Source organism: Coenobita brevimanus, chromosome 95 (assembly GCF_032717465.1).
Source record: "Coenobita brevimanus isolate Jiangsu-jjx chromosome 95, ASM3271746v2, whole genome shotgun sequence".
Classification (NCBI taxonomy): domain Eukaryota; kingdom Metazoa; phylum Arthropoda; class Malacostraca; order Decapoda; family Coenobitidae; genus Coenobita; species Coenobita brevimanus.
Window position 1 is genome coordinate 27546613 of NC_137048.1, and position 71932 is coordinate 27618544.

At 41.7% G+C, this 71932-nt stretch overlaps 6 protein-coding genes across 6 annotated transcripts in view; 4 read left to right on the forward strand and 2 right to left on the reverse strand.

Moving 5' to 3' along the window:
* The window catches only part of LOC145413132 (uncharacterized), a 20342-nt gene extending 13856 nt beyond the window's left edge, over positions 1-6486 (forward strand). Inside the window, exon 9 of the mRNA XM_080282851.1 lies at positions 5214-6486. Coding sequence (XP_080138977.1) covers positions 5214-5532 — 319 coding nt within the window. The 3' untranslated portion in view covers positions 5533-6486. The remainder of the gene's footprint in view (positions 1-5213) is intronic.
* A 1356-nt stretch (positions 6487-7842) lies between these two features.
* ATPsyngamma (ATP synthase, gamma subunit) lies at positions 7843-24995 on the reverse strand. The gene is made up of 6 exons (XM_080282951.1): positions 24925-24995; positions 23956-24142; positions 23153-23334; positions 10348-10491; positions 8863-9083; positions 7843-8350 (listed from the first exon to the last, which is right to left on the reverse strand). Exons 1-6 carry the CDS (start codon positions 24957-24959, stop codon positions 8250-8252), a joined length of 870 nt encoding a protein of 289 aa, XP_080139077.1. The 5' UTR covers positions 24960-24995; the 3' UTR covers positions 7843-8249.
* A 4731-nt stretch (positions 24996-29726) lies between these two features.
* Positions 29727-57056, forward strand: LOC145413265 (protein arginine N-methyltransferase 9-like). The gene is made up of 8 exons (XM_080282994.1): positions 29727-29762; positions 31802-31943; positions 34496-34622; positions 37534-37770; positions 39395-39562; positions 40318-41535; positions 42451-42601; positions 56565-57056. Exons 1-8 carry the CDS (start codon positions 29727-29729, stop codon positions 57054-57056), a joined length of 2571 nt encoding a protein of 856 aa, XP_080139120.1.
* On the forward strand, positions 35241-36618 carry LOC145413155 (UPF0739 protein C1orf74 homolog). The gene has a single exon (XM_080282881.1). The coding sequence runs from the start codon at positions 35241-35243 to the stop codon at positions 36093-36095; it is 855 nt and encodes a 284-aa protein (XP_080139007.1). The 3' UTR covers positions 36096-36618.
* Positions 46582-54069, reverse strand: Rcd5 (microspherule protein Rcd5). The gene is made up of 6 exons (XM_080282956.1): positions 53891-54069; positions 52285-52843; positions 50737-51000; positions 48665-48867; positions 48020-48128; positions 46582-47662 (listed from the first exon to the last, which is right to left on the reverse strand). The coding sequence occupies exons 1-6, from the start codon at positions 53917-53919 to the stop codon at positions 47447-47449; spliced, it is 1380 nt and encodes a 459-aa protein (XP_080139082.1). The 5' UTR covers positions 53920-54069; the 3' UTR covers positions 46582-47446.
* Positions 57057-62234: 5178 nt separating the features above from the next.
* Naa35 (N-alpha-acetyltransferase 35) overlaps positions 62235-71932 on the forward strand; it is a 15811-nt gene continuing 6113 nt past the window's right edge. The window contains exons 1-7 of the mRNA XM_080282868.1: positions 62235-62296; positions 64951-65024; positions 66943-67088; positions 67553-67776; positions 68170-68350; positions 71154-71361; positions 71559-71740. Coding sequence (XP_080138994.1) covers positions 62238-62296; positions 64951-65024; positions 66943-67088; positions 67553-67776; positions 68170-68350; positions 71154-71361; positions 71559-71740 — 1074 coding nt within the window. The 5' untranslated portion in view covers positions 62235-62237. The remainder of the gene's footprint in view (positions 62297-64950; positions 65025-66942; positions 67089-67552; positions 67777-68169; positions 68351-71153; positions 71362-71558; positions 71741-71932) is intronic.

The window sequence follows — 71932 nt, forward strand, 5'->3', positions numbered from 1 at the left end:
AAAAAAGCTGAGCCAAGGTGACAAGGTTTTATTGATAATACCAACACCACTGTACGACCACCACACAATAATAATAATAATAATAATAATAATAATAATAATAAAACAGCTATAGGCTACACATCGATATTTCAGTAGTCATGGCTGTACCGTAGCAAAAGAGTAAAATCCAAGGCTTAGTACAACAATTTTCCTGTGTATTTTTACTGATAAACTGCATCCACAGACACTACTATTCATGACCACGAGCTTTTATAACATCACGAGGACGCATTTATAAACTCTAAAACGCCATTACAGATATTACATTGTAAAAAAAATACTGAACACTGATATAAATACCGCACCGGTATCATTTTAAAACGCCAGCACTTCATACTTTATCGGTCACAGAACAGTCCCTTTCTGCTGTTTCATGTGCTTGTATTGATTTTTCTGTGATTTCTGCTTCCATGCTTCTTGAAGGTGCACAGAAAAATAATAATATTTTATCAAACGGGCGCAGCATTTCCAAATTTTCTACTGAAATGAGTCTTTCATAGGGTAATTGGTACTTCTCCTGTATTACCAAACCTGCTGGGGATTTTTATAAATTACCTCTGAAGGCTGTTATTTAGGATTTTGAATTCGTATATATTCCGCCGACGTCATATCCATCGCTGGATATCAAACGCGGCGAACGTTTACTTTTGGTGTGATTTCCAAATGGTGTGTCAATGATGTACGATTACTTTGGTGCAAATGTGTGTTATTTGCAGTGGTTTACATTAACTGCTTCCTTTAATACGCGGCCATCTGCTTATAATTTATCAAGGACACAACAAACTGCGGGAGGTGGCATTCCACGATTGCTTCTGGCTGCAGCTGCTCTTTATCCTCCTGCACATTAACTTTTTTTTTTTTTTTTTTTTTTTTTTTCAGGTTCTTACTGAGTGGAATTTTGCCCTGATGGGTTTTGGATCTTCAATATATTTCGTGGAAATCCCAATTTCGGAGGAGTTAGGTTTGGTTAGGATGGATGAGGTTAGGTTAGGTTAGGTTAAGTTAGGTTAAAAGTACTGGGGGTCTGGGGGGCCAAGCCCCCCCAGTTGGCTTTGGCCAAGTTATATTAGGTTAGGTTAAAAGTACGGGGGTCTGGGGGTCCAAGCCTCCCAGTTAGCTTTGGCCAAGTTAGATAGGGGTCCAAGCCTCCCAGTTAGCTTTGGCCAAGTTAGATTTGGTTACGTTAGGGTTGGTTAAATCGCTAAGTTTTCAATAGCTCTGACACTGCTATTTGTGTTTTCTTTTGCACATATTTAAGTACTGTGCAGTATATCTGATACATTGACGCGTCCAGTCGGAGCGATGGTTGGTAAAGAACGGAGACAGTAGAAGATTGTTGGTATAACACATTACATCGGCGACCTGGCCGCTTCCTTAAATATATAAATTTTTTTCTTTTCCCAGTCACTTCCTGCAGTCACAATTCTGCTGTTAACGATCTGTATTGCATGGGTACCAAAATTAGTTACCATGAGAAAAAGTTTGTTAAAATATGGGTGGAATCAGCGAGCTCATGTTATAGTATTGATGGAATTGGCGCGCCCGTTTGGTAATTTAAAAAAATCACCATCATCATCATCATCATCATCTGGACCTCCTTTTCCACCCAAGGGCAGGGTGATGAGTACCAACGTCCAGACAGCCCAAAATTGCCCAGTCCAATGGACCACGCTTCCATTCACTCATCATTCAAGCCCCCGGAATCCTGGCTCTATCGGATACGCCAAAAACATTCACAACGTTCTGTAGCTTCACATAATCGTATCCGACAGAGTCAATCCAGACGCTGCCACGTTAAAAAGGGGTGCCAAAAATCCCTGATCATGCACTTCTCACAAAATTCATCCAGCCAGCTCGATCACCTGTCAGTTCCCTAGCCTCACCGACTTCCAATCCTCTCTTCCTCACACATTCATTCACCATATCTTTCCACCTTCTCCTTGGCCTACCTCGCCTCCTCCCTCCTTCGAATTCGCTCAGATAAACCTTCTTCACCACTCTATTGTTATCCATTCTCTCCACATGACCATACCATCTCAGTACACTCTCTTCAATTCTGTTGTCCACCGACTTCCTCACTCCGCATCTTTCAGGCATCACATTATTTCGTATCCTATCCACCCTCTGTACTCCACATACATTCCTCAGCAGTCCCATCTCCACTGCTCTTACTCTTGACTTTTCATTTTCATGCCACACCATAGTCTCACATCCATATGTTAAAGTTGGCACCAACACTCCTTCATGTAAGCCTCGTGCAGCTGCAACACTCAAGCCTCTGTTTCTTATCAAGGCCTTCATTGCACCAGCTACGGTACTTTTCTTCCTTGTGTCACTCTACTTTCAACTTCTTTTGCACATTTTCCTCTCTTTTCTATCACTATACCCAGGTATTTGAACTCTCACCAATTCCAGTCTCTCTCCATTCACTGGTACATTGCACCGGAAGTCATCTTCTCCCTCAATAACCATCACTTTACTCTTCTACGTTTACTCAAAAGGAACGACGGTTACAGACATCAGCAACTAGCCTACCAAGTTCTTGTTCGGTACTTGCAAGCAGTACTGCATCATCAGCATACAATAAATTTGAGATATTCCATCCATCACTATTCATTACCAATGCCATCCCTCTCTCCATTACTCGCGTTTTCACTTCTCTCATCACCCCCATCCATATATACATTGAACAACCATGGGGACATCACACAACCTTGTCGCACGCCCACACTGATCGTGAACCATTCACTTAGATGCCCATTAACCCTTACACATGCTTCACTACCATCATAAAAACTCTTGACGGCACCTAGCAGCTTACTCTCTACACCGTACATGCGCAAGACTTTCCACAAACCTTCTGTGTCCACTTTGTCATATGCTTTTTCCAGATCCATGAATGCCATAAACACCTTATGGTTCTTCTCACAAGCCTTCTCTACTATCTGTCTCACAGCAAATATTTGGTCCACACATCCTCTGCCACTCCTAAAGCCATCCTGTTCATCACTCACTACGAATTCTGATATCTCTCTTACTTTCGCTATGATAATTCTTCCATATACCTTCCCTACCACACTCAGTAAGTTTATGCCACGATAATTCTTGCACTCACTTCGTTCACCTTTATTTTTGTACAGGGGTACAATCACAGCCTTTTTCCACTCTGTAGGCACAGTTTCACTCATCCATGCCTTCTTACATACAATAATTATCTCCAACAAGCACTTCGTTCCATTCTCTCCACTACATTTAAGTATCTCTGCATACACCTCATCAACCCAGCTGCTTTAAAAAATTAAATAAAATAAAAAAATAACAAGGAAACCTGTCATAACTAACTTAAATAAGTGACTGACAAATAAATCGCACTATAGTTTTGCGGAGGAACCGCGAAGAACATGGCTTCCTATGTCACCGAAACTGGTAAAAATATAGCAAATTCATATTAATAAAAAAATCGAGCATTAGTTCGACCGCCAGAGTCAAGTAAGAGCACACAAAACTATATCAATAAGGTATAAATCAGATGCAAACGCAAAAGTATTGAGCTGTACATGATCCGCTTCAAATCATAATAGCTCAGTGAGACATACCTGTGATGCTGGAGTCACAGTGGAAGGCTAACACGACCTGCAGTCCCGTGACTATGCTCTCAGTATTCTCTATGAGTTCGCATTATCTTGTACACAAACACTTAAATACAAACACACACATATTATTAGGTCGCAGGTAATTAAAAGGAAATGCGTCCTCTTCCTCCTACTAACCAGATGACGCCAACAAACGTTCGTATTTCAATGTAATTTTTACCAACTACAGTGTCTGCACTGTCTTATTTTTCATGTGTACAGTTGCTATTGCCAATAAAGTTAAAATTCAGTTTATAGCAAAAATTAACATCATACTCTTGTAACAATTCGAAGATTTTTTGTTGTCATTGTTGAATTTTTCATTTGGTTTGGAATTTGCAAGCATTTCAACTCTCCCGATGTCACCCCCAACTGATTATCACCCCAGGCAGACCTCCCCTCCACCCCCCCTTTAGGATGCTACTGCCTGTTCATCGTTTTATTACCCTCCTCTCATCACCCTGTTCATCATTACCACTCATTCATTACTTTCATCACGCTACTCATCATTACCATCCCACATTAGGCTCTCTCTCTTCATCTTTGTATCTTTATTCAGTATCAATCACCATTAGCATCCACTCATTACCCTCTTCCTCACCATCATTGACATCACCCTATTTTTCATCATCCTTTCAACCCTTTTATTATCATTCACTCAACACCTACTTCATCATTACCTTCCTCTCATTACTCAGTTCACCATCAGCTTCATCTCATTACCCTCTTTATTGCAGTTGTGGCCCCAGGGTCATCTGAATATGAACCCAGTGGACTGCAAATTGATGTTGCCCTCATCCTGTAGTCCACAGTCCTTTTGGGGGGAGGCAGGGAGGGAACTGAGGACAGTTTGTATATCTGGGCAGTGGAGCCTCCCAGTAAAATTGATTTTCACCTGAAAGCATCCCTCTCCAGCTGTCAATGCTCAGTCCATAATTTTTTCTGTTACTTTACTTCTAGCATGAACAGTGTGATGTGTAGCAAAGATAACCGCATGACAAGCAGATTAAAAATTTTCATCTAGTCGCTGTGAAATACATTAACATTAAAAATGTGTTGACTGTACAAACTATGGTACTTTCCTTCAGTGCTCGATTCTGAGGGCTTAATGTACAGTTCAGTGAGTCGTCATATCCATGTGCCAGTAAAGAGGTTTCAGCTTGATTCCCAACCCTCTTGGCCTCTTTTATGATGATGAATTTTTCTTTTTTTCCTCTTTGATCCCAATGGTTTTTTCACATATTGTTTCATAACCTTTTATATTGCATACACTACATAATACTCTGGCAATTTTTCAACAGTAATTAGGGTTAAGATAATGATAAACCTAGTATTAACATGCTTTCAAGGGTTTGAATAATGAGGGAATGGGTGTACGTCTCATACTTCACTTTGTATTTGGGTGATAAGTCTGCTCTTGTGCTTACCTGCTTCATACTCATTTCTGGACCCTACCCATCACAATATACTTGTAGGAAACAGGATGAAAGCAGTGATGGTGATGATGGTGTATTACAGTCATTCTTGTTCTCCCCACAGGCTGGCGATCAGATACATCCGCCACCTTGCCAATACCCTGTCCGTCCCCAATGATACCATCTACCCTGACTACGATCCCCCACCCTACAACGTTACCTCAGTGCCCCCTAACCTACGCCTCCAGCATCGCATGTATGCACCCCAGTCTGCTTCCCCAAGTACCCATACCTCAGCCCTTACCCTCTACACCTCAGGCCATGGCTTGGAAGGTCTTGATTACCCCTATATGCCTCAGGCTCTTGGGTCCTCCCTCTCACATGATTACCTTCGGGAGACCTTGTGGCAGCCTGAGACTCCGCTGGCAGAGTACCAATACTGAGATGCTGAGTGTTATCATAAAAGGGAAGGGGTTAATGCTCTAGTCACTGTACAGGCACAGCCAACTCAGTGAGATTTTACCCGTCCCTTTCATAATAATGGGATATTGGGTTAGGATCATGATGATTTTTAATAACATACAACACCCATACTTTGTTCACAGTTGAATTCTGAGGCCAGTAAAATAAAATAAAAACAAGATATAGTAACTGGGAACAAATGAGAGAAAATGCTGATGCCTACAAACTGAAATGGTGCCTTATAGTTTGCCTTTTTCTGTTCCTGCAATGCCTTAGCATAGACCATTACACACGACAAATGAGAGAAATCTCATTTAATGAGATTGCCATCTCCTGTTTTCAGACACTACTCCATGCAGTAGGTAACAGTGAGCATTTATTGAAACAAAATAGTTATGCACAATAAATCAGTCAACTGTATATCAAAAATATACACACAAAATTCAGTGCAAAGATAATCATAAGGTTGAGTTTCAGAGGAGCCAAGGAGAGAACAACAAAATACTAACTACATGTGTCTTACTTTGCCTGCATCTTACTCTTTTAACTTAAGAGTTGCCATTTTTACCCCAAATGTCCTTCCATTTTCTGTTCTCTGAAAGATTTCACATTCCAGGGTCCAATTCTGCTCTTTCTAATTATTGTGATTATATCTTACATTTTCATTTTGCAAAGTACAAGATATATCACATCCATACTAGTAAGTTTATGAAAACACTTTTACCAAGATTCTAGTCCAATATATGTCAATACGTGACACCAAAAGTCCAGTAGCAATAATTTCACACACACAGAAGCACTGCCACACATACTTGGTAATAAGTTTTATTAATTTGCTCCACAGGAAATGTTTCTGAAAAATTATGAAGCTTTCACCTATATTACTGAACAGTTTAATACTGATAAAGTTCCAAGTTAGTCACGACTAAGATTTAAAGTTATTTTAAGTTATCTGGAAGCTGACATTCAGTATTAACCAAAGCTTTAAAATCTGAACACTTGTTCACATAGACCAATACCCAGTACAACAGAAGAGTTTGTATCTTCAATAGGTACAAAGCCAAAAATTATATTTCACTGGAAAGGTATCCAGTATAGTACTAACTTAATTATAAACTTTGACTACATACCTTACTTGCTGTTGGCATTAATAGTATTGATTCCTGGTGGTACAGAGATTAGATGGTTCTAGTCAGAGTGAAAACTTCCCTTGCATATGGAAGTAACCCCTAGAACTGATATATTTTTTCATCTCTTTTTTTTTTTTTTTTTAACTAACAGTTGATTTTATTCAGCTTAAGGGAGATAACTTCAATAAAAAAGTTAATAAAGGCTTTACCTTACCCCACAAATTCCCTCTCTCCTAAGGTGAATAATGCCATCTGGAAGTGACTAAAATAAAATGAAAAATACATCATTAGACTGTCGGTATTAAAACCTCCAAAATAGACGTAGTTTTTCAGTCATGTTGTGTTATCAGGGGTGTAAGTTCCTCCCTACCCTACCAAGTTCAGGACTGACAGCATAGCTGCAGGCTTGTAGCCTACACCTCAAAGGGATATCATAGGACAGGGTATTTTGAGCATATTTTCTCAAACTGAATACCAGTAACCTGCATTGAGTGTTTACGATAATAGTGATTTTAATAATGTAACTGAGCAGTTCTACCATATTTGTAGTCACTTTCATTATCACAGTTCATGGAAACAATTCTAGTCATCTGTCCAGTCAGTAACAAACCAAAGACAATAAAGTGCTGTGTAAATGCCCACTTATTTAAAAATCAAATACTCCTAATGCTAAATTTAGCTACTCGAACAATACTTTTCTTAAAATACTTTGACCTACTAATACAGCAGACTTACATATTAAAATAATTGTTATACTGTATACTTCAACTTACAAATCTACTTTTATGCTCTTTATGTATATATTTCACATAAATTAAGTACCTCAAGGAAATAATATGTTAATGTATCCCATTTTGGCTTAAAAGTGGAATTACTTATTCCTATGAAAAAGCCAGTGTTATATATGAAATGTGTGTCCTGGTGTAAATGTTTTAAGCTAATGTTTCTACTTCCACATTGCTATTAGGATATGAGTGTTGTTATGACAAATAAATTATCCCTTCTATTTCTGTTTTCTTTTAACAACCAGGATTCTCATGATTACCTTCTAGTTTTAGAAAATGGCTGAATGAATAGCCATGTTACCTTACTTATACTCCTACACAATACAGTACAGTGAAATTCAAGCAATATGTATGATCTGATGCAATAAAATTCAAATACACAGTTAAGTTTTATTAAACCAAAATGATACAGTCATCTGTACAGACACATCAGACTCTACAATTTGCATGACTATGTTCTTGGTTAAACTGAAGTCAGTGCACAATAGAAATAAATTATTCCTACTGTCCACAATATTATATGAGGCTGAGACAAGACTTCAGAGAAACCAAGCACACTTTCATAAAGGCCTCTACTCTCATCCAGTTGGTACTGTCATGCATCCTCTTCTAACACAAATGTATTAGCAAATGACTAAAAATTTTGATGTCATTGATCAGGAATCCCTAACTGAATTCAATGACAGCCGTGACTTCAATGTACAGAGTATTGCAATTACCAAACTTAAGATGCCAAAATTCTATTGGATGATAAATTACTGCAAAAAGGAATATGGTCTCTCTTTAGACAGCAGCGGCACCAGAGATGATCTCAATGAGCTCTCCGGTGATCACAGCCTGGCGGGTGCGGTTGTAAGTAAGAGTCAGCTTGTCTATCATCTCACCTGGAAGAGAAAACAAGAGCCATGATCATCATCCCTACTGTCACCATCATCAATATTATGGACATCCCAATCCTTAGCACTAGTGAAAAAGTCAAGCTGAAGTAGGACCCACAAAGAGAAACCACAAGAGGGAAATATCAATGGCATCCCCATCGAAATGAAGCACATAATCATTCACATATGGACTCTTGACTCAACTAAGCAATCAATCCTGTAGCTCACAATCCTGTACATTATTTTCCACTCCAAATTGGAATACAGTATAAGGATACACCTATCTCAACAATGTCCATTACTCTTTCCATAAATTTCTGCTTAAAAAATACATAATCTTCACCTTACAATCGCACCACTCTATTTTTTTTTTTTTTTTCAAGCTAATATTTGCAGAAGCAGCTAAATTTGATGCTATATAAATCTAAATACAGAAATAAAGTAACTATCCACAGTTATCTGAAATGACATGACTTACGAGTAATATCACACAACATTTAAAATAAACATGCTCGTACCTGCATTCTTGCTGGCACTGTCCATAGCTGTCATTCTTGAGGACTGTTCTGAGCATGCTCCTTCCTTAAGAGTGAAGAAGAGGAGAGATGCAAGGGAATACTCCATGTAGGACTGGATTACGTCAGAGTCCAGAGAGTCATATATATTAATCTTCTCTGCAGCAGCAATAGCACTGGCTGTGTAGATGGGCAGTTCCAGTGTGTGGTATGATACAACAGTTCTGCATGAAAAATAGTAACAATTTCAGTATGTGAATGTCTTCTGAGTTTCGTTTTTGCAATCAACAGATTATTTTAGTCAGTTTAAAAAGGACCCCTGTGAAGGGGTTATACAAGAATAATCTTAACCTTTTCAGTAAGCTGACATCTTTATAATCATATGCTTACTGCTACCACAATATTATCTGTACAATTAAGGGATCAGATATAATTTCCATTCATCCATTCAATTAATCATCATCTTATTCTTCCTCTCAAAAAATAATATTTTAGTCTTGGCTATGTGAAGCTACTGAATATGGTGAATTTTTTTGTAGCCTATCTAATGGAGCCAGGATTTTTAGGGTTTGAATGAAGAATGAATGGAAGTGTGGCCCATTGAATATGGCAAACTTTAGCCGTCTGGACGCTGCTACTCTTCACTCTGCGCTAGGGTGGGAAAGGAGGTCTGGATGATGATGATGATGATAGATATCCATATACAGGTACCGTAAACTATCACAGCTAACCTTCTCATAAAAAATACATTATGCTGTATAATGAAGTATATTACCAAAGGCCTTATTTAAAAACCACTTAAAAGTTGTACAAACATCTTACATCATCATCATCCAGACTTCCTTTCCCACCCTAGGGCAGGATGAGGAGTAGCAACGTTCAGACAGCCCAAATATGCCCAATCCAATGGGCCATGCTTCCATTCACTCATCATTTAAGCCCCCAGAATCCTGACTCTATCAGATACGCAAAAACATTCACCACATCCTGTAGCTTCACATAAACGTATCCGATTGAGTCAATCCGGATGCTGCCATGTTAAAAAGGGGTGCCAAATCCCTGATCATGCACTTCTCCTGACAACATTCATCCAGCCAGCTCGATCCCTTGTCAGTTCCCCAACCTCACCCTGTGTAAGATGCTTCACAGAAACATCTTACACACCAAGGTATTTCATTTCCAAAAATTAGTAACCTATGAATCTCCACAGTCATAAAGAAAACACTGCAACGGTGAGAAATACTTAATATTGTATACCACACTAGTAGGGAAAATGAAATGCATCTATAAACCCTCCTAAACCTAAATTGTGCATAAAATTGCTTGCACAGTATGTATACTTCACTGACAGCTACCAAACATTTCATAACCAAACTAAAGTAGACATGAAAGTGACAAAATATTTAAAGTAAAATTATCAGCATAGGTAACTGAGACTAGTTTACTGGGAAAATGGTTAAGATTCTTTATACTTTCCCTCTAACTCACTTGAATCTGTTGTACACGATCTTGCCCTTGCCAAAATCATAGCCAGAGTTAAGGATGAACGTAGCGATTCTGGCAGCATCCTCAAAAGTGGCTGGCTTGCGCCCCACCTCACCAACCTGGGCAATGATGCTCTGGGCAAGGGTTCTGTGGACAATAAATAATAATGGTTGATCTATCAACTTCAGAATGTATTTTTTTATTTCATTCGTTTCTGATGACACATTTACTTTTTTTTTCTGCTTCAAAATGGCAGTAAATAATAGTGGTTGGTTAACTCCTCTGGCCTCAAGATGTATTTTCTTACTTTATTTGCTTACTTTTTTTTTTCTACCATTTCCAAACAATTACATTCATCTACAGAAAGGTCTCTGGTACCGAAAGGGTTTAATGGAGAATCTAGGCCCTTCAAATAAAAAATTCTATTCTATACTCAATAAACTGTCACGAGAGAGCAAGAACAAATGACATCCATGGTCTTAAAAAGATTAACCCCTTCAATCTGATGACATATTAATTTATTTTAGGTTCCCAAATTCCAGACACATGTATACAAGTTGAAACTGATCATGAGTACTGAAGAAATTACTGAAGGCTCTATCTAACCCCTCCAATGTGAAACATCTACCTTATAATACTAAACAAAACTGTCTGAAGGTAGCAATAACATGGAAAACATTATCAGACAGTTGTTGTTAATGAGTGGTAAATTTGAATGATACACTTTTAGAATATAACCCCTTCAGCTCATTGACATATTATTCAATTAATTCTTCCTATCACCACATCAATTGAAACACTTGTTCTTTACTGCTGGCCTGAGGGAGACAGTATAATGCCAAAATATCAAACAACTACTTACAGAGATATAAAGTGAGTTGAAGTGTCCATTAAGCTATTACTACCTTACAAAAGAAACAAAAAGATTACTTACAACACTTAGAATTCATTACCAAACTGCCTCCACATCAACATTTCTAAATCAAATTCCAATCACTATGCATGTACTTTCAGACAGTAAGCCTAATGAAAATGGAATGAACAAATGCAACTGTGTTTAATAATGGTGACTAATACTGAACTACTACATATGTTACAGAACATATCATCCAATAATAACTTATCTGAAAAATTAATGATACAGGCAAACACTGTTTTAAGACTGACTGTTAAGTGATCAATCATCTGTATGATCTTAAAATTTTAACACTATCTTTTCGCTATACAGTTGCTATCTTGATTATATAATCACTACAATCCTCTATACAGCCTCAGCAGCCACCTACATGCAAGTCTACAGTAATATCTCTGTTCCAAGACTGGCTTTTGAACTTGGTCACCCTCAGGTATGTCAGTCAGTGACTAAACAATACAGTAGGGCCCTACAACTAACGTTTTTTTGACTAGCGATAGGGAAGAAACTGTCTTCAGCTTCATAACTAGCGACCAAAACCTCAAAACTAGCAACTCCATGGCAATCGTTATCTAGTGAGCAAGCCGCGAGGCACATTTCGACTCATTTTCCTAGCAAGCGAGTCTCATCTAACGAGCGAGTGGCACCTAGGAGCGAGTCATAGGGCATGTTTCGATTCACTGTTGTGCTGCCCATCGCTACGCTAGTGTGACCTTGCCTTTTTTTTATACCTGGCTAACCCCATTGTTCACTGTTTTTGCTAGCCTCATGGCTTCTGTGGCTGGTGGTGGAAATGGTATGCCACCTGAAAGGCCAGGAACTTAAAATGGTGATGGTGGAAAGATGGCTATGAAGAAGAAGCGCAACTACAGAAAAGGCATAGCTCAGAAAAAGTACAGTGTTGAAGACAAGAAGAAAATCATTAAACTCACTGAAGATGGCTTGAAAACCTGTGAAACTGTGAGGCAGTTGAATGTTCTGGAGGGTGGAGATGGTGGTGGTGGTGCTTACTCCTAGTAAGCATGCGCACTCCCAACTCCCAACTTTCTCTTTCAATAAATTGCATTCTGGGCATTTAATGGTGACTTTTTGTTGCTTTGTCATATTAATTATAATAAGTATATAAAAATGTGACTATTTAGTGGATAAAAGTAAACAAAAATGAAAAATAGTCGAACTTTCTAAATGTTCTGGTCTATTTTTATTTTTTGCTATACATACAGTAAAACCTCAATATAACGGACCTCAATAGACTGGAATTCGTTTTTATTGGAATCGAAGAGCTACTGGACTACAGTAGATTCCTATACGGTATATTGGATAAAGTCCGATAAAGCCAGAAGCAGTCCAGACTGCCTGACCACTGCCGTTATGTTCACCACGATAAGTTAAGCAAAAAACATGTTTATCACTGTACAGTACAGTATTATTATATATACAGTATTATACAGTTTGATCACTGTAGTGAATGTATAATACAGTACAGTACTGCAATGGTTGTGAAAACAGTTTAACAAGTTAACTGAACATGGCGGTTTTTTGGTGTCCATGGTGTGCACACATAGGGGTAAAAATGAAATTTCCCAAAGGCCAAATTTTGTCTTAGGAATTGAGAGAACACATGCCAAAGTATATAGTAACGAAATATTAGCTCAATATTTACCTTGGTAAAGCCATGGATAAACATTAAAGTGTCTGATTCCCTATTGGAATATATGGTTTTCATTTTCTTTGTCGGTTTCGGTTTCAGTTTCGGTTTTGAAGGCTCAAACAAGCTTGCATGCGTCGGCTTTGGTCACCATGGCACTATATTCGAAATTCACCTGCGCAGCCAGGGCTGTATTGAGCAGTCGCACTCGAAACAGCCCAGGCTGTATAGAACAGTTAACGGGTTAAAAACCACTGGTGCAATCCGGACTAATGTCTGATATATCGGAAAAAGTCCGAGTTAGCAGGGGAAAGTCCGGATGTCACTTCTATTGGAATTTCGCTTTTCTTGGAATGGCTTGGGGCGCCAATTAGTCCGTTATATTGAGGTCTCATTGTACTTTGCCTCCAAACTAGCGGTTTCACGACTAGCGAGGTTTCATCAGTCTCTTAAGATTGCCAGTTGTGAAGCCCTACTGTAGTGTGTTTGCGTTAAACCTGAAAGTGAAATAAATAACTACCAGTTTTAGGCAAGTTGAAAACTTGCTTTTACACATGTTGTGGATCTATTCATTCTCCATAGTGCTTGATTTACGATCGATTGTTATCCAACTGGTTTTCCACCAAGCTATCCAAATTCTCAAGGTTTGCCCATACAAATAAATCATAATTTTTCATGTGTAAATACGCTTTAGACCTCTGCATCAAACTGCAGAAATCCAGTAAGGGATGGCTAAACTGATACTTTCACAGCTTATTTCATACTCATACTTGAGCATGACTGAAAAGGTGGTAACTTAGCAAGTGTATATACTACAATGCAGTCTGTCTAGTGGACACTCAAATTAAGGGATGTCATTATAATGTCTATCTATCTATCTATCTATTGCCAGACACCTTAATCCCTTACGGGGTGGCCACAAACAAATTGCCTCCACGTCGCCCTGTCCCCCACCATTTCACTGCCCTCCTCCCAACTCACACCCCTCCCTCTCTCATATACCTCTCCACTTCATCCCTCCATCTCATCCTCTGCCTCCCCCTTCCTCTCCTCCCATCCACCTCACTCAGAATACACTCTCCTCATCAGTCTCTCACCTTCCATCCTCTCCACATGGCCAAACCACCTCAGTGTATTCCTCCTAACGCTTCCTATCACATCCACATCCACATCACAATGCTCCTTCACATCCTCATTTGTCAGCCTGTCTCTCCATGTGACTCCACAGGCTCCTCTTAAATAACTAATTTCCACTGCTCTCACTCTTGACTTGTGTCCCTCTAACAACGTCCAAGCTTCACTTCCATATGTTAGAGTTGGGGTCACAATGCTGTCATGTAGTAACTTTTTCACTTCCATGCTCACTTCCCTGTTTCTTATCACTGCTTTCAAGGAAGCAGCAACCTTTCTTCCTTGTTGTACTCTTTCAAGCACTTCATCCTCCAAACTTCCATCCTTATTCATCACACTACCCAAGTACTTAAACGTACTCACATTTTCCATTTCCTCATCATCCGACCTCACTGTACATTCACTGACTTCAACTCTCTCAAAGACCATCACTTTAGCCTTCCCTACACTCACCTTTAGATTCCGTTTCTTACACACTCTTCCAAACTCATCCACCAAGCCTTGCAGCTCCCCTTCATCTTCACTTAACAACACAGTATCATTTGCAAACAACAGTACAGGGAGTTTCCAAACACTAACCTCTCTCACTAGGGCCATTCCAACATCCACTGCCCTACCTTGTACCTCTTTTATTAATCCATCCATGTACAGATTGAACAACCATGGAGACATGACACATCCCTGTTTCAATCCAACCTTCGAGAAAAATTCAATCAGTTCACCATCCCCACGCACTGCAGCCTTAGCACCATCATACATACTCTTCACAGCATTCAACAACTTCCCATCTACTCCATATATTCTTAATACTTTCCACAATCCTTGTCTATCCACCCTGTCATATGCTTTCTCCAAATCCATGAAGGCAGCATACAACTTCTTTCCCTTCTCTAGAAACTTTTCCACTAAAGATCTAAAAATGAATATCTAATTTACACAACCTCTTCCCTTCCTAAAGACTCCCTGTTCTTCTCTAACTAATTCCTCTGTTATTTCCCTAACTCTGTCAATAATTATCCTACCATACACTTTTCCTATTACACTAAGACAAATGCCCCTATGATTACCACACACTTCTTATTCCCTTTTTCCTTTGTACAAGGGAATAATTATACCTGACTTCCAATCCTCCGGGACTCTACCTTCCTCCCAGGCCAATCTGCACATCTTCCACATCCATTCTACTACTATCTCTCCCCCATGCATCAGCATTTCACCACACACTCCATCAATTCCTGGGGCTTTCCCCAGTTTGACTTTCTTCATTGCTTCCACAACTTCTATCTACTGATTTCTTCCTGTCTTCTCACCTCCCTCCTTCTCCCAGCCATTCCCCAGCCACTTATACTCGCATTACTTCCATTCTCTGTGTTCAACAATTCATTAAAGTGTTCTCTCCATCTGCTCACTTTTTCTCCCTTCTCCACTAGTAATCGTTTTCGTTTTCGTTTTTAAAGGCTCCAACATGCTTGCATGTGTCAGCCTTGGTCACCTAATGGCGGCTCTCCACGCTGCACGATCCATTGCAGCCTCCCTGTTCAGTCCCTTAACCCTAAGGTCACACTTAATGACCTCGTCCCATGTCTTTCTCGGTCTACCCCTCATAACCCCACCCCCAATATTAACACTTCTCACCTTCCTCACCCAATTATCATCCCCCATCCTCAAACCACCTCAATCTACCATTTTTATCTTTCACTACCCTGCTAACTTCACTGCCACCCTGTCTTACTCTCTTCACCTCTTTCCAGAACATTTTCTTACAGTCCCTCCACTTTACACTCAAATTCCTTCCAAATTCCTCATCCACTCTCTTCTTTCTCTCTCTTACTAATCTTTTCACTTCGCGCTTCCTTTCTACATATAACTCTCTCTTCCGCCTTTCAACTTCTTCCACGCCCCTATTTCTCATCCATTCATTGTATGCTTTCTTCTTTTGTGCCACAGCCTGTCTCTTCATTCCACCATGCTGTTCTTTGCACCCCCTTCCATCTTCTCTTCACCCCACACACCACATCACATGCTGCACATATTTCTTCTGTGAATATCTTGCACACACCTTCCACGTCCCCCATTTGCTTCAATTCATATCTACCCAATCGTTCCTCCACTTCTCTCTTATATTCTGCATTTTTCTCATCCTCTTGTAACCTTTCCACTCTCCTTGCAACTACAGTCCTTACTCGTTTTACAATGATTCGGTTTACGATAATTCGCTACAACTATAATAGAAAAGTTCCACCCCAAAATTCGATTTACAATAAATTTCCCGCTATAACGATTTTGCCATTGGAAAGCACCAGGCACAGGCGTAGGTAAGGACGCTTTAGCAGTCTGGTGCACCAGCCCTCACTGCCTCCCGTATGCTACATTCTGCCTTCTTTATTGTACGAACAGTTGACTCATTCACCCCAAACATACGGTTCCGAGACAATTCACAGGCGTAGGTGGAGACACTTTAGCACAGTCTGGTGCACTAGCCCTCACTGCCTCCTATATGCTACATTCTGCCTTCTTTATTGTATGAACAGTTGACTCATTCACCCCAAACATGCAGTTCTGAGACAATTCACCGTCGTCAATTCACCATCAAAACATAGACGAGTCCCCGTCAGGACAATTCGCACCCTGGATGATTCCCCGTCATTCTATAAATATACTTACTATTGATTAACCCTTTAAGTCCGGGTCGGGTCTTAAGACGGGTTCTCTTGATGGATTCCGGGTCGGGACTTTTGAGTAAAAGAGCCTCAGGCAACGGGTGGCATCATTTGATACCCCCCACCTTCCACGTTGCACTCAGAGGGGTCTGGGCTCTGACGTCATATGTAAACAAACCTGCTGGTACAAATGTACCGGGTTTTAGGGTGGATTTTTTTTTTTTTTTCACATTTTATGCTCAAATAATTACCTAAAAATGACTCATAAATCATAAGATAATTTTCTACAAACAAATATATGCCTAAAATCCTTCAAAAATATGCTGTAATAACAGTACATGTGACCGATTTTTTTTTCACGTCTGCAACGCGTGGAGGTTAGGCAGCGCGATTGTGCGTAGCGTGGAGTTAGAGGGAAGTCTTCATTTTTCGCCCTCAGCACAGTCTTCAGATGAGATGGCAGAACCGGACAGCAATTTGCAAACTCTGAAGTGACTAGTAGACTTGATGAAGAGAGGGAAGTGCATGACATCACCGATTTTGAAGGATTTTCCGACAGTGATACACAAACTCCGTCAACCTCAGGGGTATCAGTGAGTAGTGCTGGCGTGAAACATAAGTTATCGCCAGGTTTGGAGTACGATAGTGATGACCAGGAGAGTGGTAGTGACAGTGAGGGGATGGCACAGGAGAGTGGTAGTGACAGTGAGGGGATGGCAGACAGAGACAGTGATGGATTTATTCCCGTGAGTGACGAGAGTGATGATGATTCAGACCTAAGTGATGATGATGATGATGATGATCCCAGGGTGTGTGACCCTCCCCGTAGGCCTGGTGGTATTGGTAGTGCTGGTGGATCTGGGTTTATCTGGGCAAATGGTGATGGATTCATACCAAATTGCTATAGATTTGATGCAACTCACAGTGGAGTGAAAAGGGCTGCTGGAGTAGACAAAAACAGTTCTGAAATGGAGTATTTTCTCCTGTTTTTTGATGGTGAAATTCTTGATTATTTGGTACAAGAAACCAATAGATATTATCAGTTCATGAAGGACAAACATCCTTTTTCTCCACACAATAAAATGAAACGTTGGTATGATACCAGTGTACCTGAAATGTACACATTTCTTGCACTCACTCTTCTGATACCACAAGTAAAGAAGCAAAATGTTCGTGACTACTGGAACCGAGATCCACTGATTCATACCCCAATATTTCCCAAGTACATGCCCAGGGACAGGTACCAGCTACTCATGCGATTTATTCATTTCACAGACAACAACCATCCCAGTACTGATGACCGCCTTTGGAAGGTTCGTCCAGTAATTGAAAAGATAAGGGAGCGTATTCGCTCCTTCTTTGCACCCTATCAGAAACTTGTTATTGATGAAAGTCTCATTCTGTTCCGTGGCAGACTTATATTCAAGCAATACATTCCCTCCAAAAGACACAGATTTGGAATAAAAATTTTTGTTATTTGTGACTGCCTAACTGGCATAGTATTAGACATTATAGTGTACACTGGCACTGATATTGATGTACCTGCAAGAGATCCCCTAGGATTTTCGGGCTCTGTGGTAAAAAAATTGATGGCACCATTTCTGAACAAGGGACATGTTTTGTATACTGATAATTGGTATACTTCCCCATCCCTGTGTAGTTTCCTTCATGATCATAACACTGGTAGTTGTGGGACAGTCCGGAAGAACAGGAAATATCTTCCAAAGTTTGGAGGACGTAGTGCTCGAGGAACCTGTGAGCTCTACAGAAGTGATCCTTTGCTGTGTGTCAGATGGACAGATAAACGGGAGGTTTGTATGCTGAGCACCTTCCATCGTGGCAACTTGATTCCATCAGGAAAAGTGGACTATAGAACAAAAGAACCAGTCCTCAAACCGGACGTAGTAACTGATTACACAAAAAATATGAGACTTGTTGACAAGTCGGATGCCCAAATAGCTACTGTGGAGTGTATCAGACGTACCGTAAAATGGTACAAGAAGTTATTTTTTCATATGGTTGATTTGTCAATGCTGAATGCCTACCATATGTACAAGGCAGAAACCCAAAAGAAGAAGTCACTGAGGCACTTTGTTCTGGAAGTGGTGAGACAACTGCTCACCAAGTATGGAACACTGAACAAAGACCGTCCTGGACGCCACTCTGAACTAGCTGCTGACAGACTTGTAGCAACGGGATTCGCCAATAGGCACTATCTACAAAAGCTGCCTTCAACACATACCCGAAAGACTGGACAGCGATCATGTCATGTCTGCCTTCATTCTGTGAGAAAGCCGCGGAAGAACAACCGAGTGAGCACATGGTGTAAAGAATGTGGTGTCGCACTATGTTTTGAGTGTTGGCGTGACTACCACACACTTGCAAAGTTCTAGCCAAACAGAAGTAATGGATAACAAGAAGAAAAGTTTTGTTGAATGAGAGGAAATAAGTTCTGTTCTGATTAGTGGAAGCACAGGTAAAAGTTCAGAAGTTGAAATTAGTTTTTTGAATATGGAAACAAGTTCTGTTTTGAAAATAATTGTACACAGAAGCAAGAAATACGTTTTTCTAATAAGAAAAGAATGTTCTGTTCAAACTATAAGAAGAAGAAAAGTTTTGTTGAATGAGAGGAAATAAGTTCTGTTATAATTACTGGTAGCATAAGTAAAATTCAGAAGTTGAAATTACAATTTTTTGAATATGGAAACAAGTTCTGTTTTGAAAATAATTGTACACAGAAGCAAGAAATAAGTTTTTCTAATAAGGAAAGAATGTTCTGTTCAAACTAAAAGAAGAAGAAGAAAAGTTTTGTTGAATGAGAGGAAATAAGTTCTGTTATAATTACTGGTAGCATAAGTAAAGTTCAGAAGTTGAAATTACAATTTTTTAAATATGGAAACAAGTTCTGTTTTGAAAATAATTGTACACAGAAGCAAGAAATAAGTTTTTCTAATAAGGAAAGAATGTTCTGTTCAAGCTATAAGTGAAAACACCAGATAGAAAAAAGTTGTTTGTTTACCTTCTGCGGCATCCTCATGGATTACCCATACTGCATTCATCAGCTTCATCAGCTGTAATTTCAGTAATGGGTAGGTAAAATATATTTATTTTATTATTTTTATTGATATTTCATCATTATCCATCATCCCAAACACATAAATCATAAAAATATGACATGTCAAATTTCCCGAAACTTTTGCCTCCCGGGGCATGTCTGCGGATTCTGAATTGCCTCACAGAGGGGTTAAATAATACTTTAATAACTAATTTTCAGGAGGATTTTATAACTCATATAAGTAAAAAACTAGTGTACTGTCCAGTACTTGCTAAACAGACTGGTATGTAAATAAATGACGGGGAATCGTCCTGATGGCGAACTGTCGCCGACATTCCTTCCCTAAGTTTGTCCAACACTTTAACACTCTGTCAGCGACATCACTTTACGAATCCATTTTGGTGTGTTGCCACATGCATCACTAGCACTATGCTTAGGCCCCATGTTGGCAAACAAGGCAAGCAATGACTGGAAGGCAGAAAAATAAGCCACAACAATTCGCGAGTCACACACGGTTCAACCTTCAGATTCAAACTGACTGTGTAGTGCGTGGTAGACTGACCTAAAACCCACACACAAACACACACATATGTATGCACACGGGCAGCAGGTAGGCATTTTTATACAGCATTTTATTCATTTCTCTCGTATATTAAAATTATTTATTTGAATACTATAATTTTATGCTTTAATTAGCATACGAAAAATTCGTGGATAACCGAAATTGCGTGAAAAAAGTTTGCGTGAATTAAGTGATTACTTCTGTGGATTTCTGTGCCCAGTGGTAAGGTCAGTGCCAGTGTAGGCCCCAGTGCTATGGTTGGTGCAGTTTGGGTCTCAGTGCTAAGATTGGTGCAGGTATGGGTCGGATTCCCCTCCCCCTAACCTGTTTCTGTCTCACTCAGAGGGTGACCACTAGTGCCTGTACGCACAGGCTGTCCCCCAGCCTCGGGAGGGACGACTTGGACCAACACAGGAAGGAATGAAGGTGGGTTGTCATTTATGGTTCAGTCTTGGTTAGGTGACTTTGGGAATTTGTGTTGACGTAACCCCCTTTACAATGGGCTTCAATCTCCCAATTTACGATAAAATCGGTATACGATAAGGCACAACCTGACGTAACCCCATCGTAAAACGAGTAATGACTGTACTCCTTCCTCCCGTCCTTCCCTTCTTCTATTTCTCCATCTTACTTGGATCTTGATTCTGGCCACCACCAAGTAATGGTCAGAAAGTCCACTCCCCCAACCTCTATAAGCTCTTGCATCCATTACACATCTTCGCATCCTTTCATCCACATACAATCAATCACTGCCTTCCTTTCATTCAGGAAGGCAATGATTGATTATGTCACTGGTTTAAAACTCCTTTGATGCCATAAAAAGCACTGGTAAATAACGACAAATTACTTAACTCACCTAATATGATTTTGTCAACCTTGATATTACACTATAAATAAAAAAAAATAATAATCTTTCAATTCAACACTACACCTAAATACACAGCTGGTACAAGGATCACAATATACAGGATAGCTACTGTAGATTATATGCTCTGAAATACTGTACAGTACTGTACAGACCAAGCTGCAATAATAATTACCCTCCTGAGCGAGTCATCCCCCTGAAAAGGCAGGGAAATCATAATACAGTAATAACAATCATCATCATCATCATCCAGACCTCATTTCCCACCCTAATAATAATCATAATCTATTTACAGTCAGACGCCATAATCCCGTATCGGGTGGCTGTTTGTGTCTGAGTTAGTGGTTTTGTGGGGTGCACTAACCCTCCGCTAACCCACTTGTTGACAAGTAGGGAGCATGTGTGGGTTGGTTATATGGATACCCCCCAGAGCTATAAATGGTTTCCTGGTTTACAGGAAACCATTAGGATTGTCAATCAATGTAAGTCACATGAAAAGGAAATATGAGTTATAAAAAGTGACAGTAAAGATGGGAGAAACAAGAAGACAGGAAGGTAGACACAGAAAAATAATGATAAAGATGAAGGAAGAAGTAGGCAGCACTATTTCAAGTGAGTGGATGATGGTTGCCACCACTTACCACATAATAATAATAATAATAATAATAATAATAATAATAATAATAATAATAATAATCCATCCATCCATCCATCATCCAATTGTACGTTGCCCCATGAGGAGCGTAGAAGCCCAGGGCTAGGCAATTTGGTCCTGACATTTACGATGAGAGTGACCAGCCTCACTCATCCCTGAGTGGCATTACATAAGCAATAATCCCAACCATCCCTTGGATATAAACCTTCACCGGCTCAATCCGACTGGAGCACTGTAATTACCCACTAAACCACAAGGCGCCATAAATTGGTTATATGGTTACCACCCAACGTAGTAAATAGTTTCCTGGTGTATAGGAAACCATTTGGCTTGTCACTCAGTGTAGAGTCACCCACAGGCAAAAGAAAGAGGAAAGAATGAAGGAAAGAAAGACAAAAGAGGGAGTGTAAAGTCACCCGTAGGCAGAAGGACGAGGAAAGAATGAAGTAAAGAAAGACAGAAGAGGAAGGAAGGAATGGAGAAAGGAGAGGAACGGGAAGACAACCAAGAGCAGCACTACATCGAATGACTGGATGGTGAGCGCCCCCACATACCACACAATAATAATAATAAAAATAATGGAGAGGATGGAGGGTGAAAGACTGACGAAGAGAGTGTATATGAGTGAGGTGGAGGGGGGAAGAGGGAGGGGAAGGCCGAGGATGAGATGGAGGGATGGGGTGGAGAGGTATATGAGAGAGGGGGGTGTGAGTTGGGAGCAGGGCAGTGAAATGGCGGGGGACAGGGCGACTTGGAGGCGATTTGTTTGTGGCCACCCCAAACGGGATTGAGGCGTCTGGCCATAGATAGATAGATAGATCATCACCATTACCATATCCCACCTGCAAGTCCCACCTAAGAGATGGGGTGAGGAGTGATCCTGAAAAACTGAAACAGAGAGAGAGAGAGAGAGAGAGAGAGAAACTCACAAAATTAGAACTCTCAAACAGGATGACAAGTGGACAACACATTAATTCAGTGGTAAACAGTATAAATGGAAATATATCATCCAAACTAAAGCCCCCTCCTACAAGTGGGGTGAGGAGAAGTAGAGCAAGGCACTGTGAACTCCTGAGGACATAAATCAAAGAAAAAGAGATCCCAGGTTCATCATTTGCTTTCTGTGTCATAGGAGTAGTACCTAAAAGCAACAATCACAGTGAGGGGTTATCTGAATATCATTAATTTGTCATTGCCAACTGAGCATTAGTGTCTTAATCATCCTAATTCTACTTCCTATGATTCAACTTTATGCCCTTCACTCTCCCACTAAATGTAAATGGGGTGGGAACACAAACACTAACATAATCAATACCAACCTGGACAGCTGAGCACGAGACTTATCCCCAATACAGATGATAGCAGCGTTGGAGGCATCCCCAGCCAGATCAGCCTTGATATGTTTGCAAATGCTGGAGTGAATGGCCCCACACAGCCCCCTGTCACTGCTGCATGCAATCACAAGCTGCTTTGGCTTATCCTCCTCTGGTTGAACCTGGGCCTGTTGAATATTATAAATTTTTACACAATGCTATTTCATTTCACATTAAAATACATAAAAACTGCAACAAAGTAAAATTCAATTTCGCCCTCCAATTCTGAGAATAAGCTATACAGAAGATATACAGCAGTAATATTTAGGAATGCATCTGACTTATAATAAGAACTGCCTGTAAAGCCATGACATATACAGCCTATGCAGTCAACCAGTTTAAGAAGCCAAGACAGAACCCTATTCCAGGTGAAACTGTGTAACAGGCTAAAAATAGAAAATGCCTTGCTCACCATAATCGGTCATAGAAAGCTGTAGCTCCGACATCGCATCTTATGCTTCCAGTAATTTGTTCAGTCCAATATCATACCTTAAATATTACGTTTGCTATCTCTATATAATTTCAGTCAACTCTGGAGAACGACTTCAATTTCTATATCCTTTTTTGCTATTAAATTCTCAGTAAACTGCCATGTATACAGTTTATTTACCAGACTCCAATATACTGTAGTAAATGATGTAAAAGTTGTGATACTTTTGACTCACCTCTTATTTATGACAGGACTGGTAAAAAGGCATGGCCATACTGATGTATTAAATTTCATGACCACAACCTCTACTCTCTATTACCTTCTCATAGAAAGCTGTGGTTCCTGCACCATAGGGTCGGGCAGCCTTAAGCTCTCTCTCAGCCCTGGCATACTTGGCTGCTGACACCATCTTCATGGACTGGGTAATCTTCTGGATGTTCTTGACAGACTTGAGGCGGAGGGCGATGGCCTTGAGGGTGGCCATCCCTCGCACCTGCTGCTGCCCACTGCAGGAAGGTGCAATTTTAGAGTGAGTTTACTCTAACAATTAAATTGCATTTATTTTAACCTGACTGTAGCATGTTTAACCTGAGCAGTGTATGTCTACCTTGATCATTTATGGTAGGTTACATGTACCTTTGAGATTCCTAAACCCTTTCAGCTGTGTTACTGGCCAAGTGGTTAAGCATGAGTAATGTCTCTGGGCTAATTTCTTTTTGTTTTTTACTAACCAAATAATGGGCAGCACTAATAAATTATAATGGGTTATTATACCAAACCTGAACCAGTATGATAACAAATGGGGAAATAAGCTTCACATGCATTGTCCACTACCTTTGATAATGACAAATGAGTCATTACTAATAATATTTTATCAGCATCAAACCTCAATCACCCTGCTCTAACTTCACCGTTTGTACGGCATGCAGGCCTAACTACGAATGACAATGACAATATCTGGGAAACTGGGAAGAAAAATGGCTTGGCAATTTAACAAGCTGCCTACGAAGACAAAACTGGCTAATGCAAAAATGACACCTGACAAAATCAGTGATACCGTCAAACTGGTTTTGGGAATACTGTGACTACAAAGACCTTAAAAACTCGTTTACATTGAGGTGGATCAGCTGATACAGCCGGCCATAGCCACCATTTTGAGTTCGTCAATTATACTCAAAATACGAGGCTATTTATTGCCTTAGTGCCATCAAATACACCACAAACACTGCTGTGAGACTGAGTGAGCGTCATAAGATATAAGTGGTTGGTGTTAATGCCATATTCCTACTTGTAAGGGACGAGAAGCGTTGCCCGGCGGAACATTATTTGCGGTGCAGCTGGACCCCCTGATTCACCGGGAAGGAGTCGGGGTCTCACACAGGGTTGCCAGCTCTACAGGGTCTGTCCCCGCCCAATCCTACCTGTAAAATAGCCCAAATATAGCCCAAACTTTTAGGATGACTTGGGGTCTCCCCGCAGTGGTCTCTATCTGTTTTAAATGTTTTGCCAAAAGAATACCTTGTACTGCTTTCGTGTAAGTAATACATATTGCAACTCGCATACCTCAAAAGGCATCGATCGGGAATTTCCTCACTAAAAAATCCTTGAAAATCTGTACGTCCTTGCCTCATCCACTCTTTGTCCACCATTGAAAGAGCTGGGTCACGGCACAAAAATAACCTACTATGTGCCTCATGATATGATTACAACTTAACATAGATAATATATTAAAGGTAAACTAAAAAGGGGGCTTAACTGGAATTAAAACATAGTATGGTATGTCTAAAATTGCAAAGTGGAATACAGACCGATAATGTTATATTGTAATATTTGGGAAGGTTACAAGAGGATGAGAAAAAGGCAGGATATATGAGAGAAGTGGAGGAACGATTGGGTAGATATGAATTGGAGCAGACGGGGGACGTGGAAGGTGTGTGCAAGATATTCACAGAAGAAAAATGTGCGTGCATGTGAGGTGGTGTGTGGGGTGAAGAGAAGACGAAAGGGGGTGCGAGGAACAGCATGGTGGAATGAAGAGGTGAGACAGGCTGTGGCAAAAAAAGAAAATAAAACATAATCAATGGATGAGAAATAGGGGCGTGGAAGAAGTTGAGAGACGGAAGAGAGAGTTATATGTAGAAAGGGAGAAAGAGGTGAAAAGATTAGTGAGAGAGAGTAAGAAGAGAGTGGATGAGGAATTTAGAAGGAATCTGAGTGTCAAGTGGAGGGAATGTAAGAAAATGTTCTGGAAAGAGGTAAAGAGAGTCAGACAGGGTGGCAATGAAGTTAGTAGGGGAGCGAAAGATAAAAATGGTAGATTACTAGTTGAGAAGGAAGAAAAAGGTGAGCAGATGGAGAGAACACTTTAATGAATTGTTGAACATAGAGAATGAAAGTAATGCGAGTATAAGTGGCTGGGGAATGGCTGGGAAAAGGAGGGATGTGAGAAGACAGGAAGAAATCAGTAGAATGGAAGTTGTGGAAGCAATGGAGAAAGTCAAATAAGAAAAGCCCCAGGAATTGATGGAAGTATTTGGTGAAATGCTGAAGCAGAGGGGAGAGATAGTAGTAGAATGGATGTGGAAGATGTGCAGATTGGCCTGGGAGGAAGGGAGAGTCCCGGAGGATTGGAAGTCAGGTATAATTATTCCCTTGTACAAAGGGAAAGGGGAAAAAGAAGTGTGTGGTAATAATAGGGGCATTTGTCTTCTTAGAGTAATAGGAAAAGTATACGGTAAGATACTTATTGACAGAGTTAGGAAAGTAACAGAGGAATTAGTTGGAGAAGGACAGGGAGGATTTAGGAAGGGAAGAGGTTGTGTAGACCAGATATTCATTCTTAGATCCCTATCGGAAAAGTTTCTAGAGAAGGGAAAGAATTTGCATGCGGCCTTCATGGATTTGGAGAAAGCATATGACAGTGTGGATAGACAAGGATTGTGTAAAGTATTAAGAATATATGGAGTAGATGAGAAGTTGCTGAATGCTGTGAAGTGTATGTATGAGGGTGCTAAGGCTGCAGTGCCTGTGGATAGTGAAGTGAGTTTTTCTATTTGAAGGTTGGGTTGAAACATCGATGTGTCATGTCTTCATGGTTGTTCAGTCAGTATATGTATGGGGTCATAGAAGAGATACAAGGTAGGGCAGTGGATGTTGGAGTGGCCCTAATGAGAGAGGGCAGTGTTTGGAAACTCCCTGTATTGTTGTTTGCAGATGATACTGTGTTGTTAAGTGAAGATGAAGGGGAGCTGCAAGGCTTGGTGGATGAGTTTAGAAGAGTGTGTAAGAAACGGAATCTAAAGGTGAATGTAGGGAAGAGTATAGTTATGGTCTTTGAGAGAGGTGAAGTCAGTGACTGTATAGTGAGGTTGGATGATGAGGAAAAGGAAAATGTGAGTACGTTTAAGTACTTGGGTAGTGTGATGAGTAAGGATGGAAGTTTGGAGGGTGAAGTGCTTGAAAGAGTACAACAGGGAAGAAAAGTTGCTGGTTCCTTGAGTGCAGTGATAAGAAACAGGGAAGTGAGCATGGATGTGAAAAAGTTACTACATGACAGCATTGTGTTGCCAACTCTAACGTATGGAAGTGAAGCTTGGACGTTGTTGTAGTCAAGAGTGAGAACAGCGGAAATGAGTTATTTGAGAGGAGCCTGTGGAGTCACATGAGGAGACAGACTGATAAATGAGGATGTGAAGGAGCGTTGCGGTGTGGATGTGGATGTGATAGGAAGCGTTAGAGAAACACAATGAGGTGGTTTGGCCATGTGGAGAGGATGGAGAGTGAGAGACTGACGAGAAGAGTGTATGTGAGTAAGATGGAGGGGAAGAGAGGGAGGGGAAGGCCAAGGATGAGATGGAGAGAGGTTTATGAGAGAAGGGGGTGTGAATTGGGAGCAGGGCAGTGAAATGGCGGGGGACAGGATGACGTGGAGGCGATTTGTTTGTGGCCACCCCATATTAGGGATTAAGGGGTCTGGTAATAGATAATTTTTGGAGCACCTTTGGTTATTAGTTATGGTCAACCTGCATCCCACGTTATTACTGAGTGGTCAGCAACCACCTGGGAAGGCTATAACATACTCGACCTTATCCACTTGCTTCAAAGCTTGCCGTAAAAAATTGAGAACTTGCAGTCCACTTAGCGGTTAGTGTTTAAGCATACGATAAGTCAACATTATCAAAGCTGTTGTATATTTGGCCAACTTACGGTTGTGATATGAGAAAATTGTGAGAGAATTGCATACTTTGGATCAAATGAGTTACAGCAGTGTTCATGTATTGAGGCATTGTATTTTTCTGATGTATTTTGCTACAGTTTCATGGTTTGCTCTCCATGAGATTCAAGTGAACCTTGAGAGTTTTTCGTCCTTGATACACAAGAACACAAGCTTTTATTTCAACCAGCCTAATTCATCAAATGAGCGTCTGACTTTGTTAAATTCGCAGTACCTGTATCCCCCCCCCCTTCTCTCTCTCTCTCTCTCTCTCTCTCTCTCTCTCTCTCTCTCTCTCTCTCTCTCTCTCTCTCTCTCTCTCTCTCCGTGTGTGTGTGAGAGAGATAGAGAGAAATGACTGCCTAAAATACACCACTCCCCCCCGCCGCCACCGGACCAACCACGCCGCCACCCCCCACCCCACTATCGAGCCTTAGCCCCACCACCACCCCAGGAGGGCACCACGGCAGGCCATGTCAGGTCGAGACTGACCTAGAGCGAGAAGGGCGCCGGGGCACCCCTACCTTGAGCCCCTCTTCCGCTCAACCACGCAGGAATGAGAGACGACCCTGCGAGCGGAGCAGCCTTCACCAGGTTCGGGGTGGGACTGTTCCAGGTACAGTCCCAAACAACACCGCGGTAACGGCCACAGGACGGGCCGGGGAGGGAGAGGCCACAGTACGCCCCTCAGTTGTTGTCCCCTGTAGCGCCGCCACAACGGCCACAGTACGTGTGGGGGAAGGAGCGGCCACAGTACGCCCTTCAGTTACAGTCACCTCTGGAGACAGCCTCGGAGCGTTAGCTATAGAGCGCGCTCCGACTGGCAAAGGAAGGAGGATTGGAGCCGCGACAACGGCCACAGTACGTGTCGGGGAGGGAGCGGTCACAGTACGCCCCTCATCATCTACCTCCTCGTTCTACGGGAGTAACACCGCGGTAACGGCCACAGTATGTACCAGGGAGGGAGCGGCTACAGTAAGCCCCTCAGTTACTTCCCGTTGGGCAGGCAGAGCCCCGACAACGGCCACAGTACGTGTCGGGGAGGGAGCGGCCTCAGTAGCCTACTCCCTTCATCTGCCTCTTCCTCCTTCGGGAGCAGCGCCGCCACAACGGCCACAGTACGTGTGGGGGAAGGAGCGGCCACAGTACGCCCTTCAACTGCTACCCTTAGGGACTGCGAAACCGCCACAACGGCCACAGTACGTGTGGGGAAAGGAGCGGCCACAGTACGCCCTTCATTCATAGTCTCTAGGGTTTCCTCGGAGAAGAAGGTCCCTTGCGCGGTCGGCTCATTACCTCTCGGCTGCGTGGGACGCGCCCTTCTCTCTCTCCCTCCAGGTGTGGTTCCCCGGAGGTGCTGCCATTCCAAGAGTGGTGGCGAGGGCCTGTCCCAGTTCTGCGGCCAACCCCTGGACGACACCGGCCCCTGACGGACGCCCGGCCGAGGAGGCGCCGCAGTTCACTCCTGACGGCGCCCCGCTCTGTAGGCGACCGCAGCACCCGGACTCCCAGGGCCAGTCAGCAGGCCCCAGAGCAGAACCGCCCAGGCCCCACTCTCCCACGGCCCTCTGCCCGGAGTAAGAGGCAGCAGGCCCGCCTACTGAAGCTGTTTGGCCCCAGCCCCGAGGGCCACCTGCCAGGTCGAGGCCCCCAGACAGGAGGGCCTCCCTGCACCCCACCGACGAGGCCCGAGCACGAGGGCCACCTATCAGGTCGAGGCCCTCAGACGGGAGGGCCTCCCTGCACCCCCTTGACGAAGCAGGCCCGGGCACTGACGCCCCTGTGGGTGGTACATTGCCTCCTGCAGGAGGGCTCCCCAGAAGGGCCCCCTCCCACGCCCGGACGCCACCTCTGTTAGCCCAGGAACCAGGGGCATAATGGCGACTTCAACGCACCTCCTGGGTCGCGCCTATGTAAGCAAAAGAGACAGTGACAGTGGGACCATGAGAACATAACATATAGTGACGAACAGTGTATATCAATACAAGGGCAGAAATCAAGGGTCAGTGAGCACGGATTGTAAGACCATTGTGATATACAGAAAATAACGTGACTATACTAATGGCGCCCTGAAAAAGAATAAGTCCAGCCAGCAGAGGCAAAACCAGGTAAATAGTGTAGCCGGCTCGCCGCGGCTAAGTGACAATTCCGTGTGCCGCGGCCCGCTCCATATCAAGTGTAATATCGACCCAACTGACCCTTTATTCCATTCCCATGTAGTGCATCCAGTTGAGTATATTAAATGACAGTTATGCCTAAAAACTGACACCTGTGCCGTGCTCTAGTGACTGACAATATCTGTATAAGTGACCACCATTATATTCAGCCCTCGACATCACTGTTGTGTTTGTGCACTTTGTATCTGAAACCAAACTCTGTCACCCTGTCCATTCTGTATCCAGTGTCTCTTTGTTTTTGTATTGTAAGGTCTGTTGAATTAAGACAGTAGATGTGTTAAGGTATACTGCCGAGTTTTAATGCCCTGTTCCTTTGTTGGAGCTCCGGAAAGAGGACCCCGCTCAGTCGCGGGCGTTTTTAGGACGAGAAGTCGGACTAAAAACACCCCGCATAACACTGCCTTTCTCCTCTACCACCTCCACTCTATAAGCCGTCCATTCATTAGAAGAACGTAATCTAATTAAAGTCATAATACCTAAGGCACCAAAAAAATATCTGGTCTCTTCGCTCCTTGAAAGATAGCCAAAACCCTGTCCTAGAACTAGCCCAGTTGTGCTAGGAACTTGCAACCTTGGCAACTCTGATATCTATTTCAGGCCTGAACTGTACGATAATAATTTTATATTTCCTGCTGTTGCCATACTTTTCTTTCTCCTTATTTACATTGGAATGATCTTGAATCGTGCTACTCTTTATTGTGCATCCCCCACTGTGATCGATTATTAAAAACGGCCATTAAATCTGTGCGTTAAAATTAGAATTCTGAATTAGTTTTTCCTTGTTGCTTGACTTCTGCCTTTTATTAATTATAGTAAACCTTCTGCTTTGATCATCTTTTTACATAGCTAATTGTTTTCATAATGAACCACAGCTGAATAAAGCTTTCATGAGCAAATTTTAAAAACAAAATCTCAAAATATCTAAAGCACGTGAAGCGCTCGAGACCAAAATACGGTGAAATTGACGCACAGTTGTCTGCACCATCAAACAAATGAATAGCGAGATAGAGTCATTTTTAATGCATATTGAAATATTAATTGTTGTACAAGGTACAGAGTGCTTATTTTGTGACCACAATAAGTAACAAAAGAGACAAATTACTATCCTCTTTTGTTACTACATAACGCTCCTAATTTTTAGTTAAACTAATATTGTAAAGTGTAATGAAAATATAGTACTCTAAATTCTGTATATATATGTATAAAAGATAAACTACATACTTAATTGAAACACATGAGTTAATCACAAACTGTATTATATACAAATTATAACAAACTCAAGGCGGCTCTTTCAGTTTACTTTTAGAGGAATTGTTGACATTGCCGCAGGGGTCAAATGAATGAAAAGGTAAATATCCAATTTTTTCCCCTCGCACATTCATGTGAGTTTGGGCATTGATTTGTGCTGCATCAATGAAAGCGTGCGTTTAAATGTCGTATGTGGCATACTAACCTCTGCCGTATGATGTAGAATTGCCCCTAACATTGTCTGAAGTCAAACCAGAGTAATATATTTACAGAAGCCAGGCTACAGTTATTTCATTGAGTTCCCGGCTAGGTGTCAAAGATTAGTGAAATAACTGAAGCGATTTCGTTCCATGTATGGCAGTGATTATAGTTCACAATCCTTGGTTATTGTTATCCAGCTAGGATGTAAATTAGTACCTTAACAGATGCTCATGCTGTAAGTGGTATTTAGATGCTGTTAGTGTCTGTCTGTTATCGGTGTGTGGCCTGATATTTTGTGTGGTATTAATTTTTGTATTATCTGCCAGGCTGGTGAGCGGCAGCTGGAGCTGTTCCATCAGTGTCACGAGAGAGGAGAGTTGGGACGCAGTTTTTCGCATCTCTCACTGGCTCTCTGCTGCCTCCCACACCTCAAGGACCACTACTATTCAACATACCTTCAGATCTTTGGTTAGTGCTAGTGAATGCAGTAACTTTAACTGTTTTAACAGGTGTGGGCACCCACCATCCACTCACACAATTTAGTCTTCCATTGGGTGATTCTACGTTCAGTGACAAGCCAAATGGTTTCTTATTAATCAGGAAGCCATTTACAACACTGGGTGGTAACCATACAACCAGGTAACACCTGGTGATCTAGTGTATGAAGGCACTTCAACCAGATGGAATCCATAATGGTTGAAATCCGAGAGGTTGGTGGGGTTTGTTGCCCACATAATGTCAGTCAGGGTGAGCGAAGTTGGTCACCCTTACCTTAAATGCCTGGAGTGAGTTAGGCCCAGATCCCTACACTCCTGATGAAGCAAAAAAGGATAAGATGATGGATGAATTTTTTTTCATTCATTCATTGCCAGATGCCATGTATCCCAGACGGGGTGGCCAATGGCTTAGAGTTAATTGTTTTACAGGGAGGGGCACTAATCCTCCACCAACCCCACTTGACACGTAGGGATGCCAACAGCATCTGGTGTTCCCAGGCGGTCACCCATCCAAGTACTAACCAGACGGCCATACCACGTTGAGTACACCGCTTCCCGTCCGATCAGCGAAGTTAAGCAACGTTGGGATGGATGAATGAGTGAGCATAATGGCATGAAAATGGTTACAGCCAGTGATATATTGCCATACCTCCTTGAAGGTGAAGGGACCCTGAAGCTATCCACAGTCTAGTACGTTTCACCCTTCGTTAGTCTGGTGGGGTGTGTTGGCACCCCATTTTTTTTTACAGGCCCATATTTCCTTGCTAGTAATTCAAATATTTCTCTCCATTCCAGTACATGCCTAATTTAGTGAGGGGAGGGAGCATGTGGATTGGTTTAGTCTTGCCTCTGCTGTAGTAAGAGAGAGAGAGGCACTTTTTTACTCCCTAGGGTGTCCAGTCACCCTACAAGACTAACCATTTAGATCATATGAGGCGCTCCGAGCCAGAGGGGCGACCATGCATTTTGCTTATTTGCTTTGACGTCTAATTACCAAACTAGGTACCTTAAACATGTCATATTTACCACCATTTTAATCATCTTGGCTAGCACTTTCAAGCTAAACAATAAAATGTGTATATGTATAATTTTACATTCACTCATTCATTCATTGCCAGACACCATGATAGCCATGTCAGAGTTTAACAAGTAATTACTGAAAATAAGCAAAATACATGGTCGCCCCTCTGGCTCAGAGCGCCTCATATTTTGATACTAATTGGTTTTTTATCTCATTTTCGGATATTGTTTATCAAAATACGGATAAAAGAAACAAATGTTGTCCTGTGGTTGTTTACCTAATAAGTGAGATTTGAATCCATTTTTTTTTTTTTTAACAATTTTATCATTTGTTGTACTGTATTTTATTATTTAAATTAATAAACACCCACTACAAGGCATTCAGTCTGTTCATTGGTGATTACAGAGATATGATGAAGTGGCAGTGTGAATATATTTTACATGATAGTAACACTACACGTATTTTTGTATTGGGGTGTTGTAACACCGCACCGGACTAACCACGTTTGAATACCCCACTGGACCAACGAAGGGTTAAGGGTAGATGGCCAGCGTACACCCTTTGGTGGCAATACATGATCAGCTTTCGTCCAGTCATTTATTGCAGTTTCAACCCATACAGGTGGCTAAGCCGTCACTCTGACTGGGGTGTTTCTGTTACTAACCTAGACCACAAGGCACCTGAGTACCAAATCATCATCATCATCTGGAGCTCCTTTCCCACCCTAGTGCAGAGTGAGGAGTAACAACATCCAGACAAACGAAGTTTGCCCAATCCAATGGGTTACACTTCCATTCACTCATCATTCAAGCCCCTGGAATCCTGGCTCTGTCTGATACGCCAAAAACTTTCGCCACATTCTGTAGCTTCACATAAACGTATCCGATAAAGTCAATCCGAATGTTGTCATGTAAAAAAAGGGGTGCCAAATCCCTGATCATGCTCTTCTTCTCACAACATTCATCCAGCCAGCTCGATCTCTTGTCAGTCCCCTAGCCTCAACAACTTCCATACCTTGCTTCCTCACACGCTATCCACCATATCCCTCCACCTTCTCCATGGCCTGCCTCTCCTCCTCCCTCCTTCAGATTCACTCAGATATACCTTTTTCACTGCTCTGTTGTTATCCATTCTATCCACATGACCATACCATCTCAGTACAGAATACTTTTTTAAATTTTAAGGGCCTCATACATACTGAGAATGACCTGTCCAGCTGCCTTTTCATTAAGAACAAGAGAGAGAGAGAAGAGCCATGAAATTTTGTAAGGCAGTTCTTCTTTAATTTAATCTGGACTTGTTAGCAAAAATGGACATCAGAAAAAGTCAACTTATAATGAGGACTTGTTGACTTTGTTTTTGTTTACCTGCAAAAGGATTGTTAAAGTAATCAGTTTGTCCAAGTTTCACTCTTCTTCAGGAATACAATACTCAGCCATCCTTAGGTGGGAGAAAGAGGTTGGGATGATTATAACGATGATGATAATGATATTTGCTTGCAGATGAATGGAGTGACACTGTGGAAGAGACTCGAGGCCTGAAGGAGGTGATGACCCTGTGTGAAACAGCACTTGACCTCTACCCTCACTCTCCAGATCTCAACTACCTGCTTGCCAAGATTCTCTACAGGTAGTTATAGTTTGTGATACTGTATTAGACCCTTCAGTTTGAGGGGCTTTGCCTGAGCTGCATAAGATCGCTTGGAGGTAGCAAGAATAAACTAGAAGTAAGATTTAATTATACTGAAAGGATTTTTGGAGACAGTGTTTAACCCTTTCAGTATGAAAAGTCTTTCCTGAGCTTAATGGAAAGGTCTGGTGATGGCAAGTATAAAATGTAAAAAAAGCATAATTGTATTGAAAGGTTTGTAAGTAAGTAGGGTATTACAGATTTTTAAGTTGTAGTGTGATTGGAATTTGGTTGTGTGTTATCTGTGATATTTAAGGCTTTGATTTTAACTTGAGTCATGTTCATGTTTGAAATGGCAACAGTAATGGAAAATGGGAATGGCTCCCAAGTAAATTGATGCACAATAATATTTATCTTTATGGTGGAAAACAGTAATTGGTGATGCATAATATATCACAAAAGTACGGTAAGCTGAATTAGTGATGCATAATATAATTGCACTTTGAATTAATGATACATAATATAATGGCACTTTTGTGAAGAGAATTGTAGTATTATGTTTCTATACTTCTTAGTTAAGCTTTGACATAAGTGTGGAATTATTAAAGGCAGTAAATCATGGCTCTGGAAAATTGGCGTTCAATGTTCCGTGAGTGTCTGGGTGGGCGTTGTGGACAGTACTGTGAGGAGGTAGTACCTTTATTAGCAGCTGTTGACCAGGGTATTAAACCATCTTTATTGTGGGATGTGTGCACAGCTGACACTTCAGGACTCTTGGCCCTCCTGAACCAAGCTCGTTCAAAGGGTCTCCTGATGTCAAAGCTGGTTTTGGTGGAGTTGGGTCTGGATGTATTTATAGCCAATGTGGCAGCTGTGACTCGAACACTTGTGGGCATTAGCACAGCTGCCCCTACCTGGCTTATTGACATCAGTGGCTCAGTGCCCAAGCTAGCCAGCAGTGAAAACCATCAGGAATTCCGTACACACCTTGCTTCCATTGTTGCCCAGTTGAATGCTGCTACAGATGACAATGTCACTGGGTCAGGTGTAGCTTCTACCTCCCCTGCCCAGAATGGTGATGCTGATGACTCAAATTCCAGCTCCTCTCAAGCACCAGAAAGTTCTTGGGAGATCAAAGCGCTGGAGATCAAATTACCAGAGGATCTTAACCTGAGCACTATATTTGGGTGCATGCTTGGTTACCCTAACATATACTGGTGGCAGGGGGAGTCAGGTGGCAACAGTCTTTCTGGAATGCCTCTTAAGGTGTTCAAACTGACCGCTGATTGTTCTGTTGATGGATCCTCAGTGGAACTCTTCTCCTTCAGTGTCCCTGAGGCTCTGGAGGGAGAACTTAGGCCAGGTATTGAGCACTGGGGCAATGTCACAAATGTCAGGATTGAGCAGGCTGCTAGTTTCTCAAATGCTAGATTCAGGTGTGACTCTGTTCTTTGCCTGTCTGTTGCTTTATAGATGGTTATGGAGCAAAAGTGTTTCTGCAGAAACATTTTGCCAGGGTTCAGTTTTGACATTTTTGTGATCGGTGTGGGGAATTTACATTGCTGTATGTTTATAAGTTCATTCATATTAGTCCAAGGCTCAAGAGCATAATATATTATGGTACCTGGTATATGTATGTATTTTTATAGTAGCCCTAGATCTGTTCAGTGTAGCTTTCCTTTAGTTGTCTTTTTTCCACTTAGCTACTTGAAGCATGTTTTTCATACCAGTAATTCATATGACTGTGCTGTAATTACTTTGCAACAATTTCAGTAAGAGATTATCTGAAAAAGTACAGTACCTTGGAAGGTGCTGAAGATGTTGCTAACTGAAGAGCAAAGTAAATACAGTATTAGTTAGTCTTCCTGGTCAGAGAATATCTAGATAGTGGAATAATGCAGATTTCTTTAATACTCAGTCAGGTTGTGGGCAGCATAATACAGGTATGATGGCATTACTATTTTGTGATAAACATTAGCCCTAAGTGAGTATGGTATTTGTAGGAAAGGTGTTGGAGTATAGGCATTTATTTTAACAGCAACCTTCAGTGTTATAATATAATAATATTAATGATTTGAGTATACATTATAGTATACTGCATATTCATATTGGCATGCAGGGATTGAAGAGTTTCTGAAGTTAAGTGTATAGCTAAATTAATATGCCAACCAAAGCTGCAGGACAGTATAATCTTGACTACAGTACTACCATTTTTTTCTTCTGTTTTAAGAAGGCTACTGATACAGTACAACTGTATTATCCTTGGCCATTTATGTGAATGATGATGTAATGGTTGATATGCTCAAATTGTAATAATTTTGTTTGTGCCTAAAATGACTCGATGTCTGTAAGAGATTTACACCAGTGAGCCAATTTCTTCTTTCACCTACTGCCTCTTCTCCTGACTGAAAGGAAGCCGTAAGCAAGGATTTCTTACAAAACAGAGACCTGTTGGTGGTTCAAAGCTTTTTTCAGACTGCAAGAATAACTGTCGCCATGAACTGTTCCCTGTGCTGTTTTTTAAATTACTACCTTAACACTGAGCAACAGGTCTTAGTCATGTGCGCACCCCTGGCAACAGTTTCCCTCCAGCCAGTGGTAGACTTAAAGGATGAGCTGGAGCTGTGGTTCAGGAGTGAACAGCATTATTGTCCTTTGTAGGAAAATTATTTGTTGATTGTTTTTGAGGATGTTACATTTTAATTATGGTTACTTTGGTTACTCTGTCTCTCCATTATTAAGTTCTAGAAACTGTGTATCGCTTTTAATTTATTTAAATTCATAATTACAATATTATACAGTGTATGTATGATAATAATGTATGCAACATTTGTATAATTCATACTTCTGTGTTCTGCAATAAAGCTGGTGACAGAGAAGACTCTTGTGTTATTACCCTGGATATTTGCAGGCATGGAAGTGTGCAGGAGGCCTGGAACCATGTCTCTCTGGCCCAGCTGGCTTGCCCTCGGGACCCTAATGCCCAGGACACTGGAAATCGGTTAACAAATGCTCTGGTTGACCGCTGGCACCTCCCCATGCTGAACGACAAAAGGCGCAACACAGCCTTTAAGCGGGCTATTGAAAGGGCTGTGGCTCAAGGTCACTGCACACTCCTGGATATTGGCTGTGGGACTGGCTTGTTCAGGTTAGCAGTTAGCAGTTGGGGTTGTCTTCTCATTGCTCAATCCTTTCCTTCCGATGTTGTCCTTTTTTATTTTAATCAAGCTACCAACAGATAATTTCATTCAGTTTAGAAGGGATGTGTAGTTGTAAAGGGGTTAATAATGCTATATATAATATTGTATCAGAATGTCTCTCCAAGGCTGAATAAAATCATCTTATCCTTGGACTGAAGGAATTAAGGAAGTTCCCTAACCATTTACAGTATTTTACATATTACATAGTAATTTTTGATACAGGAAATCCTCATTTTATGTCCAGGATGCATACATCTGGTGTTGTAAATTGGAGGGAGGGTATGGTAGATCAGCTTGATAGATAACAGAGAGACTTTAAAAGGCAATCTTTTTGTAGTTTACTGTACAGTACTGTATATCAAGGGCTTATGTATATTATCTGTATCTGTAATATGAAAATCATCATCATCATTATCATATCCAAAACTGTAGTTGGATTTTTTAAAATGGGGTGGCCAAGAGGTGGCAAGGCCTTATTATTGTCAGTCCAGGAATAACCCTTCATGGTTGTCTAGGAGCATTCTCTGGAAATTTGTGGTGGCCTGACGTAGTTCAATGACAGTGGCATCTGCGGGGGCCTGACAGGCCAGGCCCCCCTCACTGCCTGGCCTTCCTGTTTGAAATTTTGTATATATAATGTATACTCATTGTGTAGCAATGGACTTCCCCCCCCCCCCAATTAAGACTTGGCCCCTCCCTTCCTTTTAAGAAGACCTGGCTACACCACTGAATTGCATGGCCATTGCCACCTTTGCCACCCTTCTGGCTATACCACTGATCTCCATTGTCTTGTTCCATCCTGGGAACCTCTCTGTGGGATGACCATGATGATTGCCTCCAGGCTATTTTATTTTCATGCTTCTCGCAGTAAAGAGCATATCAATATGCCATATGCAGAAACAGGCTGGCAAAAGTAGTTGCCAAAAGGTATTCTAGGATACGAGACCATGTTAACACATTCACTACAATTTTTATTACTACCACTATACAGCTTTATTCAATTTAGGAGAGACTTCCAGCTGCAAAGGTTAACTGTAGCCTTCGTTAGCTGCATCATTACAAGAGATCCCCATAGCCTAAGCTGAAAAAAAGTATTTGGTGGAGCCTGATTATAAAAAGAAAAACATATAGATTGAAAGTTTGGGTATGATAAAGAGGCAGATAAAGTTATACCTCTAAATATGCTGAGTCCAATATTCCAGCCATAGATTATATCTTAAAATACAAATGGATGTGTTGTAGGGATGGCTTAGTCCTTGTTACCAGTTACTACCCTGAATCATATCCTTCTTTCCATAACCCTTTTCATGCTTTATAGTGTCTGCTCCTATGTCAAACGATTACATGGTTCCTCACACTAGCAAACTGAACAGTCGTCTAAAACACACACAATAGAAGGGGCAGTACACAAACACCTTGAATATTAATTCAAAATGCTATATTAAACATACATAGATGCCAGTTACTGCACCCCTCAGTTCCTCATGTAGGATGGATATAATAGTATAGTAGTTGACCATAATTATCTTCAGTCATTTCCTTGGTATAATATTTGGTATCCTTGTCTTATAGTCTTTATGGCAGAAATGCTGGAGCAACAGAAGTTTATGCATGTGAAGTGGACAAGTTTATGTGTGAAATGGGTCTCAACATTCTCCAGTTAAACTCAGGCACTCCCAGCATCAAAATGATTAATAAGCACAGCATGAATATCACTGTACCTTCAGATATTCAGAAGAGGTAAGTTGTTTTGGCATCCTGATAACAGTACGAGTGCCTTTGGTGAAGTAGTTAAACAAACAGCATCAGTAGTATTGATAGGTTTTCATTACTGAATTATTAGTACTTAGTTAGCTCTTTGTTCCTGTTCTGACAGACTGGTTAAGGTTGAAGTACATTTACACAGTATAAGTTCTTAGATTATTTATGATTGTTTAGTATTAAAGAATTATCATTTTCTAATTCAACAGGAAGATATATATATATATATATATATATATATATATATATATATATATATATATATATATATATATATTACAGTATATATATGTATATATATATATATACATACATACATACATACATACTATTGCTGCCTTCTGATGATTTCATTCATCTTAAGTAAATATTTTGTACTAAATGGGCTAATGAAGTCTGCATCTGTCCCCTCCAGGTGGAAGTATTTCCGAAGCTGAATTAAAATGTATTGCCTGAAAGTAGCAATAATACTGTACACTGAAAATACCGTACCGTACATCATTGGAGTATAGTGTCTGATGTAAACGTAGTGTAACAATCAGGGTTCAAGTTCAGGTGCCAGTATAAGAGGTAGCCTTTGGAGTGGCCTCTCCTTCTTCTTAGTTTGTGTTTCACCCAAGAGCTTGTTCTCGGTTTTTGACAGGTTATATTCTGTTAATTTCCTATTTTTGTATTCTTTTTAATACTAAATAATGTGCTAATAGCTTTCATATTTAATTTTCTCTGTGTTACAGAGTGTCACTCGTGGTGAGTGAGACTGTAGATGCAGGACTGTTTGGGGAACATATCCTCACTACATTTCATCATGCCTGGCAGCACCTTCTCTTACCTCCTCAATCATCCACCACACTCCAGCAAGAGATGCCCAACTTACTCTCAGCATCATGCGAAGAGGAACAGTCAGGGGATGAACTTTCAAGAGATTTTCATTTGCTTACTTATGAAGCAACTGTCACTGCCACTATTAATTCACTTCCAGACAGTAGAGCTGAGAAAAGTGCATGTACAGAGGAGGGATGTGATAATAGTCCATATACTTTTTCTCCTCAGATCTGTGGAAGAGTTATTCCTTCGAAAGCTGAGGTGTTTGTGGCTTTTATTAACTGTGATTATATATCTAGACAAGCAAAGCTATTAAACCACAGTTTTTGGTATTTAAAGACTAGAAATGTATGTCTAAAATTACAAGAGCCATACATGTCAGAGAAACTGAGTCAGGTTCCTGGAGGTTTCAAGCTTTTATCAGAATGGACTCATGTTACCACTGTTGATTTTAACTCCCCTGATGATATTACAAGACACCTACATGGAGAAATCAACAAATCCCTTGATATACAGTGTAAAAATTGTGGAACTCTTGATGCAGTAGCACTTGCATATAACTTACACATGGATGACCAGGAGTGCATCAATACATTCCCTGAAAATTGTGATACGCTGTGGGAAAATGCAGTATACCCAATGATGGCCAATGTTGACGTGATTTCTTATGACGTAATCACAGTGGACATTCAGTGCAATGGTGTCCTGAAGTTGTCCATCAAACCCCCACCTTTAGTAGAAGATTCAAGTGAAGATCCTGTGTACTTAAACACAAGTACACTCAGATTTCTAAATAGCAAAAGTTTCACAAGTGTTTATGTATTAGCTGCACAGAGTATACACAGTCAATTAAGAAACAGCTCAAGAAGAGATGCAGTTAAGAGTCAACCTCCTCTTATAATCTGTGACACGACACCTTTCCCAGTCGCAGGTATGAAATTGTTGTCAGACTGGCCTAACTCGAGGCTATACGTTGAGGATGCAGATACCCAGGCAGCCCTAAGGAAGACTGGAGTTGAGGTGGAGCTTTGTGAAGACCTGGAGGAACCTGTGGATGTCTTGTTCCTCTGGCCATTCTCAGGAGAAGGGACACTGAAGGATGACATTGTGAAGAAAATCCTCTTATATAGGTAAAACATTTTCATTTTTTTTTTTTTTTTTTTTTTTCCCCAGATGTGTTTGCTTTAACCCCTTCACAATGAGAGGTCCCCTTTCCCCCTTAATTTTATTTTTTTTTTTTTTTTTTTTTTTTTTTCATAACAGGAACATAATACAGTACATTATAAACAGTCACAATACCAAAGGAGTTACCAGTAATGTACCGGTAGACTTTTTAATCGTTTCATTTCCAGAGTTCTCTCCCAAGCTAAATAATATTATCCGATGGTAACAGGAATATAATAATAGAGAGTATCACCATAGTGAAGGGTTTGATATTTTTAGCATGCACTGCTTTCTATAGGTTGTATGTGTCAGTTCATATACTGGTATGTGTTCTGGTGCATCTGTAACTATTGGTAGTGTAGTTATCTCAAAATCAGTTTTCCCCTGCTGACAGTAATGCAACTATTCTGTTGACTTTCATATAGTTCTTTATTGTGCAAGGTGTTATTTAATTGTGAAGCACAATAGTTATGAGAAATGACTGCAGGGTATGGCAGTGTGTGGTGCAGTTGTGTGCTGTGTGATTTGGCAGTGTAAAATGTGACAGTGTGTACCATGGTTGTATTATGTGTGGCAAGGGTGAGGTGTATGTGAAATGGGGTTACGTGTGATGTAGCATTGTGAAAAGTAATAGCATATACATATACTTGTGTGCAGTGGCTTTAATGCTCATAGATTACTCTAGTGAGTATTATTGATTGTTGAGTGAATGAGTTGGTGGCCCATTTCACTGGGCATGCTGTTGATTAGTTCTCTCTCAGTCCTGTTTTCTCTTTCCTACTTTCCTGGACCCTGCCTGATCCCTTATGTGGGAAAAAAAGAGGTCAGGATGATGATGGCATTGATGATGGTAATTACATATTATTGGCTTCATGATACAGATTAATGATGGCAGAAGATGGGTGCGTGTTTCCTCAGTCAGTGGATCTGATAATTGGCGTGATGGACTCCCCCACTCTGACCACGATGACCCGTGTAGATGATTCCAACACGTGTGGCATTCGGGTGGCAGAGGTCTTCAACATGGTTCAAGTAAGTGCTTATGTACGGTATGCTCATTTAGTTCAGAAAAATTTCCTGTTAGTAAATGAAAAGTAAACTATCTCATGAATGATTGTGGCAATCTGTTCCAGCAAAATACCAATTTAGTTACCTTTATTATCAATATTCAGTTATATCGTACTGTACCACAATGCTGTGCAATATATCCAGTGAACTAGGTTAGGTATATAATAATTACCAGAGCTAATGAACTATTGGATTTAGCAACCTACTCTTCCCCTCAATTTGTTCATTAGGTAGTGGTTTACTGTATAAGATGGTGCTGAGTGGGAGGGGGAGGAAGTGCTTTTGTGTGGTGGCACAGATGTAATCAAGTAACTGCTCATTTATGGAAATACCTCTCAGCTCATTCCCTATTCCTTGAAAGGGAGCTGATGGACTGTAGGAGGGGGCTTGCAGTCTGCTTGATTCATGTTATGCTGCTACTGCTACTGCAGTACAGTATAAACTGAAGTGTTTCTGTGTATTTGAAAGTAGTGCCTCATTACAACAGAAACTGGACATGACAGTATACTGATCTACATTTTGTTTGTGAGAAGAACATTGGTCCTTTTTTTATTTAACATGTAAACTACAGCTTTTGAATAAATCTGCCATGCATTTGGTGCCACATTTATATTTTTAAGTTTGTCCAGCTCTTTATCTGGTCATACTTGCTCGCTGTGAATCATGGAGTGTGGTATGTGTATCATTTTTTAAAGTCAGTATGTGCCATATTTAATCCACATCCATGTCTGAAGCTGAGTACTTTACAGCAGGCCAAAAATAAATATTTTTTCATCAAAGACCAGTTTAACATGTGCGAAATGAAAGAGGACATCCAAATTATAGGGAGGCAAATTTCCAGGCCAATAACTTTAATACTTCAGCTGCAACAGCACCAAAACAAAGCAGTGAACGTTAAGTTTTCAGTCATTACAACCTATGTTGCAGTCTGGTGCATAACAGCGCATGATGCATGTCACAGTTCGTCTTGTAGCAGATAGTGATGCATTTTATAGTTCTCAGGTTAAAAGTTTTGGCTTATGGGAATCAAACACACAAACTTCACATCACAAGAATGATTTATTTGTTACAGGTACCAGTTACAAAAACCTATCTATCTATCTATCTATCTATCTATTGCCAGATGCCTTAATCCCATAAAGAGTGGCCAAAAACAAATCACCTCCATGTTGCCTTGTCCCCTGCCATTTCGCTGCCCTCCACCTAGCTCATCCCCCCCTCCCCTCCCTCTCTTATATACCTCTCCACTCCAGTCCTCCATCTCATCCATGGCCTCCCTCTCCGTCTTCCCCCCTCCACCAGACTAACGAAGAGAGTCTCTCTCTTTGTTATTCTCTCGCTTTCCATCATCTCCACATGGCCAAACCACCTAAATGTATTTCTCCTAACACTTACGATCACATCCATGTTGACACCACAGAGCTCTTTCACTTCCTCTCTCCCTGTAACTCCACATGCTCCTCTCACATAACTCATTTCCACAACTCGCACTCTTGACTGGTGTCCTGCCAACAAGGTCCAAGCTTCCCTTCTGTAAGTTAGAGTTGGTATCACAATACTTTCATGCAGTATTTTTTACTTCCATGCCCCTTTTCTAATTTCTTAACACTTCTTTCAAAGAACCAGGAACCTTTCTTCCCTGTTGTGCCCTTTCAAGCACTTCATCCTCCAAACTTCCATCCTTACTCATCACACTACCCAAGGATTTAAATGCACTCACATTTTCCATTTCTTCATCATCCACCCTCACTGTGCATTCAGTGACTTAATTTCTCTCAAAGACCATAACATTTTTCTTCCCTTCATTCACCTTTAGATTCTGTTTCTTACATACTCTTCCAAACTCATACACCAAGCCTTGCAGTTCCTCTTCGTTTTCACTTAACAATACAGTATCATCTGCAAACAGCAGAACAGGAAGTTTCTAAACGGTGCCCTCTCTCATTAGGGTGGTTCCAACATCCACTGCCCTATCTTGTCTCTTTTATAACCCCATCCATATACAGATTGAACAACCATGGAGACATGACAAATCCCTGTTTCAATCCAACATTCAGATAGAAAAATTCACTCAGTTCACCATTCACACGCATTGCAGCCTTAGCACCTTATACGTATGCTTCATGGCATTCAACAGCTTCCCAGTTACTTCATATATTCTTAATATTTTCCACATTCCATGTCTATCCACTCTTGTCACTGCTTTCTCCAGATCCATGAAGGCTGCATACAACGTCTTTCTCTTCTCTAGAAACTTTTCCACTAAAGACCTAAGGATGAATATCTGATCTACACCTCTTCCCTTCCCTAAAACCTTCCTGTTCTTCTCCAACTAATTCCTCTATTTCCCTAACTGTGCCAGTGAGTATCCTACAACATAATTTTCCTATTACACTATGAAGACAGTGTCCCTATGACTGCCACACACTTCTTTTTTCCCTTTTCCGTTGTACAGGGAAATAATTATACCTACTTCCAATCATCTGGGACTCTACCTTCCTCCCAGGCCAATCTGCACATCTTCCATATCCATTCTACTACTATCTCCCCTCCATGCATCACCATTTCACCACACACTTCATCAATTCCTGGGGCTTTCCCCATTTTGACATTCTTCATTGCTTCCACTGCTTCCATCCTACTGATCTCTTCCTTCCTTCTCACCTCCCTCTTTCTCCCAGCCATTCCCCAGCCACTTGCATTACTTTTATTCCCTCAGTTTAACCATCCATCCATCCATTATCCAATCCTACATTGCCCCATGAGGACCGTAGGAGCCTGGGGCTAGGCAGTTGGTCCTGACATTTAAGATGAGAGAGACCAGTTGCACTCATCCCTGAGTGGCATTACACAAGCAATCAACCTCAACCATCTCTTGGATAGAAACCTTCACTGGCTCAATCTGAGTGGAGCGCAATAATTACCCACTAAACCACCAGGTGCCAAAATTTGGTTATATGGTTACCACCTAGCGTAGTAAATGGTGTCCTGGTGTACAGGAAACCATTTGGTTTGTCACTCAGTGTAGAGTCACCCACAGGCAGAAGGAAGAGGAAAGAGTGAAGGAAAGAAAGACAGAAAAGGGAATGTAAAGTTACCCGTAGGCAGAAGGACAAGGAAAGAATGAAGGAAAGGAAGACAGAAGAAGATGGAAGGAAAGAAGGATGTAGGAGAGGATAGGGCAGACACCCGACAGCTGCACTACATCAAGTGAGTGGATGGTGAGCGCCCCCACCTACACTTCCTTAAAATGTTCTCTCCATCTACACACATTTTCTCCCATCTCCACTTTCATTCTGTTATTTTTATCTTTTACTCCCCTACTAACTTCTTTATCACCCTATCTGATTCACTTTACCTCCTTCCAAACATTTTCTTATATTCCCTCCACTTTACACTCAAATTCCTTCCAAATTCCTCATCCGCACACTTATTAATTGTTTCACCTCTCTTCTACTCTACATATAACTCTCTCTTCTGTCTCTCAACTTCCTCCATGCCTCTGCTTCCTATCCACACTCTACAGTATATGTTTTCTTCTTTTTGCACCACAGCTTGTCTCACCTCTATATTCCACCATGCTGTTCTTTGCACCCCCTTTCATCTTCTCTTCACCCCACACACCACCTCACTTGCAGCACTGATTTCTTCTGTGATTATCGTGCACACACGTTCCACTTCCCACATCTGCCCCAAATCATATTTACCCAACTACCCCTCCATTTCTCTTATATTCTGCCTTTTTTCTATCTTCTTGCAGCCTTTCTACCCCCCCTTGTATGGACTGCTTCCTCCTGTCCTTCTCTCCTTCTATTCATCCATCATATTTGTACCTTGACTTTCAGGTGGTGGTCACAAAGTCCACTCCCTCAAACTCTGTATGCTCTTGCATCCATTACATACCTTCTCATTCTCTCACCCACCCACACATAATCAATCACTGCCTTCCGTTTATTCAGTTCACCACCCTTTCTTCTTATCACTCGCCACATATACCTTTGGATCATTTTGTGCCTTAAGGGTATTGGCTACCACCAACTCCCTCCCCACACAAATGTCCACTAGAGCACTGCCATTCTCATCCACTAATGCAGGCACACCCCACCCATCAAGTGCTCCATCCACCTTCACATTCCCTTTATTCCATTCATATCTCCAATCAAAAACACTCATTTCTCTCAAACTTTTCCATGCATGTTTCCACATTTGCCCAGAACTCTTCTTACACTCTGTTCACACTCTTCCGTTGGCACATATACATACACAGTCGCTCACATTTGTATTCCTACTTTTAGTTCTATCCACACAATCCTTGCACCAACTGATCCATACAGTACTCTCTTATGTTCTCCTATCTCTTGTACAAAACAATACATACACCCTCTTTTGCCCTCTCATTCTCATCCACTCCCACACATTATACCCCATCCATACTCTCATTCTCTCACCTCTCCATTTAGTCTTAACCAGCCCACATATGTCCACTTTTGCACCCTGAAGCACCTGGGCAACCTACATATGCCTAACAATACTTCTAAGGTATGGGATGATTTAGTCTTTGGCTTTAAGTGTTTAGAAGCCAGGTAAAAAATTGCCTATTTGTACAGTGTTTTTAGTTTACAGGATTCGCAGAAAGTTGCACAATACCAAGGTACAGTGTATTATGACAACTTTTCATTGTAAATAATTTAAAATAGGATGTTCCCTCCTCACCTCATCCTTAGGTGGGAAAAAGAGGTTGGGATGATAATAGTTCCCTGCAGAACTAGGCTAACATGCAAATTAGTCTCAGTATACTAAATGTTACCATTAATGACCACTGAGTTTCGCAGTTTCTTGACGAATTACATTGATCAGGTCAAGGTTGATAAGGAATATGAACCTTAGTGAGGCAATTTCCACTACTGAGTTGTTATTGAGCTTGGTCTTGTTCCCGGCTAGCACTGGCTTCCCGTCAACGTAGATTGGCCGCTTCCCCTCATTGGCCACCAGGAAGTCCCCCGTGTTGCGCAGTTTTATGATGCCCTGAGGAATGTCGTACAAAGAAATGTTACCACCTTCAGTCTAATGATGTACAGTTCTTTTAGTTTATGCATCCTTTATCTAGATGATTTTATTCAGCTTGGAGACTTCAAAATCAAAGGATTAGCTGTAGCCTTCATTAACCTGTACAGTATTGGGTGTCCCTCCTAAGTGGAGTAAAATCAACATTTTCTTTCTGCTGATTAAATTAGTCTGAAGTTAACCAGAATAATACCTATATTGTATTTCTAAAGTACAGGTACAGTAACACAAAACTATACTTTTTAAGTCTTCAACAAGCTTTGCAATACAACTTTCAAGTTTTTGTGCTGTTATAACAGTGGTAGACAGCAGTTTTACCTGTCTGCGGGAAATCTTCCAAGCTGGTCCTTCAAGTGACAAGTCAACATCCACATTCACACCTGATGCTCTCCTTCCCAGTGTGATTTCCCGAGATCGCATTAGGTACCTACATTGGATATAATGAATCAGTCAAGCTCCATGTAACTGAACAGAAATAACTATGGTATCTATCTGGTTACTAAATGGTAACTATAAGTGTACTAATGTAATGACTCTATCAGTTATAAAAGGATATGTAAACTTAAAATGAAGTACAGTATTTAATGCATCATCATGAAAGAAAACAATTTCTTAAACAGTAATGAGCTAGCTATGAATACAATTAAAAATAATCTGAACTTCCACAAAAATCAGCTAAAAATGAAGAACATAAAACATTATACAAACAGAACTGTCCCTCTAGCTATGTTCTTCATCCTTTGACTGTTAGGATTTCTCTTAACTAAAGACAACAGTCTAGTGGTAGACAAATTAAAATTCCTACATGTACTAATACCAGAGAAAGGATTACTGAATACAGTTTTTGAAGCCCTTCATAGCAAAGCTTTCTCTCAGTGGAAAACACATTCTTGTTGTAGCCTGAATGAAGTATGCAAATAAACCAATCATAGGAAAAGTGTTAAATGGTATCGGTACTATTACCTGACTAATCGACCACGAAGAACTGCAAGGGTCTGATTATCAAATTCGGGCGGCGATATACCCGTGACTGTGTCCACTAAAACTTGCCACTTGGAAACCTTATCCTCTAGCAAGCGAATTTCACGTTTGCTGCCTCTGCTGGCCACGCCCAACTCGTGCTCAAGTAGGTCATCACTGCTCTCATATAGTTCCGAGTCATGAATCTGTGTTAAAGTGGTATTGGATCAGCATCTTCATCACAATCATCATCATCGTATTTCTTACAATTTACCTACCTTAATTTTCGAGCCGTGGCCAAAAAAGACCTGAAAAATATACATATGGGAAATGCATGTATCCTTGACAAGTTAAATCATAAATATCGCCCTTCTGCCTGCGGGTGACTTTACATTACCTCTTCTGTCTTTCTTTCCTTCATTCTCTCCTCTTTCTTCTGCCTGTGGGCGATTTTACACTGAGTGACAAGCCAAATGATTTCCAGTACACCAGGAAACCATTTACTACACTGGGTGGTAACCATATAACCAAATTTTGGCGCCTGGTGGTTTAATAGGTAATTACAGCACTCCAATCGGATTAAGTTGTTGAAGGTTTATATCCAAAGGGTGTTTGGGATTTATTGCTCACATAATGTCACCCAGGGATGAGTGAGGTTGATCACTCTCATCTTAAATGACAGGACCAACTTGCCTAGTCCCGGGCTCCTACCCTTTTCGTGGGGCAATGTAGGATTGGATGACAGATGGATGAATCTATCTATCTATCAATTGCCAAACGCCATAATCCGGATAAAATAAAAAATTACTGTAATTGGGCTAATTCATTTCTTGGTTGAGGCCACTCTTGACACTATTTTCAGTTTTACATCATACATTCCCTTACTGAAGGGTCTACGACACTACTTTTATTCAGAGGACTTTGTCGGTGCAGGTAGCAGTTTGTGACCAAATGCTCCTCCTGGCATCATCCTAAAATTGGATATGCCCAGCTTCGAGATCAATAATATGTGCTCTTACCCACCAGACCACTGTGGCTACTCCTACTCCCTGTCATCTCTGACACCTTGCTTCTTCCTGGGAATCCCCGGGCAAGGCGATTCCAATGAGAGAACTGCACTCTGGCTGCTCTGGCCCTACATACCGCTCCCACTCTTTCAAACACTGCTCTTCTTCTTCCCTCTCTTCCTCCAATGTACTGCTCCATCCTCTTCCATATATTTTAAGGGCAATCTCTTCCAAAAAAAAATGTGTCTCACTTTCACCATCGCAGTCCCATTTCTCATAAAAACATGGACTGCAAGAATTAAATCAACACTCTCTGACCTCATTTTGAAAGACCACATTCCTGTGCCAATAAAACTGAGCAGGAGGTGCACTTTCCTTCTCTCTTCCCTTTCGGTGACTTTATAATACGCAGGTTTACATGGGTAGGCAGTTCTCATTACAGGGAATGAGTAAATATCACAAAGTTTTTGCATACACCTGCTGATGTATACTGAGGGGAAACAGAGAAATCATCTTCATAAGTGGCAATGGAAATTCAATACTGTATGCATTTTTTTTTTTTTTTTTTTTTTTGCTGCCACTGCTAGGCTAATTCTTTCTAGGGTAGTTTGCTCCCCTGAGTCACTGCTTTATAACCTGTGTAAACTGTACCTCATATGAGACTTGCAGCTTGGCCCACTGTGTGTCACATGAGGTCTGCAGCTTTGCATGGGTTAATACCGAGGGCTTAATCTCAGGGGAAAAAAAAAAAAAAAAGTTCATACAGAGGGCTTCCTGTATTCACATTGTCTATGTGGCTAGTTGTCTGATATATGAACTCATTCTGAAATATTTCAATAATAAGTTTATATCCAAGGGGTGGTTGGGGTTTACTGCTCACGTAATGCTACTCAGGGATGAGGGAGGCTGGTTGCTCTTATTTAAAATGTCAGGACCAACTTGCCTAGCCCTGGGCTCCTGTGTTCCTCACAGGGCAACACAGGATTAGATGATGTATGTAGAGTATGCTGATAATTTCTTTGCAATACAGTATTGAACTTTAGCATCCATACAGAGAGCAGTACCTACCTGTTGTTCTGCTTCAGAAAAATCTTTGACTGGGCCATTTTTGTTTAGTGGGGGGACTGTTTGGTCTGGCAGTAAATGATACTGCTTCAGTAACTGCCAGTGAGCTAGAAGAGATTTGGCTGTCCGAGCTGGGAAGAACACATGTGGATTATCTTTGAGGAGTTGCTCAAATGTCTGAAGTGTTGGATTCGAGTTTGACTTGATGGTACCCAGAAGTTCTTCCTCAGCTTTACTGTATAGTGCTCGGGACTGCACAGCCTGGATCTGAAACATTAAAACAGTAGTAACATAATCTGAATGGGTTGAAAATATGTACTGGTACTGTAATGGTATTTATTTGTGCGTAAGTTCTCACAGCAGAAGAGAACATGAAAAAGTATCAGGAACAGTGGTAGCAGTGACTGGTTGAAGAAATTCAAGCACAGAACTGAAGCATGATTTTCATGATAATATTCATCTTACTGACAAGGGCTTAATGCAAGTGAAGTTGACAGTGCTAGAAGCAAATAAAATAACAAGCGAGTCATGAAAGGATGAATTATCTTTGACATATTACTATTGTTGTTATCATTGCTCATAGTCAAAACCCCAACAAGAAAAGTCAATATAAATAACCAAAAGGCTCAATCAATGGAAGACTATTATGAAGATGTTATTACAAAAATAAAGCAAAGATACCAGTATGCCAATGTGTGAAGGAAAATGCCACTTATCAGGGACCTGCAACTTCAAAGATCTACAGGTTCAGCAATACCATCATCATCATCATCATCCAGACCTCCTTATTCCCAGTCTAGTGGAAAATAAGATGAAGCACCTAGACTTTGATAAGTAGCGACTGTCTCTTACAAAGGAAATTGCACTGTTATTAAGAGTAATGCATCATAGTAAAATAACATTCAGCATCTTTTTTTCAGTCACATGGGCATGTTTGTGGGCAGCCCTAATTACTAAGCACCATCACTGGAAAAGAAATTACAGTATTCAAGAAAGTAGTTTATGGTAAGGTACTTAATTGCTGTAGCTGTACCTTCGGGTGACTGCACTAAACAACGAACCAGACACTTCGTTACAGCCAAGAAAAACAAGTACTACGTTGTGTGGTATCCACGTAACCAAATGGACACCTGGTAGTCTGCTGTAGTAAACTGAGGCACTCCAACCCATAAGGGTTTCCATTCAAGGGATGATTTGGGTTTACTGCTCAGATAATAGCTACTACTTGAGTGAGCAACTGGTCACTTTTACCTTGAACGGTCTACCCTCAGGCCCATACACCCCTGATGTGATTAGATGACAGAAAAATATGAACCCCTTCATCATGGTAACTATTATATTATTCTGGCCATCACCTAATCATTTTCAGCTTTGGAAAAACCTCATGGGCTAAGAGACTGTTATGTGGCTTGAGCTATACGGAGAAAAGTTAAATGAATAATGTACCACATGATGTATCAGTTTAGCTGAGATAAGGACAAGGAGCAGACCTTAACTGATAATGAGGGACAGGACTGAGAACTGAGCTCAGAATTATCATCAGCCTTATACCTGATCTGGATGTAGATTTTTCATTGCTTGCTGAGCGATTCTTGATACTGTCGGGTCATAAAGAAGGGCATACCATCGCTCCTGAACCTCTCCAAGTGTAAATTTACATGAGAATTTTACACCTCTGTGGACTGTAACTAAATCACAAGTCTGCTGCACTCCAATGATTAGTCCTAAGTCATCTGTTGGTTTCCATCGCCCCAAGTCCTTTGTGACAATAGACTGAGATCCTCGTCCTTTTCTGGCACGCTTGCTTGAAGACTTTGAGGATAGTCGTTTGCGAACATCAGATGTGACTGAAGGTGTTGGAGGAAGAGACACAGAACAGTCAGATGTGGCCGAAAAAGATGGATTTCGCATCCTGATTTTGTTAATTGGTGTTGATCCCTGGCCTCCTAGACTTGATTCAACTAGTTCATCATCAAATTTAGGCCGCTTGATGGCCCGAGAGGAAGATCTCCGTTTTGCCCCATCCTCAATCAGACTGCTGGTGCTGGTAGTCCGCTCACGGGGAGGCACTGTTATGTCCATGGGACGAAATCTTGGACGATTATTCAAACTGAAAGAATAATACAAAAGTGAATACAGTTGTTACCGGTATTTCACAGTATGACTGGCCTGCCATAAAAGACTAGATTCTAAAAAATGAGTCATGTAACATATACCTTTAACCCAAGTTCGAAGCATCCACCGTACAGTGGAATGCATTTCAACAGAAATGTATTCTGGGTAGCTTTCTAAAATACTGTTTCAACAACAAAAATATCGTATAGCCTAAGAGAAATGAGCACTCACTTTATATGCTGCATGGTATTGTTAAAAGTTAGCATATCAAGTGGATTAAAGTTTTTCATTCATTCATTGCCAGACACCATGTATCCCAAATGGGGTGGCCAAGGGCTTAGAGTTAATTGTTTTACAGGGAGGGACACTAATCCTCCACCAACCCCACTTGACACGTAGGTGCTTTTACATATTGTACTGGAATTCCGGAAATGCTGAAAAAAGAAAAAGACTAAAAATACTGCATAATTATAAGATCTGAAATGCTTTTACTCTAAACTGATCTAGCCATAATGAGCTGTGTTCCTGTGCAGAATGAAAACTATGACTAAACAGATATAAACTTTAAAAATGGCAAAAATATATATTCCATAGGTTTTCAACTTTTAATCCTGTGTGCCAGAGAGTTCTTTACTGTATAAATATCCATTATGTCTGGCATCAGGCAGAATATGATGTTTATGTAAAACAAAAGAATGAATGCATTAAATTATCAGGAAATCATCTAAATCCTCTTTCATCAAGGTCTGTACTACATAAATAATGAATGAAACTCAACCAAATGTTATCTAAACCACTGGTAACATAAAGAGCAATTTTTACCTTTGAGGAATTTAGCTGATAGTGAGAATACTGTAAAACTTCTCGACAAACTGGTGACATTACCAGGCAACAATTTCCTAGTGACATCCAACTGCCAATAACAATGAAGGGGAACAATAGCTACACCTCTTAGCAGCACAGCCCTTACTAACTGGTTGTAGCCTTCAGGATATTACAGCCTCAGCATTGTTATTCTATTTATATCAGGTTATTGACTTACGGTTTGCCTTTGTGAACTAATCTAGACATTACTAGATGAGATCACAAAAGTAGGGTGGCCAAGGTGCGAAACTTCACTTAGGACGGACAGCGCGAGGTTTCCTTTTCTGAATTGGAAAATCATGAAACTCAGATTATCTAGGGAATGTATCAGTACAAATTCTTCACCAAGTCTGTGTGACAAAGACGATGGACACAGAATCTCGAAAGATTCTAAATGTAAACAAACATGGCGCAGTAGTTTGTATAAGAGAAAACTAAGTTTTAGGACTAACTGCAACAAATTGACTTGGTTCATTTAGTTTGTAAAGTTACGTAGAATATAGATGGATTATAGTATCATTCATTAGGTCTTGCATGTAGTAAATTATGTTCATCCATTGATAATTGTTTTAATAGTGTTTGTGTGGTTTTGGCCCACTTGCCCGTCACAAAAATAAGTCTATAGACTAGTGGAATATCGAAAATGTGGCTGTATAAAAATCCTCAGGCATTTTAGAGTCAAAGTTGTCAAATTGGCTTTCCTAGAGTGTTTTTTTGTGCTGAATCCATTTTTGCTGTTTGCCAAGCTGTATCTCGTGCGGTTTTGCTCCTAGCGGACAAAATCCAAGATGGCCGCCATTTTTCTAAAAAAAAAAAAAAAAGGCATATTTTGAAGAATTGCTTCAAATATAAAATATATTAATTAATTATCCAGCGCCTGATCACTGCCTACGAAAGTGGCCGACGTGTAAACCTGTCAGAAGTAATGATGCATGAACTTTTAACAGTCCCCAAGGCTCTAGCTGAGACAAACGGTAGACTTCGATCTGGATCAAAAGCAGACTTGGCTCAAGTACTCACTTCAGGAATACAATGTCCTCCCAACATAGGCGCTGCAAACCTTGGGGAAACAGCAACACTCATAATTGATGGTCAAGCAATGGTTTGTTCCATTGGGAAACCACCCAAAGCAGCCACATTTGGAGACCTAGCTGACGTGTTCATTGGAGCTGTTCCTCAAGGTGGGACACTGTTCAAACGAATTGATGTAGTGTTTGACAGATACTACGAGAAATCCATCAAAGAGGGAACAAGGACACGACGTGGTCAAGCATCAGTGGCGATCCGACGTTTGATTGAAGGCAGGAATGTTCCACTCCCAGCAAAGTGGGATACTTTCATGGCACACCCTGAAAACAAGGCAGACTTGGCCAATTTCCTCTCACAACAACTGATGCTGAAGGTTACGGCAAACAAAACTGTTGTGGTACCTGACGGATTCGTCGATGAAGAACAGGTGGAATCAGCGGATCCAGAAGTGGACACAGACAAACTCAAAGCTCGGCACAAGGAGGCAGATACAAGAATGATTCTGCATTGTACAGAAATTTAAGCCTCTAGCATTGTGATAGCTGCACGTGACACAGATGTCCTGGTATTACTACTTGCACATTTCCACAAAATGCCCAGTGACAAAGTTTGGTTGAAGGCAGGAACAGCTGCAAACAGGAAGTATATTCCTATACACACCATTGTGGAACGGCTTGCTTTTGATAACGATAAGATGGAATCCATTACAGCGTTTCACGCCATCACTGGTAGTGACACAACTTCATACCTCTTCAAGCATGGAAAGAAAACTTGCTGGAAAGTGTTTCAAGAACCCTTTCGCCTTCTTGAAGGTCTAGGTCAAGGTGAACTCGATGACGCGACAGCGAAGAACGCTGAATTATTCATCTGTAAGTCGTACAATGTCCCCAACATCACAACAATCAACAAGGCGCGTGAAATCCTGTTCGTGAAGTCCAGTTCTCCAGAGACTCCTCCTCCAACTGGTGGTGCCCTTTCGTTTCACATCCAAAGAGCTCACTATCAAACAGCTGTGTGGCGACAGGCAAATGAACAGTATCCAGAACTACCTCAACCAGAGACGATGGGGTGGAGGATGGAAGGTGCATCACTGGTGCCAACGCTGATGTCCCTCCCCCAAGTCCCAGACTCATGTGTGAAAATGATCACCTGCATTGCGCCAACCGATGTATGAGTGCACGTTGCAAATGTAAAAAGTCCCACTTGCGTTGTACAGCAGCATGCAAATGTAGAACATCCGATGACGACTGTAGCAATGTCGAAGCCCAACAATGAGACTGTGTAAAACACACTGCCACTATGGCTGTTCATCAATTTGCAATCTGCAACTTGTAATATAAATGTGTTGTCAGCCATCCTGGATTTATGTTTATATTTATTACTTAATTAAGAGAAAAGTAATATCAATAAAATAATTAATGTACAATGACTTTATAGTGGGTTTTAATAAGGTTTTACGGTCGTCATAATGATATACGGACGAGGCACCACTTGTAAAAATGATGCTTTTGAGTTTAAGGTGGCCATCTTGGATTTACCCGTCTCAGCTTGAGAGATACAGCCTGGCAAACAGCAAAAATGGATTCTGCACCAAAAAAAAAAAAAAAAAAAAAAAAACTAGAAAAGCTTATCTGCCAACTTTGACTTCAAAATGCCTGGAGTTGTCCAAATACCTGAAAACCGGACTAGACTATCTATTACTGTCTTTATAGAGGCCATCACACTTAATGTAATAAAATCTCTCCATCCATCCTGTTGTCATTCGTCTGTACTAAATTAACCCTGTGGGAATGTTTATTGTCTAAGTTTATTCTGTTTCTCAGACTGTGCACCAGTTAGACGTTCCTCTGAACTCCTTGCCTAACACAGTAGAAGTTGCAGCTCCCATCCCAGTACTGCGACTGTCTCTTTCCTCCGGCCTCACCCATCCTCTCCTGCCAGCCACTCCAGAAGTAAACACTAGAGATAAACAATTGCTGGTCCTCGGTGGGGAAGTATTGGAAGTCTTCAGCAACATTTCCTTTACCCAAGCCTCCTCCATTACGGCTCTCCCTTATTGGTTCCAACTTCGAGGCTCCTTCCCAACTTCAGGAGCGTCCGGACTTCATTCAGCTGCGTCCCTGTCTTCCGGTGCAGAGTCCACTGAAGCTTCAATGACACTGTCCACCCGAGATAGCGACTCCCCTTGCAATCAAAGCATCTTGGTGCTGAAGAAGCCATTAACGGTGGAAGCTGGGGAGGATGCAGTGTTGGAAGTCGTGTGGCGGGAGGGTGTGTTTAGCGCCTCCTTACAGCACCGTCCATCACCGGATTGATCAGATTGCTTCAGGAAGTTGATTTGCAAACATACACGTTCAGTAACCTGTCGTAACTAAGATGTGCTTTTTGCAGGGTGGACAAGGAAAGGAGCATTCAGAATGTTCGCATGTCTTGCCCCTCTTGCAGACACAGATCATGATTATAAGCTCTCCTTGCAGATATCACATCTGGTTATAACCTCTGTCTGTTAGCTGACACCATCTTTTAGTTTCTGCCTTTGTTACTATTCTTTATAAAAAGAAGTAAAGTCTTTGACTTTTTCTAATATGGATTATCAAGGATCAGTACTAAAAACACGAGGCCTTTAATGGAGCTATATCCTAAAAATCGTTGTCTAATTAACACACACACACACACACACACACACAGAAGCTTCTCCTCAAATAGATAAGCAGTAGCGATGTTTCATATACCTGTGTGATCTAATGGGTCATCTTAAGATAGCATCATAATACGGTATATTTTGCATTCAGTCAGGGGTAATAGTTCATCTAATATTCTACTTCGTCTACTTCGCACGTAACACTTGTCTCCTACTTTCCTTCCTGACTCATTATACCGTACTCGTATCAGGGAGAATCATCTATGGGCAGAGAAACATACCATGCCTCTCTCAGGTCAGGAATATTAGTCTGCAGAGGAATGTGCGAAGACGAGGTGAAATTTTAAGGGCACTTTTGGCCCCATCTGTATATCGTTGTTATGGTACAAAAATACTTTACTACAAGGTTGTCAAAAGTATGATGAAGACAGTTTGGTGTGCCTATCTCGTATTAACGCCTTGATGACTTCTCGTTCTCTCTCTCTCTCTCTCTCTCTCTCTCTCATTATCCTTCTTAGTTTGTTCTTGCTATATCCAGGTAATAATACTCAAATTAGGGAAATCTTTCGAACTGAAGGGTTAACGTTACTACAAATCTTTTTAAAGTAGGTTCAAATTCCCTTTAGGCAACAATAATAAAAAAAAAATCATATGTTACCGGACTGAAAGTTAATAATTATAAGACAGTGTACAGAACTTTTTTTTTTGTACCATTGTCAGTGTTGTAACTTTTCAAAATAAAGGTTTAATATGGTAAGGGACTTTATGAAGATGCCAAGGAGCTAAAAGAAACAGTGAAAAACTGAAGTCAATGGATGACACTTGTATGGATAACTATATTGCACCACATTTATATATTTATTTATTTATTTATTTTCTTCAATAGTATCAGGGGCGTAGATAGGATTTTTGGAACGGTGTGGCCAAGTCAGTTATGGTGTGACCCAAGAAATTCTCTCTCTCTCTCTCTCTCTCTCTCTCTCTCTCTCTCTCTCTCTCTCTCTCTCTCTCTCCTGCATTCTTTCGGGAATTGAGAATGGCCAGTGTCGGGATACACAAACGGATTTAGTTCCCTGTTGCATGTCATGTTTGATATGCAGGAGGGACAAGAAGGCTGAATCCTCTTTGCCCTCTTCTAATTTCATAAATAATCTCCTTCAAGTTGCGACACGAGAATTACAGTAGGGCATAACTGTTTTCTGCAGGATAGTCAACGAAAAGGTCCAGAATCTTCCCTTGTCTAGTTCTTCCTGCGAATACATATCTAGGTTTTGACAAGAATGCTCTGGTTGTGCCATTGCATTCTGACTACTGTACCACCAAACCGTAAGGCTCCCTCGATCGCACCTCTCCCTGTGTGAATTATTTTATCACATCTTGCCGTGCTCCTCTGTGTCACTTAAATCATTCTGTTATCACCATCTGCATACATACCGCACAAAACGCCACAAGCCAGCCGTATCCAAAAATAAATGGGTAAGGAAAAGGTGATAGGGAGCTTCCTTACCCGATCAGAATACTAGCCTAAGAATCCTACGCAAGTTTGAAAATACTGAGTACTTGGGATGTACAGGCGTGGCTCCTCGGGTAAGAAAAGAGAGTGTACGGAAAATTATCCTTACCTCAAAATAGATGGAATAATCACCTCAAGAGATGATGCAAAAGTGCCGGAATAAGGTGAAGAAAGTGTGTGTGTGTGTGTGTGTCATTTTTTTTCTTCTGAATCTTGCCTAACCAAGTGGAACAGCGGGAGTTATGCGGGACGAAGATGCCAGTGCGTGTGGAGAAAAGTAGGTAAATCTTGTAACAGAATCTGGACTCATCATTTATGAGTTATAGTAAGGGGCAAAGGAAAACAATAGCCCAGCTTCGAAGTTTATATAATAACAAGTAGACTACTAACTGTTATGCTGAGTGTTTTTAGGTCGACTTCTCGTCCTAAAAGCACTAGCGACTGAGCGGGGTCCTCTTTCCGGACCGGAAGTAAAGCACCCACAAAGGAACAGGACATAAAAACCAGGCAGTATACCTTAACACATCTCTTGCCTTAATTCTACACCGTTACAACACAACACAGAGTGATATTTGAGATACAGGAGACAGGGACACTGAGTTAGCCTTTGACACCACAATGCACATCGCACTTAATATCCTACACGGTATAATGCATGTACACTAATGTCCTGAACTATATGTATTGATACCCGTATTTCACCTTTAGGCAGAATATATATTTAGTTGGAAACAGGGGAAATAAACAAGATTAAGAGTCCGTGGGGGAAATACTACTATAAATAAGACAGGGTTGCGGACCGCGACACTTGATGTAGTCACTTAGTCGCGGCGGCACTTACACACAGACTTTTGATTCGCCCGCTCACCCTAGTCTCCTTTCACAGTTACTGAAAGTTCTTTTACCTGGGGACTCACACAATTACTATAAGTTCTCTTACTGAGGGTTTAAGTCATTTTCTGTTCTGCCGGGTATCGAGTTCTTTTAGACTAATAGTAACTGTCACTGGTTTTACACTGGTCTTCACTCTGTCACTGTTCACTGTTATTTCCCCTGGTTTGTTCTCGGTACAAGGGGCTTCACTATTTACCTGTCTTCCTGGGTGGTGTTCACTCCGTAGTATGGGCGTGAGGGGAGAACCCTAGGGGGACCCGGCCTGCAAAGGGCAATACACTACCCGCAGGGGAGTCACTGCCCGGGTCCTGTTCGTCGGTGAGGTGCAGGGAGGCCCTCCTGTCTGGGGGCCTCTACCTGAGAGGTGGCCCTCGAATTGGAGCCTCGTTGGTGGGGTGCAGGGAGGCCCTCCTGTCTGGGGGCCTCGACCTGAGAGGTGGCCCTCGGGACTGGGGCCGAACAGCTGGAGGAGGCGGGCCTGTCGTCTCTGGCTCCGTGGGGTGAGGGAGCCTGGGTTGCCCTCGTCTGGAGTCTGCTAGTCGGGCCTGGGGGTCCTGGGACTGCGGTCGCCTACAGGGAGAGGCGCCGACAGGGTTGGGCTGCGGCAACGTCTCCGTCTGGTGTCTGGCAGGAACAGGGGGAAGAGGCAGGAGAAGGATTCACGGAGTCCGTGTCCTCTCCGGTAGGTACTGAAGCCGGAGCCTCGGGTCGCCTTACCCTGGTACGTACTGCGGCTGTGGCCGTAAGCCTACATGTCGTACGAGGAGCAACTGAAGGGCATACAGTGGCCACTCCTTCCCCGCCACGTACAGTGGCCGTCAGCGTGGTGTTGCTCCCGTAGTAGGGAAAGGCAGGAGAGGGGTGCACAGGGGCCGCACTCTCTCCGGTACATACTGAGGCCATAGCCAAGGGTCTCTGTACCCTGGTACGTGCTTCGGCTGTGGCCGTTAGCCTACCCATCGTACGAGAAGCAACTGAAGGGCGTACAGTGGCCGCTCCTTCCCCGCCACGTACAGTGGCCGTCGGCGCGGTGTTGCTCCCGTAGTAGGGAAAAGCTGCACGTACTGAGGCCGTAGCCAAGGGCCTCTCTACCCTGGTACGTACTTTGGCCGTAGCCGGGAGCTGATCTTCCCGTAGAGAAGCAACCGAAGGGCATACGGTGGCCGCTCCTTCCCCGCCATGTACAGTGGCCGTCGGCGCGGTGTTGCTCCCGTAGTAGGGAAAAGCTGCACGTACTGAGGCCGTAGCCAAGGGCCTCTCTACCCTGGTACGTACTTTGGCCGTAGCCGGGAGCTGATCTTCCCGTAGAGAAGCAACCGAAGGGCATACGGTGGCCGCTCCTTCCCCGCCATGTACAGTGGCCGTCGGCGCGGTGTTGCTCCCGTAGGATAGAACAGCGGGAGAGGGATGCACAGAGGCAACTCTCTCTCTCCGGTGTGCACTAAGGCCGTAGCCGAGGGTCTCACTACCCTGGTACACACTTTAGGCCGTAGCCTTGGGCCTCCTGCCCTTGAGGGTGTAACAATAGCCGTCAACACGGTGTTACCTGGGACTGAATCTTGTTCAGTCCCACCCAAGTTCTGGCGATGGCTGTCCCGCCCGCAAGGTCATTGGCTTTTTCCGGTCACCTGGTGTTGGGGTAGTTGCGGGGAAAAGGGACTCAGGACAGTAGTGTCCCGGTGACCCTCTTGACCTGGGTCACTAGCCCCACCGTTGTGTCCTCCTGCGGTGGTGGTGTGGTAGCGACCCGGTGGTGGGGTGGGGGATGGCGGGGTGGGTGGTCCGGCGGCGGGTATTTTACTAACAGCTAATGTCGTGTTGACTGTCCGTCACTTTACACGGGCTATACGAGTAAGTAGTCTGCAGGGTGGTTACAGACTGCAGTATGGAAGCTGGGAAATAAAATTAACTAATGCATTGATCATGTTGTAGGACATTTTAATATATATTGTTCCAAGATACTGAGTTGCTCCCCCTTGATCTGTACTTTTACGGACTCAGCTGCCTCCTGCGAATTTGGGTAGAGTGAAAACCCCTAGATCTCTCTCACCTCGAAGCCAGGCACTGAAATGCCATCGAAAAAATAGTGGGTCATGTTTATAATATCTGAATAATAGTATATGGAAGTATCTTCTTTGCTCAGCCAGCTTTTCTGGTAGAATCTAAGCGTTATTACACGTGAATTTGCGTCATCTCCGAGGACAGCCCACTTTCAGAGACGAACAGTGACCTCACGAGTCACAGACCTATCCGAATCCTCTAGTTTAGTTACAATTTTATAATTCTGGTAGGCAACTTTCTTTTTAGTCTCAGGATGCTGTTTTTATTAGGTGAGAGTGATGCAGGTTTATATTTAATGAAAATAAGAGGAGTGTGTCACAACTTGAGGAATGAAAATGAAATCGGACACAGTGGGTTATGGAGTAGAGGCCGATGTAAACATTGAAGATGGCAGCGAGCAGCGCCGAGACATCCTTGGAAAGGAATGATTTCGCCCCAACCATAAGGTAAATTTACTTACCTTTGCTATACTTGAATCATAGATCTTACAACTACCGTTCTCTTTAAATGTAGTCACCTTACCAATTCATCTTCTTGAGTGTTCTGGAAACGCACGCTGCTGTGACTGCTGAACATTTGTTAATATATTTACTTCTGTCACAGAAGTAATGTTACTTTTAGGTTTTGCGTCGTAAATGGACCATATTAGTTTGTTCTCCCTTTTCACTGTACGGTGATTGGAACTGAACCAATGAACTGGGAATATTCACAAATATAATTGATGAATAGCAAGACTGTGTATTGATAATGGTTGTAGCCTAATTTACATACATATTTTATGTGTTCATTAGAAATTTACTCGGTCAGTTTTTAGTATCGGTCCCACAACGATTTTTTCATCCAACCTGGGTGGTTCCAGTGGTTTTTGGTGTGATTCGTTCAGTTTTGACCTTCATTTCTATCGGAAATCAGTAGTTTCTGAGATGTGACCCATTTTCTGTTATCACAGAAACTACTGATTTTTGACAGAAACTTAAGTCAACATCATCAACAATCACACCAACAGTCATTGGAAACACCCACATTGGATGTCATTTCAATATTGAAGCTCTGGAAAGAGGGCAGGGTTTGAAGTAAAATAATCCTAACCTAACCTAACCTAGCCTAGCCTAACAGACATAACCTAACTTAACCTAACCAACCTAACCAAACCTAATGTAACCTAATCTAACCTAACCTAATAACCAACCTAACTTAACCAAAAAACCCCCCCCCCAACAAGGTCTAACTTAGCTTACTCCGGAGATGGTGGGTCGGACTCCACTGGCGACTCACCCAGAGATGCTTTTCTTGTTGCAACTGAAGTCGTACGTGACAGTGAGGACACTCCACCCAACTTGAAAAAACACCGTGCTGATGCAGAAAATCGACGGAAGCCTCAGGTTCTTGGTAGAAAGCCTTGAAGATCTCCCAAGGCTTCACCGTACACCCAGTACATGGGAGAGACGTGGCAAGATTGGCTTTTGAATCTGGTAGAGTGTGGGAAACTTCGCTCATTGGCAGAAGGAAATTAAATGTTATTGGTTGATGAAGAGGAAGGGATAGCTGTGATTGGCTTTCATATGTCACGTGATTCCAACTCTGTCAAGTTGGTATAAAACGTTATCAAATGCATATAAAATGGTTTAAAATGTATATAAAAAACTGACAACAATGTAAGAGGGGCTGCTGATGGTAAACATGGCTGCACGGCAGCATGGCCCAGACTCTTGCTGTACTGAAGGAAAAAATCAGTAATCTCATAAAGCATTCATTTCCGAGAGCAACAACATCCTGGTGAGTACAGCAACATGAGGTACATAGGCTGATAGGTAGAATAAGTTCGAGTTTTCTTTGAGACCGATACTGTAGTTTGACCATTTACTCATTGGTTTTATGAAAGTCAAGAATACAAAATTTAATTCAGGTATGCCACTTTATCTTTTGTGATAAAATTCATTTTTTATCTGCATTGATGTTAATGATTAGGCTGATGTTCTTATTACATCATCAGTAATATTCATACCGGTATTTTTTCCCATCTCTTGAGTGCTAATCTGATCTAAATTAACTTCTGCTATTCTCATCATTGTTTTTATGTATTGGTTAGATACGATTTGGTTATTTCAGTATGGTTTGCAGTAAAGTAGGGTGAAGTCTTTACAGTGTACTGGGTCACTGTTATCAGCATTAGGTAAGCAAGAAACCAATATTTGTATGATTTAAGTAGTGTGATGAGAAAGGATGGAACTTTGGGGGATGAAGTGCATGAAAGGGTACAGCAGGGAAGGAAGGTTGTTGGCTCACTGAAAGCGGTGATGAGAAATAGGGAGGTGAGTATGGAAGTTAAGAAGTCACTGCATGATAGTATTGTGATCCCTACCCTGATGTATGGAAGCGAGGCATGGTCCTTGCAAGAGGGGAACAAGTCAAGAGTGAGAGCAGTGGAAATGAGTTACTTGAGTGGAGCATGTGGAGTGACATGGAGGGACAGGTTGACGAATGAAGAAGTGAAGGAACATTGTGGGGTGGATGTGGATGTGGTTGAGAAGATTAGGAGAAATACACTGAGGTGGTTTGGACATGTGGAGAGAATGAAAGATTGACTAAGAGGGTGTATGTAGGTGAGGTGGAGGGAGGGAGAGGGAGGGGTAGACCGAGGATGAGGTGGAGGGAGGGAGTTGAGAGGTATATGAGGGAAAGGGGGGGTGAATTGGGGGGAGGGTAGTCAAATGGTGGGTGACAGAGCGACTTGGAGGCGTTTTGGTTGCGGCCACCCTTTGTGGGATTAGGGCGTCGGGCTATAGATAGATAGATAGATAGAAGTTTTGAAATATAGCTACAGTATATCTTGCATCAAATATGGGGGTGTCTGAGCTTATATTTTAGTTCTTTCCAAATTATGAGTTAGGAGACCTCTATCTATCTATCTATCTATCTATTGCCAGACGCCTCAATCCCGTTTGGGGTGGCCACAAACAAATTGCCTCCAAGTCGCCCTGTCCCCCGCCATTTCACTGCCCTGCTCCCAACTCACACCCCCCTCTCTCATATACCTGCTATTCGAATTTGCTAATCTGAGTTTTTTTTTTTTTTTTTTTTTTTTTCTCTCTCTCTCCAGCACAATGCCTCCCAGACCTGAAGTCACCTATAACTGGGTGAACATTACCTCAGAATTCTTCCATGCTACCAAAGGTGATAGTTATTTTCTGTTAAATATACATTGTGTAATGCTTGCATCAGTTGTGTTGATATAGTGCTTTGTAAAACCTGTATTTTTATTTTGAATAGATTTGTATAATATTGATTTTTAGAAATAATCAGTGGTCATTTATTACAAACTAATTAAATTTCAGCTTCAGCTCATAATCAGTTTTTTTTTTTTTTTTTTTTTTTTTTTTAAATGTACACCATCCACTCACTCGATGTAGTGCTACTCTTGGGTGTCTGCCCTATTCTCTCCTTCCTTCTTTCCTTACTTCCTCTTCTGTCTTTCTTTACTTCATTCTTTCCTCATCCTTCTGCCCATGGATTACTTTACACTCCCTCTTTTGTCTTTCTTTCCTTCATTCTTTCTTGTTCCTTGTGCCCATGGATGACTTTACACTCCCTCTTTTGTCTTTCTTTCCTTCATTCTTTCCTGTTCCTTGTGCCTGTGGGTGACTACACTGAGTGGCAAGCTGAATGGTTTCCTGTACACCAGGAAACTATTTACTGGACTGGGTGGTAACCATATAACCAAATTGTGGTGCCTTGTGGTTTAGTGGGTAACTGCGGGGCTCCAGTTGGATTGAGCCGTGAAGGTTTATATCGAAGGGGCGGTTGGGGTTTATTGCTCATGTAATGCCACTGAGGGATGAGTGAGGCAGGCCACTCTCATCTTAAATGTCAGCACCAACTTGCCTAGCCCCGGGCTCCAACGCTTCTTGTGGGGCAACATACGATTGGATGATGGATGGATGGATAAACAAATTCGAGGGGGATAATCTATTTGGTAGGTAGGTGGGGACACCCACCATCCACTCACTCAATGTAGTGCTGCTCTCGGGTGTCTGCCCTGTCCTCTCCTCCATCCTTGTTTCCTTGTGATTTTACACTCCCTCTTCTGTCTTTCATTCCTTCATTCTTTCCTCTCCCTTCTGCCTGTGGGTGACTCTACACTGAGTGACAAGCCAAATGGTTTCCTGTACACCAAGAAACCATTTACTATGCTGGGTGGTAACCACATAACCAAAGTTTGGCGCCTGGTGGTTTAGTGGGTAATTATTGTGCTCCAGTCGGATTGAACCAATGAAGGTTTATATCCAAGGGGTGATTGGGGTTTATTGCTCATGTAATGCCACTCAGGGATGAGTGAGGCTGGTCACCCTCATCTTAAATGTCAGGACCAACTGCCTAGCCCGGGGCTTCTACACTCCTCATGGGGCAACGTAGGATTGGATGATGGATGGATGGATGGATGGATATTCTCTTTGTCTTTTCTGTCATAAAAGCTTCATTTATGCTTAGTAAATAAGGAGAGAGGGGTACTCATTAGTTCCTAGCGTTGTCTGCTATTGTATATACCCGGTACAGTAAAACTAACCTCACCTAACCTAATCAGGCCCTTCCCCCCCACACAAAAAAGTGCCTGCATATGGGCTGAAACTGAAATAGTATCCACAAAATTCCCTGCTTCTTGTTAGCTGGACTTTGTGTGTTGTTGATGGAGCTGATGATTATCATCATTATCTTTAGGTAATGGATGTAGATGTGATAGGATGCATTAGAAGAAACACATTGAGGTGGTTTGGCCATGTGGAGAGGATGGAGAGTGAGAAACTGATGAGGAGAGTGTATGTGAATGAGGTGTAAGGGGGTGGAGGGAGGGGGAGGCTAAGGATGACATGGAGGGATGGAGTGGAGAGTTATATGAGAGAGAGGGGGTTTGAGCTGGGAGCAAGGCAGTGAAATGGCAAGGGATAGGGCGACATGGAGGCAATTTGTTTGTGGCTTTCCCTTATAGGATTAAGGCATCTGGCAATAGATAGATAAATATATCTTTAGATAAGTAAGGAAATATTGGTAACTAATAACTAAACTGTGGTATACTAAGAGTTGTCTTGTTTGGCAGATCTGCAGTTAGGCGAGCTTCTGCATGATGATATATTTGGGCTTTTTGAAGCCATGTCAGCAATTGAGATGATGGATCCAAAAATGGATGCAGGTATGATGTGCAACAGAGGCAAGAAGGTTCTCAACTTTGATCAGGCTGTCAAGGTAAGTACTGTCTTGCCACATGTGAAGATATTGTATGTGTGATCAAGAAAGAAATTGCAAGATCCCTCTGTTCAGTGACACGGATTTTATTTAAGGGGCTTTGGTGATTTTGTAACTCTACCCTTATTATTTAGTAATAGCTACATTCCCCACATTGCATCTTCTCTTCCTAGTGTATGTACCTGATGCAGTTTATGTTAATAATACAGTGGTATAAATGATATTCAAGAGACTCAGTGTATGATATGCAAAATAAAATGCTAAAGAAGATGTGTAACAAAGCTTATGTCTACTAGAGTGCAGCTTGTGGACCTGAGCAAAATATCCTAGTTTCAGCGTTTGTGTGTGTGGCATTGCGTAGTACCATAAGTAAAAAATCAGACCGATGACAAATTACTGTACTTTGGTTAGTGACGTACAGATACAGATGGCAATGATGATGATTTACTTATTTTGTCCAACAGGCTGGAGCACTAAAGCTGAATAACCTAACAATGGAGGAGCTTGTAGGCATTATGGATTCAATGTTGGCCTGCCTAGTGACCTGGCTGGAGGGACACTCAGCTGCCCAGACAATCCTTACCTGCCTGTACCTCCACAAACCTCTCAGCATCGAGGACAGAGCACTCAGAGCATTTTCCATCCAAACACTGAAACTCATCGCCATCATAAATAACGTAGTTCACAGGTACAGTGTCATGTAATATATACCGTGAGTTCATTTAACAGTGCTGCTGTAAAGCAACTTGAAAGTGGTTGTGGAGCTGGCAGTTCCACTGCATTTAGATGAACAAACATACCTCCAAAACAGGAAAGAGATGGTCAGCTGCAGTACAGGCCGTCCATACACAAATCAAGGATGCATGCAGGCAGAGTACCATACTTTTTTAATGAATAACTTTGAGACTAAGCCTGCTTCAGACTGGGTTGTGGAGCTCAAAAAAACATAACATAGAATATCTGTCTTCAAAAAGCTTTGTATTTAATTCTTAGTAAAGTGAAAGTAAATGTTAATTCATTCGCAGTATAATTCTGTAAGAAATAACTTTAAGGATGAATTTTCTGTGCTTTTTACTTTTAGTGCTGGAGTGTTTGAAGAGGAGGACTTCCAGCCAGCACTGTATGGGTATGGAGTTTGTTCAGAAGTGTCAGAGGTGCGAGCTGGCGGCATGATGAGGGAGGTGGAGGAAGAGCTGCAGCGTGCTGTGAAGGCCACCAGGAACAGACAGGGGGAACCGTGGGACCCAAAGATGCAAAAACAGGTCAGTCATTCCCTGTGAAGAACCTGTTTCTTGAAATGGAGATGTGCTGAATGTCTCCTCCAAGGTTGTATTTAGACGTGTTTTCATCTTTTTATGCTGTATACACATACCCCTATATCTGGCAGTGTTGTGTACCTGCGGGAGTGTTCGGTCAGCGAGTATGCCGGATGTTGAAGCAATTTTCACATATGATATTGTACTGAAGAAAAGCCAGAGATGAGTTCTAGACCCAAACCCAAACTTTCATTTACCTTAGGGTACTCAGTTAATAGAGACGGACACAGAAACACTGTAGGTAATGTTATTATACTCATAAACAATGCTATTGCTAAAAGATGGCACATTGAACATCACATGCAGGAGGGTAGGGTCGTGGGACATGTGTTGTTGAGATGCTTCAGGGCAACTAAACTACCAGGCAGGCAGCTGGCAGTGCACCAAGGTCTTTTTTTTTTTTTTTTTTTTTTTTTTTTTTTTTAATGTGCTCGACTCTGGGCATGGGCTTCACAGCCTGCTCCCAAGGCCCAGTAGTCCTCCTACATACCATACACCTCTACATGTCACCACTTCGACGCTAACACCCACCGTCCATATTGAATACATGCTAGGGCTGTCTCATACAGGACTGGTGTATTGTTATTAGCGGGGGTATTTTTATGGCATGTTGGCGTGTCTTCTGGCAGATCAATAAAGCCTGATTTAATGAAATTCAAATCCTTAAACTGTTCCCTGCCCCAGTGGGGATTTGAACCTGGGTCCGTTAGGACCGCAGGCCACCTCTCTGCCGATTGAGGGAGACATGCCGGGGTGGGGAAGAGGGGGACAGGGAAAGAGACAGGAAAGCCAAACAGCCCTGCTACCCTCCCCCTTTAGTCTCACTCACTCACTACTCTCACACACACACACACACTCACACACACACACACTCACACACACACACACACAGGAGACAAGCAGGGGTGAGGGAGGGTGGAGGGATGGAGAGGGAGAGAACCAGGGGTGGGGGAGGGCAGGGGGACAGGGAAGGAGACATGCCTGGCAGTGCTGAGTGTAGTGATGGATGGAAAAGGGACAGGGAAGAGGAGAAGAGAGGGGATGGAGAGAAGATGGGAGGACCGGGAGAGCCTCATTTCAAACCTAGGGAAAGGTGGGGTGTCCAACTAACAAGGTGACGGATATTCAAATTGTTCAGATTGTGGGAATTTTCCACTGTTTCACGTGTTCAGTCTAGCGAAGCGCCAGTTATCGATGTGCTGGATATCAGGGTATGGGTGTATTTTATGTGAAAGATTATATGAGCACTAGCCCTTATACAGTCAAGTTGCCTATGACGCATGCTTCTATGGCACGGTTTTCTATGACACGACAAGGTGCCAGACCACCCAAAAGCGAACCACATGCATAAAATACCTATGGCATGGGCAAGGCAAAGTTTGAAATGCGCGGGCAAATTTCACTGGCTGCACGCTCCCCTGTTTGTAAACAAAGAAGATGGCGACCACTTCAGCTCCATACTACACGTGCTCCAACTGTGAACTTTTTTCTCTCTTATGAGGAGGTTAAACTTCACATAATTCATTTTGTTAAGTAATGAAACATTAAAGATTTTTTGGGTACTGTGATCGGTTTATAGGTTTGTTCCTAAAACCGCTATGTACGGTTTAGTGATGAAGCACCTCTCTCAGGGCTAAGACGAAGTATAATGCCTCCCATCATCACCGTCACGTATATAAGAATGATTATTAATGTGTTAAATGTGAGTTTTGTTGACACTTGAGCATACAGACTTTATCAAATAAACTTCTTCAGTCAGTGTTTGACCAGGCAGCCTCTGCTATCTTTAATGTTTTGGTCGGTCAGTTGATCTGTGTCTACTTGGTCAAGCTTTTTTTTGCTCGATCTGCAGTGAATGGTATTGCCCAAGTAGACCCAAGGCTGATCTCCCCCCCTTTCTCTGTGCCTAATTGTTATGTGTAACACGTGCATTGACTGATTGCTTGATTGTGTGCGTGTGTAAAGTAGGGAAAAATGGGGAAAAGTGGAGTGAAATGGGGAACTTTGGGTGAATGTCCAGAACCAAATTCCAATTTTCCCATAGGTTTAGTTATTTGTATGGCACGGTTTTCTGTGGTATGGACATTGTCCAAAACCAGTTAGCCGTGCCATAGGCCTATGGAATTTGGCAGTCATAACCATCTCCAGTAGAGGAGTTGCATTGAGGAATATGCTAGTAAGTAAACAAAGACAACAGTCTTCTGGTACTCATGTTTATTATTGACATTTTGGTTAATGTTGTACCTTTTACTGTAATGTGATATTCAGTGGCTCAGTCTTAGAAATCTGACGGCAGATAGCCCCAGGTAGGTGCACTGTGCAAACTTGCTCAATTTGCAGAACTACAAGGTTCATTCCACTTACACACTCCAGTATAGAAACAGATATCATTCAAATCTCATCTGTTAAGTCAAGATACTGGAGGTTATTATTCCATCATATTGAGATCGTCACTGCTTCAATATTTTTATATACATTGTAATCTTGTAGTGCAACCAGGGGTGTATATTATTCTCTTACCTTGAACTGTTCTGGACTGTTACCCTGGCCTCAAGCTCCTACGTTTGAAGGGCATAATTTAAGATTAGCTTAACCATCATTATTGCTGTGTATGGGGATCCGTGCCCTTGTTTCTTTCACACATATGGTATGTTCATGGATGCAGTCCAGAAGTTCTGATTTCCCTTAGCTATATCTGTCCTTTTTCTTTGACAACTGATGATTCATGAACTGGTATTTTTTTTCACAGCATGAGGATGCAGTTGCGCTTTTCTCCCGAATCCGTTTTATGCGACTCTTTTACGCTGCATTGGCTGCCATCATGAGGAGAGAAGCAGTGTCCATTCCTGAGGCTGAGCGATGTCTGGCCTCATGTACAGAACTGGTGTGCATCATGCAGAACACTATTGGTCGGGGCTTAAGACCCAAACAACCAAAGGATGAAGAAGGAAACAAAGGTAAACAAGTACACACTCGTGTAGGAGATAATTAACTTTTGAAATGCTAGCATATGGGTTATATGAAGCACCTAAATGTTGTTCTTGTGACCCAAGGCTCCTCCCAACATAAGCATGGTGGATTGCAACCTATCCACTTTCCTGTATAAATGTCCATAGGTTACTACTTAAGTATATTTCTCTCTGTTGTTTCCTAGTTGACTACCCTGTGATTATGGGGTTTGAGCCACTGGTGAACCAGCGTCTCTTGCCCCCGACCTTCCCCCGCTATACCCGTCTTCGCACCCGCAAGGAGGCTATGCACTACCTGGAGGAGATGGTTACCCGCCTCAGACACATAACCAAGATCACACACTGCACCACTTTCCACTCGGCCCTGGTTAGTAGGCAGGAAAAAAGTAATATTCTCTGGTTTTTAGGTTTATTTGTGTTAGAGTTAGGCGTACTTATTCCTGTTTAGCCTCTTCATTGACATTTTATTACATTAATAATAACCCAGCTACACAACATTATTAAACTTATAGGAGGTTTCTGGTAGTGAAGGGGTTAATGAGTGCTAACTCCATCAGTT

Excerpts from the sequence above, each read along its gene's own strand:
- ATPsyngamma (XM_080282951.1), bottom strand. The coding sequence starts at position 24,959 with ATGTTCCGCCGGGCAACGCTTCTCGTCCCTTACAA. Across the intron at positions 24,143-24,924 it reads ACGCTTCTCGTCCCTTACAA|TGGGCAGCAGCAGGTGCGAG; the intron begins GTAGGAATATGG and ends ACCTTCCTGCAG. Across the intron at positions 23,335-23,955 it reads CCACAGCTTTCTATGAGAAG|GCCCAGGTTCAACCAGAGGA; the intron begins GTAATAGAGAGT and ends AATATTCAACAG.
- LOC145413265 (XM_080282994.1), top strand. The coding sequence starts at position 29,727 with ATGGCGACTTCAACGCACCTCCTGGGTCGCGCCTAT. Across the intron at positions 29,763-31,801 it reads ACCTCCTGGGTCGCGCCTAT|GCTGGTGAGCGGCAGCTGGA; the intron begins GTAAGCAAAAGA and ends ATTATCTGCCAG. Across the intron at positions 39,563-40,317 it reads CCTTCAGATATTCAGAAGAG|AGTGTCACTCGTGGTGAGTG; the intron begins GTAAGTTGTTTT and ends TCTGTGTTACAG.
- LOC145413155 (XM_080282881.1), top strand. The coding sequence starts at position 35,241 with ATGGCTCTGGAAAATTGGCGTTCAATGTTCCGTGAGTGTCTGGGTGGG.
- Rcd5 (XM_080282956.1), bottom strand. The coding sequence starts at position 53,919 with ATGTCTAGATTAGTTCACAAAGGCAAACC. Across the intron at positions 51,001-52,284 it reads AAAATCTACATCCAGATCAG|ATCCAGGCTGTGCAGTCCCG; the intron begins GTATAAGGCTGA and ends TTAATGTTTCAG. Across the intron at positions 47,663-48,019 it reads GGAAGATTTCCCGCAGACAG|GGCATCATAAAACTGCGCAA; the intron begins GTAAAACTGCTG and ends GACATTCCTCAG.